At 39.5% G+C, this 72,089-nt stretch overlaps 2 protein-coding genes across 3 annotated transcripts; both read left to right on the plus strand.

The window, feature by feature from the left end:
• Positions 1 to 26,293: 26,293 nt before the first annotated feature.
• On the plus strand, positions 26,294 to 30,328 carry BRS3 (bombesin receptor subtype 3). Its single transcript, XM_037822339.1, has 3 exons — positions 26,294 to 26,727; positions 28,281 to 28,632; positions 29,915 to 30,328. Exons 1-3 carry the CDS (start codon positions 26,294 to 26,296, stop codon positions 30,326 to 30,328), a joined length of 1,200 nt encoding a protein of 399 aa, XP_037678267.1.
• Positions 30,329 to 35,095: 4,767 nt separating this feature from the next.
• Positions 35,096 to 59,413, plus strand: HTATSF1 (HIV-1 Tat specific factor 1). Of its 2 annotated transcripts, XM_037822278.1 has the most exons (10): positions 35,096 to 35,355; positions 35,523 to 35,770; positions 38,533 to 38,713; positions 39,084 to 39,131; positions 46,736 to 46,890; positions 48,766 to 48,929; positions 50,050 to 50,149; positions 56,267 to 56,356; positions 57,269 to 57,406; positions 57,910 to 59,079. In XM_037822278.1, exons 2-10 carry the CDS (start codon positions 35,585 to 35,587, stop codon positions 59,077 to 59,079), a joined length of 2,232 nt encoding a protein of 743 aa, XP_037678206.1. In that variant the 5' UTR covers positions 35,096 to 35,355; positions 35,523 to 35,584. The 2 variants fall into 2 exon arrangements, with proteins under 2 accessions (XP_037678206.1, XP_037678207.1); XM_037822279.1 differs by lacking the exon at positions 35,096 to 35,355 and having other exon boundaries at positions 35,585 to 35,770; positions 57,910 to 59,413.
• The last annotated feature ends 12,676 nt before the right edge of the window (positions 59,414 to 72,089 follow it).

Raw genomic sequence — 72,089 nt, forward strand, 5'->3', positions numbered from 1 at the left:
ACCCACAGCACAAGCAATGAAAGAAAAAATAGATAAATAGGTCCTCCTCAAAATTGCATCCTTCTGTTCTTCAAAGGACTTTGTCAAGTAAGTGAAAAGGCAACCTACTCAATGGGAGAAAATATTTGGAAATCATATTAAATATGGCTTTGATATCCAGAATATATAAAGAAATCCTACAACTCAACAATAAAAAGACATACAATCCAATTAAAAATTGAGTAAAAGACTTGAATAGACACTTTTCCAAAGAGGAAATACAAGTGGCTAAAAAGCACATGAAAAGATGCTCAATGTCACTAGCTATTATGGAAATGTATATCAAAACCACAATGAGATGATTTCACACCTACTAGCACAGCCACTATTTAAAGAAAAACAGAAAACTACAAGTGTTGGAGAGGATGTGGAGAAATAGGAACACTCATTCACTGCTGGTGGGAATGTAAAATGGTGCAGCCACATAAGAAAACAGTTTTGTGGTTCCTCAGGAAACTAAGTATAGAATTCCCACATGATTTGGCAATCTCGCTACTAGGTATATACCCAGAAGAACTGAAAGCAGGGACTCAAACAGATATTTGCACATTGATGTTCATAGCGGCATTAATCACAATTGCCAAAAGATGGAAACAACCCAAGTGTGCGTCAACCGATGAGTGGATAAACAAAATATGGTATATACACACAATGGAATATTATTCAGTTGTAAGAAGGAATGAAGTCCTGATGCGTGTGACAACATGGATGAACCTTGAGGACATTAGGTAGAGTAGAGTAACCCAGACACAGAAGGACAAGTATTTTGTGATCTCACTAATATTATCTCATTATAATGGGCAAACTCATAGTGTTAGAATTTAGAATATAGGTTACCAGTAGATAGAATGATGGTGGAAAATGGGGATCCAATCCTTAATTTGTGCAGAATTTCTATTTAGGTTTATTGTAAATGTTTGGAGAGGGATAGAGGTGATGGTAGCACATTATTGTGAGTGTAATTAACAGTGCTGAATTGTGGGTATGATTGTGGTTGAACAGGGAAGTTTAGGGTCGTGTATGTCAGTAGAAGGAAAGCTAGAGGATGAAATATGAGACTGTATAATACAGTGAACCCTGTTATGAATGATGACTGTGGGTAATAGTACAGACATGAGAATGTTCTTTCATGAATTATAACAAATGTACATCACTATTATAAGGTGTTAACAGTAGGGCAGTATATGGGAAAAATGCACCTAATGTAAACTATGGACTTTATTTAACAGTAATATTTTAATGTTCTTTCATTGGTTGTAACAAAGGTACCAAACTAAGGCTAAGTGTCAATAATAAAGGGGGTATGAAGGGTATGAGGTTTTTCTTTTTGGAGTAATGAAAATGTTCTAAAATTTATTGTGGTGGTGAATGCACAACTCTGTCAATATACTATGAGCCATGGATTGCACACTTTGGATGAATTGCAAGGTGTGTGAATATATCACAATAAAACTGCTTTAAAAATCAATTGAACATATTTGTGTTGGTCTGTTAAAGGATCCTGGTTCTATTCCATTGATCTATGTTTCTATTTCCCTGCCAATACCACACTCTCTTGATTACTGTACCTATATAATATGCTTTAATATCATGTGGAGTGATTCTTCTCACTTTATTCTTCTTTTTCTGAACTGATCTAGATTTTCTAGTTCCCTTGCTTTTCCATATAAATTTCAGAATAATCTTGCTATATTTAAAGAAATATCTTGCTGGGATTTTGATAGGAAATGCATTAAATCTATAATCAATTTGGGGAGAAACATCTCCACTATTTTGAGTCTTCTGATCCGTGAACAAGATATGGCTCTCCATTTATTTAGATCTTTGATTTCTTTCTTCAGCATTTTATAATTTCCAGCATTCAGATCCTGAACTTGATTTGTTAGATTTATGCCTAAGTATTGCATTTTCTTTGAAGTGATTGAAAATGGTATTGTGTTTTAAATTTCCATTTCCACATATTTGTTGCTAGTATATAGGGATGTGATTGATTTTTTGTTCACAGTTATTCACAATATCTTTATTCATGACACCCAGATTTTAAATTTCTGCCAAGAGGAAAATAGATGAACATTTTGTAATGCAGTCATTCACTGTTAAACTCAATGACTAAACTGAGTGAACCACTGATGCATAGAGCATCATGGGTTAATTTCAAAACATTATTTTGAGCAAAAGATGCAGGCACCAAAGAATACCTTCTTTTTAATTTTTATTTATTTACTTTTATTAGAACAGTTGTAGCTTTACAGAAAAATCATATAGATAATACAGAGTTCCCATGTACCCTCCCTCACATGCACAGTTTTTCCCAGTACTAACATTTTTCATTAGTGTGTTCTCTTTGTTACAATTGATAAAATGATATTATCATAATTATACTATTAATTTTAGTCCATAATTTACGTTACGGCTCACTCTTTGTGTTGTAGTTTTTTTTAATTCTAATAACATATACACAACCTAAAATTTTCCATTTTATCCACTTTCAATTACACAATTCAGTCATGTTAATTATACTCACAACGTTGTGTCACCATCATCAACATCCACTACCAAAAATTTTTCCATCATCCTAAATACTCTGTACCACTTAAGCACTGGCCCCTGGTAACCTTTATTCTGATTTCTGACTTTGTGAATTTGTATTTTCAATTATTTCATATGTGAGATCGTACAATATTTGTCCTTTTGTGTCTAGCTTATTTCACTCAACATAACTTTTGCCTTTTGATGTTGTATCCTGAGACATTGTTGAACTAAGTTGTTAATTTTACAAAATTTTTGTGGATTCTTTGGGTTTTTCTACATAGACATTCATGCCGTCTTCAATAGGGACATTTTATCATTTTATTTATTCTTTTCCTATCTATATGCTTTTTCTTTCTTTTTTTAAAAAACTCTATATTTTGAAATACTTTAACCTTACAGAACAGTTAAAAAATAATACAAACCTCATAGAGAGAACTCCAACATACCCTTCTCCCCCAAGATACACATATCCACCAATTTTAACATTTTGCCACACTCTATCTACCTAGCTATCCATTTATCTATCCATCTATCTATCTATTTATCAATAAATTCATTTTCTGAACACTTGAGTGTAGGCTGTATATGTCAAGCTCCTTGTACACTTAATACTGCCATGTACATTTCTTAAGAATGAGGATATTCATTTACATAACTACCTTAGCTGCTGTTATCAAGTTCAAGAGACTGAACATTGACATAAAGCTTACAGTCTATATTCCAATTTTTCCATATGTCCCAATAATGTCCTTTTGAGTTTTTCTCCTCCTTTGTTAGATTACATCCAGGATCATGTATTGCATTCAATTGTTGTCCCTTAGTTTCTGTCTTTATGACCTTGCATATTCTCCGATATTTTTTTGTAATTAGATGGAGCTTAAATTTAACTATCCAATTCTAAAACAATCTTTTCTGCTTTAATACCAACTTAACTTCACTAGTACACACAAACTATGTTTCTATACCCCTCTGTACCCCTCACCATTAGGTAGTTCTTTTTACAAGTTACACGCTTATACATTATGAGTCCCAAACCACTGATTTATCATTACATTTTATGCATCTGCCTTTTAGATCATGTAAGAAGTAAAAAGTGGAATTATAATAAAAAATGCAATATAATAGTGCTGTAACATATTTTTCCATGTCATTACCCTTACCAGAGATCTTTATTTCTTCATGTGGCTTCAATCTATTGTCTATTCACCTTTCCTTTCAACTTGCAGAACTTTTTTTAGCATCTCTAGCAGGGCTGATCTGGTGGTGGCGAACTCCATCAGGTTTTGTTTATCTGGAAATGTCTTAACCTCTCCCTCATTTTTGAAAGACAATATTGCTGGTATGAAATACTTGGCTGGCAATTTGTGTTCTCAGAATTTTAAATGTGTCATCCCACTGCCTTCCTGTCTCCATGATTTCTAATGAGAAATTGGCACTTACTTTTATTGAGGCTCCCTTGTATTTGACTTGCTGGTGCTTTCCTGTGGCTTTCATAAACCTCTCTTTATCTTTGACTTTAGACAGTTTGATTATAATATGTTATGGTGTAGGTAGCTCAATTTGAGGAATAACTATTACAGGTCCACAATCTTTTATCCACAGTTCCAAAATCCAAAGAGCTCTGAAAATCATAACTTTAAAAAAACTTATTTGTTGGCAAAACCTGTCCTGAAATGGTCTTAAGCTGGTTATACTCTTTATTTTTCCTACTTAATGTGAATATACAAACATTTTGTTGTAGAAATATTAATGTGTTTTCTTATGGGGTATTGCCCCTGACACCAGGAGTTATGAAATATAGAGTACAAGTACCATATTATCTTACTAAAATCCAAAAACTGAATTCTGAAATAGCTGGCCCCAAGGATTTTGGATAAGGGATTGTGGTCTGGCTCCACTTTACTTGCCTACCCTCAATGGATCCTTTAAGGGAACATTTTCACTGAAGCTTTTAAATCTTTTTGCAAATGTAGCTGGAGTAAAAAAAAAAAAGTGGCCAAAAATGTAAAAAAAAAAAAAAAAAGAGTTAGATAACCCCAACTAAACAGACTTGGGAGATGCCAAATCTATCAGTAACACAGTGTCTCTCTCTCAGATTATGGGCAAATGCCTTCTTGCAGCCTAATTACAGCAAACACGGTGGTCCAACTATTTTTTCAGTAACCAAGATGCAAACTTTCACAGATGTAGTGGCACATATTTAAGGAGGCTGTATCAGAGCTATTGATAGGTGAGCTCAGAGCCATAATTTTATCTCCTCTTCATTCACTTAAGTCTTCTAAGAGTGTCAGCACACATCAGAATTATTAGTTGTGATAATTTAATATCAATGTTAACTCATTAATATAAAGACAAAAGAACAGCCTCTCGTGCATGTATTCCTAAACTAGAATATGCCCTGGCAGCTATGCTCAGTCAGTTCCGTTGATCAGTGTTGGAAGCGATGTTCATCTCATTCATTCATTTAAGAAATAATTCAAGAATCTACTCTGTATGAGCCATTGGAATAGATGCTGTGGACCCACAAATAAACAAGATAACAAACCTAACAATCACAGACATGTTCACAAATGTATTTGCCAAGCAACATCTTGACTTCAAAGTAGAAGTGAGAAGAAGGATGTTTGTATTTCTAATTTCCCAAAGATTAAGTTATTCATTCCATTTGCCAATGAGTTCCTGAAGTGCCTCATGATATGGCATTTTCATGGGAAAATCATGGGAAGGAACACTGTGGTTATAGTACCATCAACATAATGCTATAATCTTCACAAGCAAAGAGAAAAGGAAAGAGGAACAGCCACCCACCCAGTGGTTTGATCAATGTAGTCACTTGCCATCTCCCCCCAACCCTACTTTTGAAGGCCCTGACTCATTCCCAGTGTCTTCAGCTCTCCCTCCTTACCAGGCAATGATAATTTTACCCACAGCTACAGACCTAGGCATGTCTCCTGTCCCTAACATTGGTTTTTAACCTTTGCTGCATGTTGAGAATTGCCTTGGGAGATTTTAAAAATACAGATGCTAGAGAACATCACCAGACTAATTGATTCAGAGCCTCTGGGCTTGAGGCTTAGGCAGAAGTATCTCTTAGAAGCTCCCCCAGATAATGCTAAGGCATAGTGAGCACTAAGGACTACTAAGGACCACTACCACTGTAGTCTAGCCCAACCCACTGATCATGGTTGCCATAAATCCAGTCTTTGTGTATCAAATTGCATAACTGGATTTTTTAAAAGTTTCCATTTACCATGTGCCAGGCCCTGTACTAGGCATTTTATACAGATCATTTTGTTTTAACTTCAGGGGTGGCTTGAGGGATGGTGGACTTTAGCTCCCCTCCCCCATTTCCATGAACTCCCTGAACACAGCTCCAAATAAATATATATGTAATGTTCCGGTTTGCTAATGCTGCCATGTTGCAAAACACCAGAAATGGATTGGCTTTTATAAAGGGGGTTTATTTGGTTACAAAGTTATAGTCCTTTTTTTTTATTTTATTTTGAAATAAATTCAAACTTACAGGAACAGTTGCAAAAACAATACAAACCCCATACACAGAACTCCAGCATACCCTGACCCCCTCCCCTAATACCCCGATCCACCAACTTTAACATCCTGTCACCCCACCATTTCTTTCTTTCCCTCCCTCCCTCCCTATAATCCATCATCTATTGCTCTGTCTTCTGAACATATGAGAGCAAGCTGCACACATCCTTGAACAAACAATATAATTCACATATACATTTACCATGAACAAGAACATTCTTTTATGCAATCCCATTAAGCACAGCTAAGAAGTTCAAGAAATTCAACATTGACACAAAGCTTAGATTCTATATTTTCTTTTTTTTCTTATGTCCCAACTGTGTCCCTTTGAGCCTCCTCTCCTCCATCCTCAGATCCCATCCAGGATCATCCTTGGCATTTAATTGTCATTATCTATTTAGACTGTCTTTTTTTTTTTTTCAATTGTGGAAACATATGCACAGCCTAAATCTTCCCATTCCAACCCCTCCTAATATTCCATTAGTGGGATTAATCACATTTAGAATGTTGCAATGCTATCACCTTCCACCATCCATTACTAGAAATTTCCCTTCACCCCAAACAGAAACCCTACACTCATTTCTTAACTCCCCACTGCCCCTTCCACCACTTCTCATAACCCATACTCTACTTTTCATCTCTATGGTCATATTCTCTGATAAAGTTATAGTCTTAAGGCCATTAAGTGTCCAAGGTAATGCATCAGCAATAGGATACCTTCACTGATGGATGGCCATTGACATCCGGAAAACCTCTGTTAGCTCAGAAGGCACGTGGCTGGTGTCCACTTGCTCCCAGGTGGCGTTTCAAAATGGCATTCTCCAAAACGTTGCTCTTGGGGCGTTTTATCTTCTCTTAGCTGCAGCTGCTCTTCAAAATGTCACTCTCAGTTGCTCCCCAAAATGTCACTCTTAGCTGCTCTGAAGTCCTTCTGTCTGTGAATTCCTTTTATCCAGTGATCCAATTAACTTTATCCAGTGATCCAATTAACACCCATCCTGAATGGGTGGGGTAACACCTCCATGGGAATTATCCAATCAAACATTTCACTCACAGTTGATTGAGTCACATCTCCGTGGAAACACTCAATCAAAGGAATCCAATCTAATCAGCACTAATGTATCTGCCCGCACAAGATTGCATCCAAAGAATATGGCGTTTTGGGGGACATAATATATCCAAACTGGCACATGTAATGAGAAAACACTGTACTTGCTAGGTGAATACATATTCAAAATAATCTTCCCCTTGACTATCCCCTCCAACTAGACTGTTCCTAAGTCACTCTTATATGGAAATTCAGGAGCTGTCACTGTCTCAAAACAATGCTGTCAAGAAGGCATTATCATTCCCATTTTACATTTGAGAAAACTGAGTCACAGGGTTAAGTAACTTGCCTAAGACCAAAGAGCTTGTAGTAGAGCTGAAGCTCTACTGTTCACCAACTTCACAAGGGCTGGGATCATCCTGTCTTAGCCATCACGGTATACCCAGCACCTAGCCCAGAGCCTGTGCCTGGCACACAGTGGAAGCTCTGAACGAATGAAAGGCTGCAAAGCCTGGGCTCTTTACCACTCTGCACATGCCTTGTCCCAAGGTCCAGGCCCTCCTCATTCCTCAATTCTGGTTGCTGGGTCTATGCCTCTTCCTGGAGCTTAGTGTTCTTCCATGTACTCTGGTTTTAAGTTCCTAATTTTCCTGTTATTGGGTCTGCCATTTCCTCCTGTTTAAAGGTATTGGTTGTCAAAACACACCACACCAGAGCCAGTGATCACAAGTAATTCAAAATTTTACTGTATTCAACATAGGCAAAGTGAGGGGAGTGGAGTACATGTGCAAGAGGGCCCACCAGCAAGAGAGCTCTCTGATGTTAAGGTGGGGACAGAAAGAGAAAGAGAGAAAGAGAGAGAGAGAGAGAGAGAGAGAGAGAGAGAGAGAGAGAGAGAGAGAGAGAGAAAGAGATATCACCTGGTTGGTCCTAGGGATATTATATATTATATATATAGGAGATTACATATATATATATATATGTATATAAATGACAGGAGCCCCCAGCAAGAGTTTTGTTTTTGAATAACAACAAGGGTGGACAAATTTCTGGCAACCATCACAGTACGGAGTGGGGGTTGGGGGGAAATCCAAAGGAGCAAGGAGGGTTGTCTTGCAAGTAATTTATCAGGCATAGCAGAAGTCAGTGTGGCTGGGGCTTCTGACAGTTTCTGTGCTAGCAGGTGTAAATCATTTGGTCAAATGTCATTTTGCTAGGAGTGACTTATTGCGCTCAACTCTATTTTTCCACAACATCCCTGACATTTGGTTCATTGTGCCAGGACTCGTGTAAATATACTTATATGTAGGTCATGCTGGTTTTACTTAGCCAGCTCCGTATGTAGGGTCCACCTCCTAGCAGGAGGGCCCTGGAACAAGGTGTGCAGCCAGTCACCCAGGAAGCAAGGGACATCCAGGAGAAAAGGTCTGTGGAAGTTTGGGGCACATTGTGTAAAATTTGAGTTATACTCTTAGCTGTTTTGGTTTGGTGGTGGTGCATCTGTTGGGCTATTTGTACGGCCTATTCTAAGATGTCCTGTAGTTCCAAAGTTTCCAGAACTGGAGAGTCTGTTTGAGGTCTTGATGATTTTGTCTCCAAGGGCCCTTATCATTACCCTTCTGGACACCCCTTTGCTTACGAGGTTATTTTGTGTTTGAATTTGGGAGACCATGACATTTGGGGTGCCCTTGTGCTTGACCAGTAATTCTAATCCCTCCAGGGCCTCTTACAAAGGCTGCTTATTCAATTAAGGGCAGCAGGGATGCTGTGTAACTTGGGGAACCCTCCTTATAAATAGTTGTTGGGTATCTGCATCTAGGAGGAGCTTCTCATGGCTAGTGTTCTAGTTTGTTAATGCTGCAGAATGCAAAACACCAGAGATGGATAGGCTTTTATAAAATGGGGGTTTATTTCGCTACACAGTTACAGTCTTAAGGCCACAAAACGTCCAAGGTAACACATCACAAAAACTTAAATCATTTCAGTAACAAAAGTTAAGTACAAGATCCCATCAAAATCAATTTAGACGTGGTCAGTCCTAAGGCATAATTCTTCTTTAGCTGTGGATCTGTGAACTTAGAACAAGTTATGTGCTTCCAGTATACAAAGGAGGGACATTCATAGCATAAATATTCCCATTGCCATAAGGAAAAACTGAAAAGAAAACAGGGTTCACAGGACCAAAACAGTTCCTAAAACCTGCAGGACAAACTCCATTAGATTTCAAAGTCTGAGAGTCATTTACAGAACAATGTTGCATCCTTGGGGCTTCAGAGAGCGGAAGTCTAACGCTTCCTAAGTGCCTTTGTGGCAGCTGTTTCCTCTCCAAATGCTTGGGTGAGTGCTCCAACATATCCACACATTGGGGAGACCACCTTCTCGGCCCCACCCTCCTCAAACATTGGGGCAGCTCCCGGATTCCCTTCCATCTCCGGGGCACACGCTCAACCCCTTCCGAACAGTGTGGTGGCAGCCAGGCTCTCCCCAATTCCCCGGGAATGTGCTCCAACCTCTTTGGGACCTCAGATGGCAAAACTCTTTCAGAGCATCCAGGCGGAAAGCCCGCCCTCGACCTCCAGGGCAAACTAACCCTTTCCATGCATGTGGGCTGCTCCGCTCTCCCAGCCCTAAACCTCTTGACTCCAGACCTCAACCTCCATGGCTTTGTCTTTGAAGAAATTTTTCCTTCAATTTGTTCCTTGTCTGTCTCCTCCAGTCCAGACCGGCAATGGCTCTGTCTATAAAGATCTCGCAAAAATTCTGTTGGCTTTGCATGAAGCATACAGGGGTCAAAGCCATCAAACAATAGGACTTTCCACAAATCCTTTCTGGATAATTCCATCTCCAATCTTGGCTTGTACTGAAATGGCGGCTGGGTTCCATGTTTGGTAACATCCTCACATTGGGCTGTAGCTTCTGGGATTCCACCCCCTGGAAGCTCATAATTTTCCAAGCCATCAGCTTCTGGTTTCTTTGAACCCAAGAGTTCAGTTCTAAATTTATCTCTCTCTGCTCGCATTTTACCATAAGCTGCAAGGAGAAGCCAGGATACATCCTCCACATGTAGTCTGGAAATCTCCTCAGCTAAGTATTCCAGGTTGTTGCTTCCAAATTCTTCCTTCCATCTGACACCAGGACTCAATTTTGCCAAATTCTCTGCCACTTTAAAACAAGGATCGCCTTTCTTCCAGTTTGCAACAACATATTCATCATTTCTGTTCAAGGCCTCATCAGAAGTATCTTTAGAGTCCATATTTCCACAAACAGTCTCTTTAAAGCAGTTTTGGCCTTTTCTATCAAGCTCCTCACAATTCTTCCAGAATCTTCCCCTTATCCATTTGAAAAGCTGTTCCAACATGTTTGGTATTTGCAAACTCAGCAGCAAAAGCACCCCACTTCTCTGGTACCAAAATCTGTTCTAGTTTGCTAATGCTGCGGAATGCAAAACACCAGAGATGGATTGGCTTTTATAAAAAGGGGGTTTATTTGGCTATACAGTTACAGTCTTAAGGCCATAAAGTGTCCAAGGTAACACATCAGTAATCGAGTACCTTCACTGGAGGATGGCCAATGGCGTCCAGAAAACCTCTGTTAGCTGGGAAGGCATGTGGCTGGCATCTGCTCCAAAGTTCCGGTTTCAAAATGGCTTTCTCCCAGGACATTCCTCTCTAGCAAGCTTGCTCCTCTGCAAAACGTCACTCACAGCTGCACTAAGTTCAGTCTCTTTGAGTCAGCATGTTTATATGGCTCCCCTGATCAAGGCCCACCCTGAATGGGCAGGGCCATGCCTCCATGGGTGTATCCCACCAGAGTCACCACCCACAGCTGGGTGGGGCAAATTCCAAGCAAATCTAATCAGCACCAAAAGTCTGTCCCACAAGACTACATCAAAGATAATGGCGTTTGGGGGACAAAATGCATTCAAACCGGCACAGCTAGTAAGGGCATTTCTGCCTTCTGGGTGTTCACCAGTGTTATAACCATTGGACCATACCATTGTCTGCCTTCTTCTAAGTCAGTCTTGTGGCCAAGGGCCCTAGCACTGAGTAGCACTCCAATGGAGGGGCTGTCCACCAGGCCATAAAAATCCATTGTAGGAGAGGAAAAGATAAGGTCCCTATTCAGGAAATCTATTCTGGATGGGCTCTTTTTAAGAGGCCGGTAGTAGCCCACAGTAGGTTGCTAATTAAGGGGTTGCCAAGATGCTTGCCATTTGGTGGATCTTGGGATGGGACAAGTTTAGCTCAGAGCCATCATTTAAGAGTTTAATAGTCAATCATACCCTTTTTCGTCTGCCATCTGCATGTAATCCCTAAGTAAAATGTGAATTTCCAATAGTGCCAGATCTTGGGTTTCATTTTGAATTTCTGCTTCTTGCTTTCTAGTAGTGGTTTTGTGGCTGATTATGTGGTAAACCACTGGGATGTTTCCTTCCTTTTGATCATGGTGGTGGGCTCTCTCCTCCTGGGAGTACCAATTTATCTGCTATGAAGCAGTGCTGCCTTCCTCAGCTTTCAATTTTTCTACAGCAGCTAGGGTATCTGGTTTCATCTTACATGTAACCAGGGCCTTAGAATCTTGGAATGCTGCAAAAGCTTAATAAAACCTAACTCCATGGTGGTTGGTTTGGCATTGCAAAAGGAGTGCCCTGGTGTCCTCTGGTCCCTTGGGAATGAGGGAGTTAGGCATTCAGAGCCAGATTGCCTCAAAGATTTTGCCATAGGACACCAAGAGTGGGTCCCACTATACCCTTGAAGATTTGGGTCTTTGCAACAGAGTCAAAGGCAGCAACAACAGCATAAGCACTTGGGCTTTGCAGGGTCTTATGTTGCCACCCCCATCAGTGGATATGGACCTTGCCATACCAAGTTCACAACAGCCTTTCTGCAGGGGTGCTTTCCTTGGAGGAGCCCCCTGCCAATACAGAGACTCTTAGGAGGGAGCCAATACTTAGGTGGACCAATGCCACTTTACCCTAAACAAGGGTGCCTATCAGAGTGACTTTCATACTCCTGGATCCTTCTACAGTTCAAACTAGGTAAGACCCTGCACAGGTAGCAGAATGCAGCACAAGTAAGGGCTGGTGTCCATCAGCAGTCAAGGGAGCTGTCCCAAACCTTTTGGGTTATTGCACTTATCCAGCTAGTAAGCCAAGAGCAAGAAAGGAATTGCAACCAGCCTGAAGTCTATGTCATGGTCTAGACATCCTGTTTGCGATGCCAGACACCAGGTTTGCTCTTGCTGGCTCACCTTCTAGGGACTCAAATCTTACTCACTTCCAGACTTCGATATCTGTTAAATTTCCTACTGTTAGATGGTCTAGATTATTCTTGAATCTCACCAGATTCTTCCTTACCTGCTGTGGTACCTCATCTGTCTGCCAAAGCCTCCCATTTCTTTCGGTATAGCTATTGCCCTGCTCATTGCCTGTCATGGTCACACTTGGCCTGCTGGTCTGGCCTTCGCACCAGGTCTGAAGTAAAGTACTTACATCAAACCCTTCCAAGTGTTACCTGCTCCTGGTTATCTCTGACCCTACCTGATCCCATTGTGTTTCCCCTGTGTGCTCCTCAGACCATCACAGTCTGGGGCAACTAAAGCACACCTAGAAAGTCAACACATAACAGGTGTGAGAAACAAGCACTATTCCTAAAAGGAATAAACTCTCACTGGATTGTGGAGAAGAAAAGAATTTATTCACAATCTTGCAAGAATGGGCGCCCAACCAAAATGTGGGGGGTTGGCGCGCAGAACAATAGACCCAGCAGAATTTATTTCCTACACCTAACTGCAAGTCCCTCCCCTGTTTCTTCAGTGGTTGGATACTCCAGAGGTTACATTCTATTCGACAAGCCTAACTAGCCTGCGCAAATTGGAAACATGCAGCCCGCGCAAATTGGAAACATTTGAAATAAGTTTCCCGCGCGAATTTGCAACATTTGGAATGGTTGGAACAAATATCCACCCCTGACTATAATGGTTATCCCCAGGCCTCTTTAAAGACAGTCTGGGCTAGTTTGGTAACAAGTTATGAGGCTATTTTGGGAACCTCTACCCCGAGTCTCCACCTTGCAAGGATAGTAGATAGTGGGCGGATAAACAGGGGGACTGACCGTGGACTACAGTTTGTCTTTTTAACCTTCTGCCAATTCCTGAACTGCCCCACCCTGCCAGGCACACCTATCCTGTGTGAAAGCTAAACTTAATCTCATTCTCACACAGGTGCATCAAGGCTGGGAACAGCAAATGTTCTGGGAGAGGCTATAGAGAGAAGGCCCCTGTAAAGCACAGAGACCCCACCCCCGTGCAGGACATCTGGCTCTGAGGTGATGTGACCAGACTATCCACCACAGCCAAGAAGAACCAAGGTGAACTACAAATGCTGCCCCTGCCAGGCAAGGTAAGCCACTATCCCAGATGTGAGAAACAAGCACCATACCTAAAAAGGAATAAACGCTCACCCAATTGTGGAGAAGAAAAGAATTTATTCACAATCTTGCAAGAACCAAATGTGGGGGTTGGTGCCCAGAACTATTTATTCCGTACACCTAACTCGCAAGTCCCTTCCCTGTTTCTCCAGTGGCTGTATACTTCAGAGGTTACATTCTATTCAACAGGCCTAACTAGCCCGCGCAAATTTGAAACATTCAAAATAAGTCTCCCGGGTGAACTTGAAACATTTGAAACAAGCAACATTTGAAACAAATCTCCACCCCTGACTGTAATTGGTATGCCCAGGCCTCTTTCCTTAGTTCTTTAACTGCAGAGTCAGTCTGAGCTAGTTTGGTACAAGCTATGAAGCTATTTTAGGAACCTCTACCCCGGAGTCTCCACCTTGCAAGGATAGTGGGCAGATAAACAGGAGGACCGGCCACTGATTACAACTTGGCTTCTTAACCCTCTGCCAACCCTCAAACTGTCCCCACCCTGTGGGAAAGCTAAACTTAATCTAATTCTTACATAGAGGCAGGCCATTGGTCCCCTGGCAAGGTGCCAGAGCTCTAATCCTTGCTACCACCTGCTCCTATAGTGGAAGAGTCAACCTCACAGGCATGAAGGGAAGGGAAGGAAAGTAGAGACTGAAGGAGAATGGCAGGAAGGGAGGGGAAGGGAGGGAGGAAGAAATGAAGGAAGACTACATAGTTAGAGATAAGGCACATTCATCCCATCCACCAGGGAAAAGTCACCTGGTGACCTACAATTTCCACAGAAGTCTATTAAGAGTCGAGGCTAAGGTCTATACTGAAAGGGCTACAGAGCATGGCATAGTAAGAAAGGGGCAAGAGACACTGGAGCAGGAGCTGTGGCTGACCAGCCATTAGGTGGGCAAGGCTGATGGAGCTGCTAAATCAGGGTCCTGAAGAATGGATCTGGCACCCCAAAAGAGGCTGGTTTGGTGGGGAAGGGGAGGAAATGTACTGTGCTGACCTCAAACCATGACACCCACACTGGACCAGCTACCTAATTTGTGGGGCCCAAGGCAAAATGAAAATTCCAGGACCCCTTTTTCAAAAATTATTAAGAATTTCAAGATGATGACAGCAGAGCATTAAGTCAAGCATGGGATCCTTCTGAGGGCTGGGCCCTGTGCATGCAAACAGATCACATGCCCACGAACCTGGCCCTACATTGGGAAAAGCCTAGAAATTTCCAGAAGGAACTGCCGGGAGAGAGGACAGCTAGTGGGACTGCGAAGTGGGTGCAGCCAATAGGGGCAAGGGTCCACACCCTGAGAAGAAAAGACTGGGTTCTGCTCCTCAGAAGCCATTTTCTTGCAGACTAGACTTAGACTGTGGGACTGTGAAGCAAACTTGGGGGTCGGCGGGCCCCAGAGACTAGTCCCCAGTTCTGTCATCCCTGGGCACATGCTCCCCTTCCCGTTCCACTATGCCTTAACCTAGAAGAAGTGGGGGGGGGGGGGTTGGGGGGAATGTGAAAGTGATTTTGTATTAATATGAAAGCTTTTGCCTTCAAGGGCTTTTTTTTTTTTTAGGGAAGGGAGGCCTTGCCCTGGGTCCCCAGGCTCTGCTCCTTCCACACCTTCCTGGGAGTCAGAGCTCATTCGTTTTTTGTTGTTGTTTTTTTTTTTTTTTTTTTTTTTTTGACTGATTTTAGTGTTAGAGACTCTTTTTTTTTTGCAAAGTTTGACAGGCATGTGAATGAAGGGCGATAGGAATGAGGAATGATACAGCTATGCTTAAACATGGCTAACACCAGAAAGAGATGTAGACTATGTTGTCTGATTTGAGGCGTAATTTAAAAAGACTTCTGTGCACCACAAATCAATCAAACTCTTTGTCCACCTGCTGCTACTTCAATTCCACCATTACCGATTCAGTCCTGGAGTTAACACTCAACTATCCCTGAACTTTTTCTTCCCCTGGGCCCTTTTTTTAAAACCTTAGAAGAAGTCTTCTGCTAGCTAATCCATTTCCCTTATGAACCATCACACACACTTTTCTCTCAAACAAAGATAAAGCAGGAAAGTGAAAAAGGCATTAGGTACTCCAGGCCCCTGCTTCTATAAGGACAAAAGCACAGGAGTGTCTGGCATGATCAAAAAGTTTGGGCAATAGATGATGGGGGTGTATGCGCAACTTTGCCCGTGCAATTAACACCACTGAACTGTATACTCGAAAGGGGAAAAAGTGGACAATTAAGGTTGTGTATAAGTTGCCACACACACATGCACATGCTCACACAAACCCATTGAACTATACCACACAAAGGGTGAATCCTGATGTAAACAGTAGGCTGAAATTGAGAGCATAATTATAATAATATTTTTTCATCAATAGAAACAGGTACCACACTAAAGCAAAATGTTGAGAATGGGGAAAACTGTGTGTGAGGGGGGGTGTATGGGAACTCTGCATTTTCTGCATGATGTTTCTGTAAACCTACTATTCTCTAATAATTTTTTTTTTCGTTTAAAGAAAGCACAGGAGTGTCGGTAAAAGGAGAAAGGCAGGCAGGTGTAGACTGAGTGGGTCTGTTGGCACAACAGACAAGCCCTGGAGAGGAGGTGCTAGGGGGACAGGGCAAACATTTTTCCATTACTACTCCTTTCAGACATCCCTGCTTGGGTCTGTTTGGTTAAACCAGCCTCAGAGCTGCCTTCCAGCCCACTACGCAAGGTAAGGATCAGTGTGGATGCAATTTTTTCTACCACAAATCACCACCCACACGGATTATTACTTCGACATACTTAAAGCTCAAGGATGATAGAAACTGTTATTCATTCCAGGCTCCTACCTCAGTAAAGGCAGAAACACAGCTGCTTTATCCCGGAAGAGGGTTCTCCTAGCCCCACTGCCCCAAGGGCAGAAACAAGTGTTCTCCACTGTTTCTACATTACTCTGGAGGACTAATATCAGAGCTCCCTGTCAGGGGTCTTTGCACTAAATGTCCCTCCCAAAGGATAACATCTATGAAGGGGGAGCCGATGTGGACAGGGCAGCGTTTTCTCCCCTGTTCTCTTGACTAACACCAAAGCGCCCTGTCTGGATTGTCCAACAACTTTTCCCTCCAGGATTCCTTCCAGTCCCACCTCTCATGGCCCACACACAGTTGTTTCTATTGGAAATAATAGATTAGGCTCTGGCCAAATGGGAAAGCTGATGGTACTTCCAGTTCCCAGCCTCTGTGAAGGCGCTAATGCAACTGTTCAATCTCAGTTTCTAGGAGAGAAGTCTGCAGAGTTCATGGGTGAAACCAAGGCCTGTGAATGAGGTTCTGGCCTTGAGCGGGCAGTAAAATGTCCTCCACCATTATTTGCCTTCATTGGACTAATACCAGGACTCCCTCTAATCCTCTCCTTGGGCTGCCTTCCCGCCTATTAACTAAGAGTACGGTGACTGTTGACCCATCCCCTTATAATCATTGCACTATTGTTCCTATTGCAAATAGATTCCTGAGACCATAGGTTTCCCACCTACACATTCAGTCCCACCCAGTCCAGAAGACCAGTCTTGGCTTCCAGGCAAAGCAGCATTTAAAGAGCTTTAGGCCAAGATGCGTCAAGCTACCTTTCTGAGTGTTTTAGTTCTGTCTTTCTATTTAATTGAGTTGACTGTAGCCCCACCTTTTTCCTACCTTTTCTAAACTTGGGTTTAAGTCCTTCTCTAGACACTCTTCATTCCCTGCCACCCATTGGGAGTTCTCTTGTTTCTTGCAGGTGGGTGAGGTTCTGGAAGAATCTCTTGTAAAACAGCTAGGACTCACCAATCCTTCCCCTCCCTATTCCATATGACCCATCTTCTCTGATTTATATATTTCACTTCTTCCTAGAGTCAGTTAAGGAGCTCTGGCTGCTTAGCTTTATTGTCCACCTTTCCCCCCAAATATGAGACTAAACTTTAAAGACCATGCCAGATCCAGCTAGTCAGAGCTGTCCCTGAGGACAATTTACACAGGACTGGGGTGCTAAAGAAATCTTAGTTGAAGTTCGTCCAGGTCACTAATCAGAAAAGTAAGGATCCTAGAGAGTAGATCTTGTAAACAGCTGCACCTGCCCATATACCATGCAACTGTGTGTCAGGTACCTTCACAGAAGATAGGTGCTCCTGCACAGACTCAACCACTAACAGAACTCCTTCTTCAGACCTGATTTTTGTCCTGCTTCCAGCTCACCCTTAAGCTTACTCTTCCTTTTCTGTCTGGCTTGTAGATGAAATATAAAAGGAAATGGACTTTGGTACTAGAAAGCTCTGGACTTCAATTCTGCCTCTTCCATTTATAAATATGCGTGAACTTAAGCAAATTCCTTTACCTTCCAAGCCTTCATTTCCTCCTCTAAAAAATGCAGAAAACAATACCAAAAAAAAAAAAAAACAAAAAACCAAACTACCAAACAAAAAAAACACCCTACCTCTTAGGGCTGTCTCGAGAATAAATGGAGTAACAAATGTAAAGAATACATATAGTCCTCATATAAATACAGCTATTATTCCTTCTCAGATCAAACCATTTAGGTGGCACATATTCTACCTATATGGAAAGCTGGCCATGATCAAATGAGAGGGCAAAGGAAAATTCTTATTTTGCTCTTCATATCTGAAACTAGCTACCATTTTTATTTTAGCTAGAAGACTTCCCCCCACAACATTGTTGGTTATCTCCCCCAGCTACAGCTACAGTGAACAGGCTTTTTTTAATTATTATTATTGGTGTGGCCCTAGGAACACCCTCTTAAAGCCCCTCCTTGTTTCCAGTCCCTCATTGTATTCCAACAAGCATGGCTTGTACTAGGCAGGCCCAGTAAATGGAAACTAGAAAAGCAAAACAGGATCCAATCCCAAAACTAAGTAAGACTTATTTAGAGATAATGTGGTCAAAGATAAGATGAGGTATATGTAGGTAAAAGTGGTGTTCAGAAATGATTCCAGGGACACAGCCAGTCTGCCATAGTGTAAGTTCTTGAGGGACAAGGTGTGCCTTCTTTGTCTTTAAATAAGGGGCCAAGCTAATCCACACACCCACTTTAATGCATGCAACTGCACAACTCTATCACAAGTGTAGTGTGGCCACTGTATCCTTAAATTATCAAAAAAAAAATATATGAAAATGTTCCCTGGGAATCTTGAGATGGTGGAGATGGGATCCAAACATACCAGACTTCTGCTCAAAAGCTTGCAATAACTTCTTGTTGCCTACTGAGTTAAGTGCAAACTTAGCCCACAGCATTCAAATGTTTCCCACAATTTAACCTCAACCTACCTTGCCAGGCTTATTTCAACTTGCTTCCCTATTCATACCCACACTTCAGCCAAACTAGACCGTTTATTCCCTGGACATGCCCCATACACCCCCACTTCTGTGCCTTTGCTGTTTAGTCTTTTTTTTTTTTTTTTTTTTGTCATTCCCTTCCCTGTCCCCCATTGCTACCTACTGAAATCCTTCATGGTCCCTCTGAATAAAATTGATTGTACTAAAAATCCTTTCCTGCTCCTTAACCCTCCCCCAACTAGATGTGCTCTCTCTTTCCTCTGAACCATCATAGAATTTACTTTATATCTTCCTTGCAGCATGGATTTTATCTTGTGCCTAGGTTGTGGACCTTGCTGGGATTCAGACATACTAAGCATGTCCGATAAATTGGAGGAATGAGAGTGGAACTGAGGCCGTCCTAGGAGATAAATCCTCCTGAGGGGAGGAAATAATAAAGCATGACACAGCTGACTCAGTCCCAAGGCCCAAGGAAGCAGTGATTTGGGCTAAAATATGATGGCTGCTCTCTGAATCTGCTACCAGCCCAGCCTCCCTGTATGCATGAGTATGTCTGATCCAGGGACCTATTTACATTCATGAAAGATTCTCATGATTTCCTAACCAAGCCCACTGATGTTCAAAAACATAAACAATGTCTAATGGTCTGAGGTGGCCCCCAATGAAGCCAAATTGCAAAGAAGGAACAAGAGGTGGAGGCTCTTTTTACACGGAGGAAGACTGGATAAGTTAATCAAACTGAGAGCCAGAGCCCAATTCACAGGAGGAGAGTATTTGTTCAGGACCTGCAGTCACCCTACTCTGTGGATGTCCCTCAAAGAAAAGAGCTGCTTTTAAGCCACTGAAGAGTTGGAACCTTGTAGGGCCCAGGCAGTTTTTGTTTAGGACATCTGTGGTCTGTGTCTGACAGAGTGGAGATGACACCTTGAGAAACCATCTTTTGAGTATGGATAAAGTCAGTATTCTATGCTGGAACCAGTAGAGGCTGGCAGCTTGGTCAGGGCTGCCTCTGGTTGATGTTGTTTTAGTTTCCTAGGCTGCTTAAACCAAATACCATGAAATGATTCAGCTTGAACAATGGGAATTTATTAGCTTACAGTTTTAAGGCCAAGAAAATGTCCAAATCAAGGTATTATCAAAGTAATGCTTTCTTCTCGAAGACCAGCAATCCTTGGCTTCTCTGCTACATGTCCAGCCACATGGCAGCATCTTCTGGTCTCTCCCCTCTCTTCTGGGTTCTCCTTGATATAAGCTTCTTGCTTCTGCGGCTTTTTCTCACTTTGTCTGAATTTCATTCTCTTATAAAGGACTTCAGAAAGAGGATTAAGACCCATTCAAACTGATGTAAGTCACACATTAACTGAAGCAACCTCATCAATGGGTTCCACATACAATGGGTTCACACCCACAGGAATGGGTTAACTTTAAGAACATGTTTGTCTGGGGTACTAACAGCTTCACACCACCGCAGATGTGATAGCAGTTAGGAGCATGAACTCTGGAACCAACTTCCGGGGTTCAACTTAATAACTTGATTAGCCTAGGGCTTCAGCTTCCTCATATGTAAATGGAGATAGTAGAATCAGTCAACTAAGAGCAACAAGTGGCACCGCTTTGATGATAGCAGTTGTGAAGTCCATGTCAAGAGACAAGACTAAGTTGCCAATCTTCTAGCAGACTGCATCAAATCAACAGAGAAGAGGACTGATTTCTGGGTAAGCCACCCTTAGAGATTCTTAGGACTGTTTAAGGAAGGGAATCTTTAAAATTCTTTCTAGAAAATGGGTGGGAGTTTCAAAGCCATTGTAATTTGGATATTGAAGGATAAAAAGCCTTATTTTTAGTTTATAAGCTTATCACACCCTGTCATACTAGCAAGGCCCAGCACACCAGTGGTGATCCCTGGAGAGAGACTGCTCTGCTTGGTTGAACAATGGAAAAGACCAGGAGGCCTGGCAGAGTGATGTGGAGACCATGGGGCAGAGGGCAGGACACCCAGTGGAGCAGCAGCAGTGCCAGTGGGAATATACTTGTTTATGAACACAAGTAAGACCCTATGCAAGACCCTGAAGGATTGAAAATTTCCACAGATTCTAGCAATCCTTAGCCCCAAACTACAAGTAAGACCCCCACCCACAGAGACTCCCAGAAGTGCTTGAGGTGGAGGACTTTGCAAGAAGCTAAGGATACTGTATGAGCATGTGTGTTTAGGAGCCAGAGAAATTCAGGTTTCCCCCATTCAGTTCTTTGAGGATGGGTATTATGGCTTACTCATCTCTATTCACCAACAGCACCTAGCCCAGGGATTACTTTTCTTTCTTATTTTTCAGCTTTATTAAGGTAGCGATTACATACCATAAATTCATCTCTTTTAAGGGTACAGTTTGAGTTTTAATCAATGTATGCAACCATACAACCATCATCATACCACATAGCGTTAGAACACTTCCCACATCCCCCAAATTTCCCTTGTGCCCCTCAGCAGTCATCCCTGTCCCAACCTCCAGACCCAGGCAACCACTGATGTGCTTTCCATGGCGATAATTCTGCCTTTTCTGGGAATTTCATATTATGGAAGCATACGGGATATCTGGTGTCTTTCATTGCAAGTGTCAGTAGTTCTTTTTTATTGTTGAGTAGTATTCCATTGTATGAACAAGCCACATTTTGCTTATCCATTTGGTGATTGATGGACATTTTGGATTGCTTCCATTTTGGGGCTTTTGTGAATGACATTGCCCTGAACATTTGTGTACAAATCTTTGTGTGGAAGTATGTTTTCATTTATTTGGGGTAGATACCAAGGAGTGGATTTGTGGGGTCATATGGTAAGTGATGTTCTTCATTGATTTGAAGCACCTTAAAAGGGAATAACTAGCAGCAGGCTGAAAGTAAACCCGGTGGTAATGGGACACTTGATTGGGGCATGAAGGAGAATTCCAGGAAATGGGAGAAGATTATTGAGAGGAGTGGTAGAAACGCATTAAGGGATAAATTCATCTACTTCACTATTTGCGCCTCAATGTTCAGGAAGCCTAAACATTTTATCTAATGCTAATCTGCCTCCATCTATTATAGTTGTAGAACTTCACAGTGACCATAACATACAACATTAGGCATTTGTGGGTGGACAAGTACAATGATCAGGGCATCTGTAAAGGCACCTAAATCAGCCTACATGGTTTTCCATTTTTAAAGAGCCATTAAGTTTAATCATGATAAGATTGTGCCTTTAACAAAAATTACACTTAGAGGACTCAATTGGAATTTCTATTCTTTGTAGAGCCTACCATTGTGTAATTTGTAGTCATTCTTCCTGGTCTCTGCAGAGGCCATTCTGAAGAGTAGGCTCCCCTTTAAATATGAAATTCTACTGGTAAGATTTGGGAGCAAGAAATATGAAGGAGCACCGAGAACTCTGTGACAGCAGGAATCACTATTACATAGATTCAAATACATCCACTAGTCAAATTGTGCCCTCTTGAAATTCATGTAACCCAGGTAATATATAACAAAGAAACCCATCTTGTTTTTCATACAGGAGTATAAAAGAAGGAGTCTCTTCAATTAGAGAATTATACATTGAAAATTCTGGTTATTTCATATTTGAGATCTCAAGTGACCAAACAGAATTTGTGCTGGAGTCATAGGCAGAAAACTTATCCACTTCATCATTCCCCCATTTTGAGCATAGGTTCCCAAGAGTTCAGTAGATCTGGCTTACCAGCCACTGAGATATAAAGGGAGGAGAGTGACATTAAGAAGGATTTGGGAGGTATCTCCTACATCACAGAGTACTTTTTTCTTTAATGGAGACCTCAGTATTCGGAAAAGACATGCTTCTCTTGAACAACTGGATTATTTTTATCCTACATCGGTGGTTTTCAAAATGTAGTCCCCAACCAGCAGCATCAACATAACCTGGGAACTTGTGAGAAATGCAAATTCTCAGGTCCCACCCCAGACGTACAGAATCAGAAACTCCGGAGGTGAGGTCCAGCAAACCATGATTTGATGCAAGCCACAATTTGAGAACCGTTGTGCTATTTAACCGATGGCTGAGAGCCTTAGGGCCAAATTTGCAGCCTAGCTCTAGCAACTGTTTTCCTCCCTTCCTCCCACCACCTTAGAGATGGAGACGTGTTCTTTAGCACCCTTAGGTCCCAGGCTCTTTGGAGATTCAAAATAGATTTAAACAACACCAACTGAATTGGACTGAACCAGGAAACCCAACTTCAGGAAACTGTTAATTTATTTGTTCAATGTCCAATAATCTTTTTGAGTTAAAAAGCTACATTAGATTTGTGTTTCAATTGTTTAATCTATAACCATGCAGCTGGGTTTGAAAACCTTTGATGATAATATTGACCAGTTATGCACTAAAAAAAGATTTCATCTTTTTGAACAGGCCAAGTGCCTGTAACTTTAGCTACAAATGATTAATTAGACATAGTTATGCTTTGTGGGTAAATAAGGTTGTAAAAGAAGTAGATATTTAAAAGCAGATGCATTAAAGCATCTGTCATGAATTGCTGGTTAGCCTGGAAATCTCTTGTTCTTTGGTTAATTAATGGAACATACAGAAAATCTAAGTCCATGATGCCAAACGAGCAAATATGGTTCATCTTCAGGAAGAGAGTGTTTTCATCTCTGGTCACTGATTTTTGACCTTTTAGAATCCAGAAGGAACCTATTTTTCACCTCAGCTATGCTACTGAGTACTGTGTGCCCTGGATGAGACACTCTCACACTTTGTACCTATTTTCTGCCTCTGAAAATGTAGAGGCTTGGATTTCCCAATCTCTAAAGTCACTTCCCTCTCTGGTATTCTGGGATTCTGGAATTCTGGAGATCCAAGAACATCATCACTGCTCTTTCCTGACCTCTTCTTACCAGAAGGAAGAGGGAGGAGAAAATGCACCTTGGGCTGCAGCCTGAAAGTATGACCAAGGTCTTTTGACTTCAGATAATTCAGAAATCACATGCTGTGGGGGAATCAGTCAGTGGTATGAATTAGGAGGTACTGTTTGCTTTTTGCTAAGTGCTATGCAGGAATCCCAGAGAGAAGGTGTGCCAGTTTGAATGTATTACGTCCCCCAAACGCCATTATCTTTGATGTAATCTTGTGTGGGCAGACCTATCAGTGTTAATTAGATTGTAATTCTTTGAGTGTTTCCATGGAGATGTGCCCCACCCAACTGTGGGTGATGTCTCTGATTGGATAATTTACATGGAGGTATTGGCCTGCCCATTCAGAGTGGGTCTGAATTAAATTACTGGAGCACTATATAAGATCAGACAGAAGGCGCAAGCTGCTACAGCCAAGAGGGACACTTTGAAGAAAGCACAGGAGCTGCAGATGAGAGAGAGTTTGAAGACAGCCGTTGAAAGCAGACTCTTGCTCCGGAGAAGCTGAAAGAGGACAAATATCTCAAGTTCAAATAAGAGTGACATTTTTGAGGAACTGCAGCCTAGAGAGGAACGTCCTGGGAGAAAGCCATTTTGAAACCAGAACTTTGGAGCAGACACTGACTATGTGCCTTCCCACCTAACAGAGGTTTTCCAGACACCATTGGCCATCCTCCAGTGAAGGTACCCAATTGCTGATGTATTACCTTGGACACTTTGTGGCCTTAAAACCGAAATTGTGTAACCAAGTAAACCTCCTTTATAAAAGCCAATCCATTTCTGGTGTTTTGCATTCTGGCAGCATTGGTAAACTAGAACAGAAGGTTTTGTCACTAGGTTGGTAAGAACAAGGCATGAGCCATATAGAGTCCTTTTCTGCAGGGAAGATCTTAAAGAGCCAGCCCAGTTTATGAAATTACTCAAGTGTATAGACTTAAATGCTTAGGGATTTGGGTGTGCCAACATCCCCCCTCCCCACTACCGCCAAAAACAGTTATTTATCTGAGTAATTCAAGCTATGGAGATTATTTCATAAAGGGTGGAGGACAGGGTATGGTTTCGGGAGTCCAAGTTAGCCGGATAATTGATTCAAGTCATTGAATTCACTTTCTTTGTACAACTCATTGCACTTATTTTGTCAGGATAAAAAGCAATCTTTGTTTGCTCCTCCTGCTCATTGACTAGCTACACACTTTGCTATTTTTTATTTCACTTTGCAGACTAGTTTCTAATGTGTTCTTATTTATAAACACCTTATTACACAAAGTTTCTCTTAGCTGGGAGATTTTCCATTGCATGTAATCATTTCAGAGAATTTTTTGTAGCAGGTGATATTATTAAATGCCTTCAAACTGCTAGCCTCCCACTCCAAATACCCCCTACACACACATTCAGGCACAGATACACACATAAAACACTTACCTTCATTGTCTGTAATAAGGGGCTTTTCTTGCTGGTGCTAAGGTAATGACCTTAATTTTCTACTTCCCTCAGTTTATATAAAATTCATCTACATGTTCATTGTTCTTGGAGTAGCTTATGGTATTCCCTTGTCTGAAAATCATCATTTCCATACCGACAAGACCTTTTTTGCCAAGACCTGGAGTGGTGTTGATTTGTATTATTTTGTTTGGAAGTGAGTCAGGTTTGCCTTAACCATTGTTAGAGAGAGAAATCATAAACAGCCTTTAAAAGTATATATGGCATCAAAACAAATGGTCAGTCAGTAAAATTGTGTTATGAGGACAAGACAGAAATTCAGCAATTGGTGGTTTGCATGGACTTTTTTTATCTTATAGATTGCTTTGATATTGTGTATCAGAGTCCCAGAAATATGCACAAAATCAGAACTTGCCACGTATCAGAGCTAGGTATTAAGGCCAGGTCACCTGAATTATTACTCCTTGGAGGTGACACCAGCCCTGTCAAAGTGTGAATGATTTGTTGCTTCAGAGCCTCTCTGATATTAAATCTGGAGGAGTGAATTCAAGTTTGTGCTTCAGGGAACATGCACACTTATTTATCATGTAAAGATAATGCATTAGATTATCTTCTGTTTGCAGAGAAACAAACAATTTTTTTCTAGGCAGAAATTTACAAGATCTATACAGATTTTCCTGGGTAGATAGGGAAACAGAGATTCTTATAAACAATAAGTATTATAGTATTTAATTTTTCATAAGATTCCCCAAGAGGGAAGAATAAGCAACTGCAGAGCATTTCCCCAACCCCCCTCCCTATCCTGGCAGGGAAACACCAATGAAACTCCTCCACCTCCCACTCTTCAGTGCCAGTTCAGTAAGCATTTAGCCAAGCATGCTGGGAGATGCAGAACAACTGAAGGAAAGGAATATCTGGATGTCTTGAATTTTCTTTCCATTCTGTTCTTTTCTGAGACCACCTGATTACCAGACGTGGGCATTAGGCACACCAATCAACTACATTTGAACTGAGCAGAAGAAATATTAAAGACTTCAGTCTTCGGGAGAAATGTCTGAAAGAGAGCATCAGCCATCTAATCAGACTTTAACTTCAAGCACAAATGACACAGAATCATCAAGCTCTTTCATTGCTAATGATAACAGAAACAAAGGATGGACCAAAGACAAGTCTCCAGGAATAGAAGTCTTGTGTGCCATCTACATCACTTATGCTGTGATCATTTCAGTGGGCATCCTTGGAAATGCTATTCTCATCAAAGTCTTTTTCAAGACCAAATCCATGCAAACAGTTCCAAATATTTTCATCACCAGCCTGGCTTTTGGAGATCTTTTACTTCTGCTAACTTGTGTGCCGGTGGATGCAACTCACTACCTGACAGACGGATGGTTGTTCGGAAGAATTGGTTGTAAGGTGCTTTCGTTTATCCGGCTCACTTCTATCGGCGTCTCAGTGTTCACGTTAACAGTTCTCAGTGCTGACAGGTGGGTTTCTTTTCTCAGTTACATTTGCCAGGGAGTAAAATTAGGCTAAAAGGAAGGAAAGCTTGTACTTAGCATTCACTAGCCACTATTCTGCTTTTCTCACACTCTGTAACCTGAATGTAAGAGGGGAAAGTTAGGTGACATTTTCAATAAAATTGGTATAAGAATATTAAAATTTCTGCATTAGTAGCTGGAGAGAGGTTTTGAAATGATATGCTTTAGGAATAATTTATTCTCTCTGAAGTATAATTGTTTGCTTGAGAAGATGCTGAATGTTTTTTTTCCCCTGGTTTATCAAGTAAGGCAAATTTTTCCAGGTGTAAAAGAAAAAACAATTCATGCTTTATACATTAGTGCAGCCTAGTGGTGTGATATAGTCAACATTAAAACATTAGCATAGGCGTAAAATCGATCACATATGCATTAATGTCCACCGGAAGAGAGGTGAAAATATACGTGCATCTAATGTATTTGAAATTCATCAAATTAGTTAATGACAGAAAAACGGTGAGGTTTTCAGCTTCCTTGTAACTCAATGTAATGTCATCACTTAATTGTAGGTATTTCCTCTATAGGCATTCAATGGCATTTTCATTTCCAGAGAAATAAAGCAATTCTGGTTGACCTTTAGAGTTCTATGGATAGAGTATGTGAGAATGTCTCACAGTCAGGGTGGACAGGGTCTGTGTTAAGATAGTTTCAGTCTAAGTACTGTGTTTTCTGTGTTCCTATTGTAGAATGATAATTACGAAAGCATATAAATTATTGAGGCTCCAAATGTTAAAAGTGATGCTTTAAGAAGCTGTAAGTAAGCAATGCCTGGCAGTACCAGAAGGAATAGCTTCTTCCGATTCTGGACTCTGAGAGAAGGAAAATCTTTCCCTGTTTCTTTTTTGGATTTTTGCTTTGACTGGTCTTAAACTCTGCTTGAAGACAGACTCACTTAAAGGCTTTAGATTTTAAGGTGGATTTGTGAGAGGAGGCATCTTTGCACTGGCAGAGGGCTCCCTATTTTACCCTTGTCTTGACCTAAATCTGCCCACAAATGGGGCTGAGCAATGTATTAACACTTATGAACAGGGAAGAAATTAACTCTCGCCTCTTTACCACATAAACTCATGGAATCCCTTCCTAGACAGGTTTATAACTGCTTACTCATAAAAGAAAGAAAATTAGGTTTAATGTCATTCACTCATACAAAAAGAAGGGCTTTCAGAACACTTATGGTAATGCATAGGTACTAAATTACTCTCAGCCACACACTCCTAAAAATATTTTCTTGTCCCAAATGGAGTATCTATACATAAAATTATAAAAACGCAAATGTGGACCAGCTCATAAGAGTGTATAAGGGAAAGGTGATTTCCATAAGTAAAAACATACCAGGTGCATTGTATATTTGAAACCATAACCAATTCTAGTTGGTTAATGCCGACTTGGTTATATGCACATGGGTAGGAAGGGGAACTAGATGACCACTAAGCTTGCTTCTAATCTTAAGATTCTGTAAGTTTTATATTGATTTTGACCTCTGCCTATGATTATGTTTCTAGATACAAGGCAGTTGTGAAGCCACTGGAGCGACAGCCCTCTAATGCCCTCCTGAAGACCTGTGCAAAAGCTGGTTGCATCTGGGTTGTGTCTATGATAATTGCTATACCAGAGGCTATATATTCAAATGTGTATACTTTCCATGATCCCGACAAGAATGCAACATTTGAAGCCTGTGCATCTTATCCTGTTTCTGAGAGGCTCCTGCAAGAGATACATTCTCTGCTGTGCTTCTTAGTGTTCTACATTATTCCACTCTCTATTATCTCTGTCTACTATTCTTTGATTGCCAGGACCCTTTACAAAAGCACCTTGAACATACCTACTGAGGAACAAAGCCATGTCCGCAAGCAGGTATGTGTTAATCAAGACTAATACAAATATACTTTAGCAGTGTAGTATTTGTGTTAACGATCGTGGACTCGAGTCCGTCAGACCCGGGAATCTATCACCTACTAGCTGAGCAATCTTGAGCAAATTACTTCACCTCTCTGATCCTTAGTATCCTTATCAGTAAAACAAAACTGAGGACTAGATGATATATATGAACTGCTTAGCAGAGTCCCTGTTACATAGTAAGCATTCGATAAATGGTGGGACTACTATTATTAGAGAAGGGAGAGCTGATGTTTGGAAGCAGTCAAAAGGATTTACCCCATGGAATACTGAGAGACATTACACAAGGTGAGACTTTTTGTTTTACAAAGTATAACAGAATAATAGAAATACATAGGATGATAGAGCTGGCAAGAACCCATAAAATTATTCCTTGCAAATCACTTACACACAGAGGCTCAAACTGAGGTTTAAGGGGATGGAGTGCCACTGGCAAGAGAACACAGTGACTCACAGAGGCTTGATTAAGACCATTGCAAGGACCAGGTGTGTTCCCCTCATAAACATGAGCAGAATCAAATGAATGTTTACAATACATAGTCCCATTTGGAAAAAAAAAAAAAAAAAAGGACTTCTTGCTCAGGACACAGAGAACTCAGTGCCTTGTTTTTGGAGCCAGTTCATTCAGTCAGTTCAACGGAACTGCTCAAGAGGCTCAGGTGGCACATTTACTGCCCACATGAACCAGTTTTCTTTGCTCTATCTGGGACCACAGGCTATATCTTTACTTAACTTGCCTCATTTTGCTTATTAACAGGTGTAGGTGGGACTATTTTCACATGTGAAGGACAGCACGTTTGGTTCTTATTTTTGACTGTGTGGTTAGAATTTCTATAGATTAAAAACAATTTTTGATACCAACTTAGCAACTTACATAAAGCCCAGAAGAATATTCTAATCTAACGAGCCTCTGCAGATGCAGTGAAAGCAGTGTAATTTGGCATCTCTTTAATTTTTAAAATTAAATTAAATTTTCAAGACCTCCACAACACGATTTGTGTTAAGTGGAGACAGCTTAGAGTATCTCAAAACCATGGGTGGGAGAATCTGGATAAGAGCTGAGGAGACCAAGATGATGGTGACTGCACATTCCAGTCAGTTATCTCACAAACACATGCTCAAAGGGAGACCAATTTAATTGTCCCTTTCTATGTACATCTAGAGAAGGACTTTTTAAAATCTCTGTCAGCTAAATGATTTTTTGTTGTTGTTGTTGTTGCCATTTTTCTTTCTTCTATAGATTGAATCCCGGAAGAGAATTGCCAAAACGGTTTTGGTGCTGGTGGCTCTGTTTGCTCTCTGCTGGCTGCCGAATCATCTCCTGTATCTCTATCGCTCATTCACTTATCAAACCTATGTAGACCCCTCTGCCATTCATTTTATGGCCACCATTTTCTCTCGGGTTCTGGCTTTCAGCAATTCTTGCATAAATCCCTTTGCTCTTTACTGGCTGAGCAAAACCTTCCAGCAGCATTTTAAAGCCCAGTTATTCTGCTGCAAGGCAGAGATTTCTGATCCCCCTCCTGCTGATATCCCCCTGAACAACCTGGCTGTGATGGGAAGGGTCCCAGGCACTGGGAGCACACAGTTATCTGAAATTAGTGTGACCTTGCTCACTGGGTGTAATGTGAAGAAGGAAGAAGACAGAGTCTAGCTTTTCCATCAAAAATGGTATTTTCCCTCCCAACATGTGTCCCCAACTCTGAGCTGTTTGGAGGTGTACAGTGTCAGAATTTTCGTCATTTGTGAATTGTATTGAAATCTTAAGAATAAAGGATCATTGCAAGTAAAAGAGAAACCATGATTTTCTTCAAAGTACACATTAATGTTATGGGACTTTTGAAATAGAATGAAGACACACTGGGTCTAGAAAGACGTTTGTATGTGCCAGTGGGTTGTGAGGGAGATCAATAAGGAGGGATGGTGAATGGAATAAATGAGATGAAACGTAGAAGTCTTAATTTGTTTCCACCACCTCTGTGATGCTTCTAATTTCTCATATACTCATGTGATTTGCCTACAATTGTGTTTGTGTTTATTGTATGGTATAAATCTAGAGATTAAACCTTGCATATTAGGTACTAAAAAGAAAAGGTCTTCACAGAATGACTATTCATCTCTATTTCGGTATAACTAAATTTGTGCAATTGAAATAAAAATGTTTGGGGGTCAGCAGGGATAAAAGTATTAAGAATCTGGGGTGGAGTTCTTGCCTTACTGGGTCAACACTAACTTAATGCAGTTCTACTTAGAACTACCAGTGATTAATAATGAGGCAAAGTTATTTTTCACAGTGTGAAAAATAAGCCTTATTCACAGTCAGAATAAGTGACCGTGTACATGCTGTAATTTGAGGGCCCCAGAGAAGGACCCCTGTCTAAAAATCTGCAAGCCTGCCACACAGTGTGTGAAATTCCTTTACAGGAATTCATTTCTCTCTGGCAAGCAGTGCCCTCTTTCTTAAAAAATGCAGAAGTGCCACATGAAATCTCTAATACCTGGTGTGCAGCTGTTATCAGATCATCTTCCTGCTTGACTCTATTAACCTGATGTGTGCCTAAGTCCTATAAGAGTATGACCTAATCTGCCCTTGGAAATCAGATGGAAGGTTCTGATTTTCTATCCTTTGCTCCTATTTGCTAACACTATAATCTTCTTAATAATTATTTCAAACAACTATTGTCAATAGACGTGTCAGATTTAGATTTGTGTTGGTTTCAGAAAATGCTTTATTGGGGAAAATTAAAGCATACATTTGGTATAATTGCTAAATTTGTATTTTAAAAAACTTGATTGTTGGGTGTGATTTTGGTGTTTTGAGTTTTAAATGGCTTGTGTAACTGTGAACTTTTGTTAATCCTGTGGCTCAAAAGAGGGATATATATATTAACACTAGACTTTAAATTTCTGTAAAACTGGTTTACTTAAAGTGGAGGTGCCTATACCATATTACTATTGTTTCAGATTGGACATTGTTATAAGTGGGGGGAGAGGGACAAAATAAATATGAAGTAAAGCTCTGAATGACTTTCTGTAACTTTATATTCAAAAAAACAGTATTTCTGAAAGAATATAACTGACTACCCATTTTAGTTCCAAAATACAAATTAAATTCAAGTCACAGAATACAAAAATATTTCCATTATTTTTCTCCCATGGAATAAAAATGTACATCTTTACTCTTCTAGGCATAACATTTTAGAAATAGCTTGATAACAATACCAGATTTCAAAAGCCAAGGCAGCCTTTTAGCAGCTGATAAAAATGGAGCTCAAAGAACTTTCCTTTTCTTCATTCTCAGTGTTCCCTAGGTAACTTATGGTTCTGATTTAAAATAATTCCTTAAGAGATTTTACAGGGCATCAGCCTCCCATCCATAGTTGGGGTATTGGGTTTAAAATTCATGGCATTGTTTTATTGATTATTTTGGAGGGGTTGGTTGGTTGGTTGTTTTTTAACAGATTATCCTTGTCAGGGCTAAACTTGCAAGCAGGCTACAATCTCTGAAATTTCTTTCACACTGTCTATTGTGGTGCCAGAAAGGTTTCATTTCTTTGGAGAAGGTCCTAAGTGGGGGAAGAGGTGGGATCTAGGAGAAAGAAATTTTATGTGCTTCTCAATTTTGCTTAAGCTCTGCCCTGACACAAGACTTTGAATAATGGACCATAATAATACACTACAAAGCATGAAAACAAGGTCACAAAATTAGGTATAACCAATTCATTCAGTGAGCCAGTCCTTGTCACTGAACTTGAAAATGCTACAAAACATTTACCAACAGCATATGTGCTGAGAATAGCAAATTTGGGTTTAAATACTTTGTGCAGTTTTAACCATTTTAGGTCAGGGGTCCTCCAAACATTTTGTTTCAGAAGGAGTTACTTTCATTTCCACTAAGCCTTGGGATTACAGAAAGTGAGTACAGAAAAATTTCCAAACAGAGTGGGCTTAACAGTGCCGTTAAAAAAAAAGTCTAGTTAGGTATTGTTCAGTAATTTCCCAGAAAGAGTTCCTAGGCCAGATAGGTGACTTTTTCAGCCAGCGGTTTCTGCTTTTGTAGGTTAATGCATTTTTATCCACCAGGAAGGCTGTAGCCTACCGGACAGGAGTACAACACAGATCACCCTTGAAAAGTTAGAGAAAGAAGAAGGAAGCAGATATTCAAAGAGAAATAGACTGATCTCCAACTTGTTTCTCTCCCTAGGTCCAGTAGCCCCTCAGAGAGGTCCGTCTACATTCCAGTCCTTGAGTTTCAGCCCCACCCCCTTGGCTTGTTACCTTGAGTACTTCTGTGACTTGCAAAAAAAAGAAAAACAAAACAAAATCTTGAGAAAGAGAGGTTGCAAAGACGGAGATTACCTCAGTTACTAGGGAGTTATTCTACAATACACAGGGAAATAAGAACAAACAGGAACCATGCCACCCAAGGATGTCGTTAGAAATACAACTGTCAGGTCTCATAGCCAAATAGAACATCATTGCAGGTTCAACTGTACTTAGCTCCTAACCCCATTACCCTGTTATGATGGGGTCTCAGTGACCCACTGACGTTGCCTTGGCTTCTCCTCTCACTTCTGGGGGATCTTCTCAACAGCAGGTGTCCTGTTCTGCTTTCTGCCTTCCCTATGTGAGTCTCCTGGCTTCTGTGCTACCCTGATAACCTATGTCTCCGTATGTTCCATACTCAAACTCCCTGAGAGAGGATCATATTGGCTCAGTCAAATCCAGGCTAGAATGCAGGGCTGCCCTCCCAGGTCACCTCACAGGCCTCTGGCCAGTCTTTGGGCCAAGGCGGCTGGGTCACATGGGACCTAGGCATATGGAACCTTTTTGGCCACCTGCTCAGAAGGGGGCTGTGGGTACAGCAGACACTGAGTGTCACATGTAGTAGAGCTGTGCAGGATATTGAACACCTACCCGTGAACTCACTCAGGAATGAAATGGGAGCCCAATAACACATTGCCGAAAACAGCTGTATACTATTTTTGGATCCAGGAAGAAACATTTAGCAATGTTTAAATGAGTCTAATAAACTTGTGTTATCTATATAATAAAAATGCATGTAAATTCAGTTCTCTAACGGTTTCCCCCAGAACGGGAACTTTATGAAAAAGAAATGCAATTCAAAAAACCAAACTACTACTTAAAAACCTTGTTATGTTTGAAACCATAGATTCACAAGGCTGTTATATGTGAGGAGGCAAGATTTTCTAGAATCCCCACTCAACTGTTATGTTTAGAAGCAAAGGTCACTGGAATACTAGAAATAATTTCTTCTAGGAAGCTTTTCCCCACCCTCAAATCTGGGTTATATTTATATTTACACACAATGAGTTTATTATTAGTCTTAAATGAATTAATACTTTTTAAATGTCTGTTTTCAGCAAACATTGACAAATGCAATTCACATAAACAAAAGCTCTTTGAGGTCTTCAATAGTTTTTGAGTGTAAAGGGGTTAGGAGACCAAAAAGTTTGAGAAGCGCTGTTCTCAAGCATCTGGTATGTCTAGTATATCATTTACCAACCTGCATAAATAAGCCTGTCATCCCTGAGCAGTGCCCGTCTTGTTAACCCCTGGGTCACCAGGGCTGAGTACAGTACCTGGCACTTAGTAGGAGCTCAATAACTAGTCGCTGAATTGAAAATACATATATGGACCTCTTAAAATGGGCTCGTCATTTTCAGCAACGTCTAATTTCTGAAAAAAAGTTGCTTCAAGCACAAGCATTCTGAGTCTTTCTAAAAGAAAGAAAATTACGGAGTTAGCCACTAAAGCCGGTGTTGATGCTTGGATGTGCCTTTAAGTTTGGGCCTTGAGCACTTCTGAATCCTGGATGACAAAATGCAGGTAACTGCAGCCCCGCCTCAGCTTCCCACAGAGTTTATTTCCAGCGGGAGGGTGGTAAGACCCAGATAAAGGAGGAGATTGAGAGACTGGAAAAGGAGGTTGGTCCTTCCACCCCATCCTTCCTTCGTTCGTTCATTCACGCACTCAACACTCATTAGGCACCATACACCCTGTGCTAGGCGCTTAGGCTACCAAGATGCAAGAGTAGGCGCCTAGGCTGGGGAAATAATAAGTAAAAAGACATTGCTCCTGCGCAGGGGAAGGGCCTCTGGGCAAAGGGGATGCGATTTTTTTCCCAGTGCGAAAGAGACTGGTCCTGCCCGCCCCGCCCACTCTCCCAAGATGGCGGCCGCCTGGAAACCCGCCCCTGCGCCCACCAAGGAGGAATATTCCCACGCCTTCGGGCTAACGCCGGGTCGACCCACCCGAACCCGCTGGGCCCGGAGACTCCGAGGTGCAGCGGGAACCCCGAGCGCGGCCCCACCCGGAAACAGGCCCAATAAGCGTCCACAGACGGGCGCGCTCCCTGGCGCCCCGCCCCCCGCGCCTCGGACCCCACGCCGCGCCCGCACGCCCGCGCGTCGGCGCATTTGGACGCTGCTGTGGGCGTGTCGGCGCGAGCCGCGACGTCGCGACGCGTCCACAATGGCGACTGCGTCAGCCTGAGCGGGGTTCCGCTTTGAAGCAGATTTCCTGACGTTGCCACGGGAGCCGCAGTTGCCTCCGTCCAGCTCAGCGGCTGCAGCGGCGGCAGCGGTGGCGGCGGCGCGCGGGCGCTCCCGCCGCGCTCTGGACAGAGCCTCGGCGCCGAAGCCAGGCGGAGCGAACCAGGTGGGCGGCGGCGCGGCCGAGCTGGGAGCATCAGCGCGCGCGGGCTGGAGGCCGGGCATAGCTGGGGGCGGTGCGGCCACCTAGGGGGCACCCGCCTCCCGGGGGCTGCTGGGTCTGGGGGCGGGGTGTGGCGGCCGGCGGACCTCTCTTTATCTGCTCCCCTCTAGCGTCATCTCGCTTCGAGGCCTCTTCGCTTGCTTGGACCCTGCCCCGAGGCTAGGTAGGAAACATGAGCGGCAACAACTTGGATGGGAACGATGAGTTTGATGAGCAGTTGCGAATGCAAGAATTGTACGGGGGCACCAAGGACGGCGGCGCCCGGGAAGATCCTGGCGAAGAAACTGAGGCTTTTGAGCAGCAGCCGGCCGACACCCCCTACGAGTGGGATCTGGACAAGAAGGCTTGGTTCCCCAAGGTAAGAGAGTGGCTTGGGCGACACTGCATAGTGGGCCCGCCTGGCCAGCCTTGCGGGACACTCCTTTTACATTTTCTTTGATGAGGACTTGGATTGTAGCCCCCGTGGATAGTGACGTTTCTTTTTGTCGTTGTCTATTGCAGAACCGATGTGTAAAGGAACATAAATCTTTAGGGAAATGTCTCAAATGTAATTAAGTCTCTTCTCTGCCGTATTAATTTTATCTGTGAAGATCGTAGTTGGTTGTTATATTTGGTGACTGCTTTTTATTGCAAAGAGGAAAAATACCAAGAACAGATATAGTAGTTGTTAATCTCAGGTTGCTAATTCCACTTATCCTGGGAATTCACATTTTTAGTTTATGTACCATGCGCAAAATGCAGCTTTGTGATTAAAAAAAAAAAGGTAGCCGTTTATGTATCCGTACATAAAGATTGAACTTTGCCTGCACCGCTCTTTTCTTTCCTACTAAATTTTTTTCCTTGGTTTGAACTCTATAACCACATGTAACCACAGGATTATGACTAGAGATGCACAAAATATGTATGGTAAAGATCTGTCTATATTTATTTGGAGTACTTGGAAATTGTTAGGTATTTTATTTCAACCTGGAAAAAAAATAACTAGTCTTAAACTTAGTTCTATAAGCATGGCGGTAAAAGTACTCTTAATCTAAGTCTCGTATGGGTGAAAAAAAAAGAAGTCTAATAGCACAGCAACTGGCAAGCCAATAAAAAAAAACATGTCTCCATTGTGTAACTTGACTGTTATTTAATAAACTCTATTTCAACTTTTTTTTTTCCATTTTGTATTTGTGTTTATATGCCCATCCCTTCCAATTGTTAACATTTACTTTTTCACTTCTATACTGGTAGTACGGGCTTCAGTGCAAATTTCAGCCTTCGAGTACTTTTAACAGAAGTCTGATAATGGATTCATTTGTGACTCTATCTTTGATATTTTAGGCTGTGAAACCCGTACCTCTTCAAATTTTGAGTTTTAAATTTTCCCCATTCCTACGTGTGCCTAACATTGACTGGTATGAAGATGTAACTACATTTCTTTCATTGTGCTTTTTTCTTCCCTAAAAGCCAGGTAGATAGATGTGAGTTGGGTTTGTCCTTAACTTGTTCTGATGCTAAATGATAATGTGATTTAATTAGTGATAGTTAAAATGAGCATTTAGTTTTACAGTTGTTAGCTCCATTTTCTATTTACTGAACCAGGATTCCAGTCTGTGTGCTCTCTGCATACAGGTATTTAAATACTTAGGATTCACATATATTTGTGTATCTTTACAGTAAAAGATAAATTAACTCTGTGGTTAGATTATTTATTGATTGATTTTTTATTTTTAATGCAGTTTTGTTGAGATATATTCACACAACATAGAAACCATCCAAAGTATACAATAACTGGTTCATAGTATCATCACATGGTTTTGCATACAGCCGCATGATCAAATTTAGAACACTTTCATTACTCCAGAAAAGATTAAAAAAGGAAACCCTAATCATCTCATACTCTTTATCCTCCCATATTATTGACCCATAGTGTTGGTGTGGTACCTTTGTTATTGTTGATGAAAGAGTGTTAAAATTTTACTGTTAACTATAGTAGGTAGTTTGCAATAGGTTCATTTTCCCCCATATATCCCTCTATAATTAACTCTCTATAATAGTGTCGCATGTCTTTTTCTAGTTCATTAAAGAAGTTTTTTTTATATTTGTACAGTTAATCACGAACATTGTCTACCACACGATTCATTGTGTTAGACATTCCCATGTTTTAACCTACAGCTTTCTGTCTGGTGACATACATGACTTTAAACTTCTCCTTTCCACCACATTCACATGCCATTCAGCCTTGTTATTCTCACAATAACGTGCTCCCATCACCTCTGTCCATTTCCAAATGTTTAAGTTCACCCTAGTTAAACATTCTGTACATGCTGAGCAACCGCTCCCCATTCTTTAGCTTCCTTCTATATCCTGGTAACTTATATTCTATATTTTATGTCTGTGAGTTTACATATTAGTGTTAGTTCATATCCGTGAGATCATACAATATTTGTCCTTTTGTGTCTGACTTATTTCACTTAACATAATGTCCTCAGGGTTCATGCATGTTGTCACATGCTTCAGGACTTCATTCCTCCTTATTGCTGAATAATATTCCATCGTATGTGTATATACCACATTTTTTTATCCATTCATCTGTTGATGGACACTTGGGTTGTTTCCATCTTTTGACAATTGTGAATAATGCCACTGTGAGTATTGGTGTGCAGATGTCTTTGCATACCTGCTTTCAGATCTTCTGGGTATATCCCAAGTAGTGGGATTGCTGGGTCTTAAGGCAACTCTGTACTTAGCTTCCTGAGGAACCACCAATTATTGATTTTTATTCTGTTTTGTTGTTATCTGGTACTTCATTATTTGTACTTGTAGCTTTGTTAAAGTAGAGGTAGTAATTTATAAATGAAACAACTATAAAAGGTACCAACTTTGCTTAAAAGTGCCTTAATAGTATCTCAGATATTTGTTTTGCTAATCCAAGAGCCCATGTCTTATTTGTTTATCATTTTATGCATAGTTTTCTATATAAGGTGACAAATCTTGCATTTATACTTTAAGTGCCACAGAAACACCTCCATGTTAAATTGTATAACTGAATATACAGTGATTTAACACAGTTTAAACTTTGTACGGGAGGAAGTAATTTTGCATTTCTTATGTGTGTGTGCTGAATTTCTTGTTTAGATCACTGAAGATTTCATTGCTACATATCAGGCCAATTACGGCTTCTCTAATAATGGCGCCTCTAGCTCTACTGCAAATGTACAAGATGTGAATGCTAGGACTGTAGAGGAACCTTCACCAAAAAAAGCCCCTGAACCCACTGATCCCAAAAAGAGGGGAGAAAAAAGAAAAGCCGATTCAGGCAAGTAGTTCTAGCTTGCAAAAAACATGAGTTTAAATATAAAAATGTGTGTGTGAGTGCGTGTATATATTGTTAATTTTTTGGAGAATTGTAGTAGCTTCAAAGGAATAAGATGAGTTGTTTTTTTAAGTTAGTGTCATGATCATAAAGAACCAAGAGAAACTAGACATCTTTCTTTGAGACAGGCCTCTGAAACTAATCTGTCAAAAGGTTCAAATGCTTTGAAAGCTGGGCAGTGTTTTCAGTTAGTTTGTCTTGTTCTAAGGTGAGAAAGTTTCTGGGAGTTTCAAGAAATTGCCACATTGTCAAGATTTCATAATGTGACTGTCTTTTATTACATATGTTTTATTTATTTCATTTTGTTTTTCAGGATGGTTTCATGTTGAAGAAGACAGAAATACAAATGTATATGTATCTGGTATGTATACCTTTTTAAACAAATGTAGGGTAGAAAATATTTGATTAGAGATTTTTCACAAAGCAATTTTTAGTTTTCAGTTTTCCTGAAGTCCATTTTTTATTATCGTGTCATTATTTTTTGTTCAGCTGTGTACATTAGTAAGTAATTGATTGTTGTTTATTGCAGAATAAAGTTTATGAAATTTTGCATGCCATCCTTTTTGCCTGTTTTAGTTAACAGTTTGCCCCTTCAGATTCAGTGATAAGAGGCTATGCAAAGCATGATTTTAATATATATTTGAATACGGGAAAATCTGAAATTTACTCAGTTCTATAGATGTGAGGTTTTTTTTTTTTTGGCTCCAACCAGAGCAGCTCCATCTTTATTTGCTTTCCATTTGGGCAAGATTTTCATTCAACAAGAGTTCTTCATCTTTACCAAAAAAAAAAAAAAAAAACATTTGAAAACAATTAGTTTAGATCATCTTTGACATTTCCTTCAGTCCTAGTAACTTATGATCTGGGTATTTTTTTTTTTTTTTTTAATCTTCATTTTATTGAGATATATTCACATACCACGCAGTCATACAAAACAAATCGTACTTTCGATTGTTTACAGTACCATTACATGGTTGTACATTCATCACCTAAATCAATCCCTGACACCTTCATTAGCACACACACAAAAATATCAAGAATAATAATTAGAGTGAAAAAGAGCAATTGAAGTAAAAAAGAACACTGGGTACCTTTGTCTGTTTGTTTCCTTCCCCTATTTTTCTACTCATCGATCCATAAACTAGACAAAGTGGAGTGTGGTCCTTATGGCTTTCCCAATCCCCTTGTCACCCCTCATAAGCTACATTTTTATACAACTGTCTTCGAGATTCATGGGTTCTGGGTTGTAGTTTGATAGTTTCAGGTATCCACCACCAGCTACCCCAATTCTTTGGAACCTAAAAAGGGTTGTCTAAAGTGTGCGTAAGAGTGCCCACCAGAGTGACCTCTCGGCTCCTTTTGGAATCTCTGTGCCACTGAAGCTTATTTCATTTCCTTTCATATCCCCCTTTTGGTCAAGAAGATGTTCTCCGTCCCACGATGCCGGGTCTACATTCCTCCCCGGGAGTCATATTCCATGTTGCCAGGGAGATTCATTCCCCTGGGTGTCTGATCCCACGTAGGGGGGAGGGCAGTGATTTCACCTTTCAAGTTGGCTTAGCCAGAGAGAGAGGGCCACATCTGAGCAACAAAGAGGCATTCGGGAGGAGGCTCTTAGGCACAACCATAGGGAGGCCTAGCCTCTCCTTTGCAGCAACCGTCTTCCCAAGGGTAAAACTTATGGTACAGGGCTCAACCCATCAAACCACCAGTCCCCTATGTCTGTGGTCACGTTAGCAACCATGGAGGTGGGGTAGGCCAATACCCCTGCATTCTCCACAGGCTCCTCAAGGGGGCACTACATCTTTTTTTTTCCTTGTTTTTCTTTTTTTTTTTTTTAACTTTCCCTTTTTTAAATCAACTGTATGAAAAAAAAGTTAAAAAGAAAACAAACATACAATAAAAGAACATTTCAAAGAGACCATAACAAGGGAGTAAGAAAAAGACAACTAACCTAAGATAACTACTTTACTTCCAACATGTTCCTACTTTACCCCAAGACAGTTACCTAATATAGCAACATTTCTGTGAACTTGTTCCTACTATATCCATCAGAAATTAACAGACCATAGTCATTCCTGGTCATCCCCAGAACGTTAAATAGCTTATCTGTTCTTCTTGGATTATTGTTCCCCTTTCCTTAATTGCTCTCTATTGCTAGTTCCCCTACATTCTACATTATAAACCATTTGTTTTACATTTTTCAAAGTTCACATTAGTGGTAGCATATAATATTTCTCTTTTTGTGCCTGGCTTATTTCGCTCAGCATTATGTCTTCAAGGTTCATCCATGTTGTCATATGTTTCACGAGATCGTTCCTTCTTACTGCCGCGTAGTATTCCATCGTGTGTATATACCACATTTTATTTATCCACTCATCTGTTGAAGGACATTTGGGTTGTTTCCATCTTTTGGCAATTGTGAATAATGCTGCTATGAACATTGGCGTGCAGATATCTGTTCGTGTCACTGCTTTCCGACCTTCCGGGTATATACCGAGAAGTGCAATCGCTGGATCGAATGGTAACTCTATATCTAGTTTTCTAAGGAACTGCCAGACTGACTTCCAGAGTGGCTGAACCATTATACAGTCCCACCAACAATGAATAAGAGTTCCAATTTCTCCACATCCCCTCCAGCATTTGTAGTTTCCTGTTTGTTTAATGGCAGCCATTCTAACCAGTGTTAGATGGTATCTCATTGTGGTCTTAATTTGCATCTCTCTAATAGCTAGTGAAGCTGAACATTTTTTCATGTGTTTCTTGGCCATTTGTATTTGCTCTTCAGAGAACTGTCTTTTCATATCTTTTGGCCATTTTATAATTGGGCTGTCTGTACTATTGTCATTGAGTTGTAGGATTTCTTTATATATGCAAGATATCAGTCTTTTGTCAGATACATGGTTTCCAAAAATTTTTTCCCATTGAGTTGGCTGCCTCTTTACCTTTTTGAGAAATTCCTTTGAGGTGCAGAAACTTCTAAGCTTGAGGAGTTCCCATTTATCTATTTTCTCTTTTGTTGCTTGTGCTTTGGGTGTAAAGTCTAGGAAGTGGCCGCCTAATACAAGGTCTTGAAGATGTTTTCCTACATTATCTTCTAGGAGTTTTATGGTACTTTCTTTTATATTGAGATCTTTGGTCCATTTTGAGTTAATTTTTGTGTAGGGGGTGAGGTAGGGGTCCTCTTTCATTCTTTTGGATATGGATATCCAACTCTCCCAGCCCCATTTGTTGAAAAGACCATTATGACTCAGTTCAGTGACTTTGGGGGCCTTATCAAAGATCAGTCGGCCATAGATCTGAGGGTCTATCTCTGAATTCTCAATTCGATTCCATTGATCTATATGTCTATCTTTGTGCCAGTACCATGCTGTTTTGGCAACTGTGGCTTTATAATAAGCTTCAAAGTCAGGGAGTGTAAGTCCTCCCACTTCGTTTTTCTTTTTTAGAGTGTCTTTAGCAATTTGAGGCATCTTCCCTTTCCAAATAAATTTGATAACTAGCTTTTCCAAGTCTGTAAAGTAGGTTGTTGGAATTTTGATTGGGATTGCATTGAATCTGTAGATGAGTTTGGGTAGAATTGACATCTTAATGACATTTAGTCTTCCTATCCATGAACATGGAATATTTTTCCATCTTTTAAGGTCCCCTTCTATTTCTTTTAGTAGAGTTATGTAGTTTTCTTTGTATAGGTCTTTTACATCTTTGGTTAAGTTTATTCCTAGGTACTTGATTTTTTTAGTTGCTATTGAAAATGGTATCTTTTTCTTGAGTGTCTCTTCAGTTTGTTCATTTCTAGCATATAGAAACATTACTGACTTATGTGCATTAATCTTGTATCCCGCTACTTTGCTAAATTTGTTGATTAGCTCTAGTAGCTGTATCGTCGATTTCTCAGGGTTTTCTAGATATAAGATCATATCATCTGCAAACAATGACAGTTTTACTTCTTCTTTTCCAATTTGGATGCCTTTTATTTCTTTGTCTTGCCGGATTGCCCTGGCTAGCACTTCCAGCACAATGTTGAATAACAGTGGTGACAGCGGGCATCCTTGTCTTGTTCCTGATCTTAGAGGGAAGGCTTTCAGTCTCTCACCATTGAGTACTATGCTGGCTGTGGGTTTTTCATATATGCTCTTTATCATGTTGAGGAAGTTTCCTTCAATTCCTACCTTTTGAAGTGTTTTTATCAAAAAGGGATGTTGGATTTTGTCAAATGCTTTTTCAGCATCTATTGAGATGATCAATTGATTTTTCCCTTTTGACTTGTTAATGTGTTATAATACATTGATTGATTTTCTTATGTTGAACCATCCTTGCATGCCTGGAATGAACCCCACTTGGTCATGGTGTATGATTTTTTTAATGTGTCTTTGGATTCGATTTGCAAGTATTTTGTTGAGGATTTTTGCATCTATATTCATTAGGGAGATTGGCCGGTAGTTTTCCTTTTTTGTAGCATCTTTGCCTGGTTTTGGTATTAGATTGATGTTAGCTTCATAAAATGAGTTAGGTAGTGTTCCATTTTCTTCAATGTTTTGAAAGAGTTTGAGTAAGATTGGTGTCAGTTCTTTCTGGAAAGTTTGGTAGAATTCCCCTGTGAAGCCATCTGGCCCTGGGCATTTATTTGTGGGAAGATTTTTGATGACTGATTGGATCTCTTTGCTTGTGATGGGTTGGTTGAGGTCTTCTATTTCTTCTCTGGTCAGTCTAGGTTGTTCATATGTTTCCAGGAAATTGTCCATTTCTTCTACATTATCCAGTTTGTTGCCATACAGTTGTTCATAATATCCTCTTATAATTTTTTTAGTTTCTTCAGGATCTGCAGTTATGTCACCTTTTTCATTCATTATTTTGTTTATATGGGTCTTCTCTCTTTTTGATTTTGTCAGTCTAGCTAGGGGCTTGTCAATCTTGTTGATCTTCTCAAAGAACCAACTTTTGGTGATATTTATCCTCTCTATTGTTTTTTTGTTCTCTATGTCATTTATTTCTGCTTTAATCCTTGTTATTTCTTTTCTTCTACTTGGTTTAGGATTGGTTTGCTGTTCATTTTCTAGCTTCTTCAGTTGATCCATTAGTTCTTTGATTTTGGCTCTTTCTTCCTTTTTAATATATGCGTTTAGTGCTATAAATTTCCCCCTTAGCACTGCTTTTGCTGCATCCCATAGGTTTTGGTATGTTGTGTTCTCATTTTCATTCGTCTCTATATATTTAGCAATTTCTCTTGCTATTTCTTCTTTAACCCACTGATTGTTTAGGAGTGTGTTGTTTAACCTCCAGGTATTTGTGAATTTTCTAAGTCTCTGATGGTTATTGACTTCTAATTGTATTCCATTGTGGTCAGAGAATGTGCTTTGAATAATTTCAATCTTTTTAAATTTATTGAGGCTTGTTTTATGTCCCAGCATATGATCTAGTCTGGAGAAAGTTCCATGAGCACTAGAAAAGTATGTGTATCCTGGTGACTTGGGATGTAATGTCCTGTATATGTCTGTTAAATCTAATTCATTTATCAGATTGTTTAGGTTTTCAATTTCCTTATTGGTCTTCTGTCTGGTTGATCTATCTATAGGAGAGAGTGCTGTGTTGAAGTCTCCCACAATTATTGTGGAAACATCAATTGCTTCCTTTAGTTTTGCCAGTGTTTCTCTCATGTATTTTGTGGCACCTTGATTGGGTGCGTAGACATTTACGATTGTTATTTCTTCTTGTTGAATTGCCCCTTTTATTAGTATGTAGTGGCCTTCTTTGTCTCTCAAAACATCCCTGCATTTGAAGTCTATTTTATCTGAGATTAATATTGCTGCACCTGCTTTCTTTTGGCTGTAGCTTGCATGAAATATTTTTTTCCCATCCTTTCACTTTCAGTTTCTTTGTGTCCCTGTGTCTAAGATGAGTCTCTTGTATTCAACATATTGATGGTTCATTTTTTTTGATCCATTCTGCGAATCTATATCTTTTAATTGGGGAGTTTAATCCATTTACATTCAACGTTATAACCGTGAAGGCATTTCTTGAGTCAGCCATCTTATCCTTTGGTTTATGTTTGTCATATTTTTCCCCTCTGTCTATTAATATCCTTTATTGTACCCATACCGAATCTCTTTAGTACTGAACCTTTCTCCAAGTCTCTCTGTCCTTTCTTTGTTTCTCTGTCTGTAGGGCTCCCTTGAGTATCTCCAGTAGGGCAGGTCTCTTGTTAGCAAATTCTCTCAGCATTTGTTTGTCTGTGAAAAATTTAAGCTCTCCCTCAAATTTGAAGGAGAGCTTTGCTGGATAAAGTATTCTTGGCTGGAAATTTTTCTCACTCAGAATTTTAAATATATCGTGCCACTGCCTTCTCACCTCCATGGTGGCTGCTGAGTAGTCACTACTTAATCTTATGCTGTTTCCTTTGTATGTGGTGAATTGCTTTTCTCTTGCTGCTTTCAGAACTTGCTCCTTCTCTTCTGTGTTTGACAGTGTGATCAGTATATGTCTTGGAGTGGGTTTATTTGGATTTATTCTACTTGGAGTTCGCTGAGCATTTATGATTTGTGTATTTATGTTGTTTTGAAGATTTGGGAAGTTTTCCCCAACAATTTCTTTGAATACTCTTCCTAGACCTTTACCCTTTTCTTCCCCTTCTGGGACACCAATGAGTCTTATATTCGGACGTTTCATATTATCTATCATATCCCTGAGGTCCGTTTCGATTTTTTCAATTTTTTTCCCCATTCTTTCTTTTATGCTTTCATTTTCCATTCTGTCATCTTCCAGGTCACTGATTCGTTGTTCAACTTCCTCTAGTCTTGTACTATGAGTGTCCAGAATCTTTTTAATTTGGTCAACAGTTTCTTTAATTTCCGTAAGATCATCCATTTTTTTATTTAGTCTTGCAATGTCTTCTTTATGCTCTTCTAGGGTCTTCTTGATTTCCTTTGTATCCCGTACTATGGTCTCATTGTTCATCTTTAGTTCTTTGAGTAGCTGCTCTAGGTGCTGTGTCTCTTCTGATCTTTTGATTTGGGTGCTTGGGCTTGGGTTATCCATATCGTCTGGTTTTTTCATATGCTTTATAATTTTCTGTTGTTTTTGGCCTCGTGGCATTTGCTGAACTTGATAGGGTTCTTTTAGGATTTGTAGACCAATTGAAGTCCTTATCTCTAATTTATCAGATCTACAGGTTCGTGGAGTACACTTTCTCTAACTAACCAGCAGGTGGCATCCATGAGCCACCTGTTCTCCACAAGCCAGTTCTCCCCTGTCTAGCCTTTTTGGTGAGTGGGGGAGTGAGTCTTGTGGGGTCCAATTGGTGTACTAAGCTTGCGTGTGTAGTTGGTGTTGCCTGCCCTGTATATGGGGCGTGTTTCTGGGCAGTCAGGGAGGGGGGGTGGCCCTAACAATCCAATCTCCCTGGTGATCCTAGAGTTTTAAAGCTGCTGCAATAGTCTAATCCTTCAGTTCAGTCCTGCCACAGTTTGTCTCTGCCACTGACCCACAAGTCCTTGGTATTGGCGTATGGCTCCCGAGACTTGCAAGTGGGCCCCTCTTCCAGGCTGTGCACCCCCGTCCTCTGTTGAGGGATGACTGTGCTATGTCACAGGTGAGTGCCGTCCCCCCAGGGCGGTTCTGGGCTGCTGGGCTGTGTAGGGAGGCTCCCGGTCTGAGATTTCGCTGATCTCAGCAGTTCGACGTGTTCATGAGTGTTGTATGAAGTATGCCCAAAGTCAGATTGCTCTGTGGTGTCCAGTCCACACAGTTCCTGGCTTTCTACCTACTTTCCTGGAGGAGTAACTAAAACATACAGCTCACCAGTCCGCCATCTTGCCCCACCTCCAGATGTGAGTTTTTTGCATACATTTAGAAAATGAAAGTTGCACTCACCTAAGCTGTAGATTTCTAATTGGTAGAATGCTAAGTAACCCTTTCCATATTTGTAGATGCCATTATAAATGTTTTTTATTTTTATCAATCTTACAGGTTTGCCCCCAGACATTACAGTGGATGAATTTATACAGCTCATGTCCAAATTTGGCATTATTATGAGAGATCCTCAGACAGAAGAATTCAAGGTCAAGCTTTACAAAGATAATCAAGGAAATCTTAAAGGAGATGGGCTTTGCTGTTATTTGAAGGTTAGTTATGTTGTCAAATAAGTTTCTCATATCCATTTTTAACTGGTAACTAGATGATAACCAGGACCAAGAACTTTTCAAGGTATGAAGAAAACTGAAATTTCAGATTGGGCCTGTGTCTGTAACACTGGTAAAGTTTGTTCACTTGTTCTTTTGAGAAAATGTGTCAATCAGATCAAAGTATTATATAAGTCATATGACTGAGGTGCTCCTTTTGTCTTAAAAAATCTCACTGTAAAACAGATCTGTTAAGAGTATACGTATAATCAATTCAGAACACATTTTAAAAATCCAAAAAAAAAAAACAGCAACACTTAATGAATTAGACCAGGGATTGGCAAACTCTAGCCTGCCTCCTGCTTGTATAAATAAAGTTTTATTGAAACATAGCCACATATTCATTCACAATTTGTCCGTGGCTGCTTTCATACTTCAACGGCAGACTTGAGTAGTTGCCACACAGACTGAATGGCTCACAAAGCCTACTTACTAACTGCCCTTTTACAAAAAAAGTTTGCTGACCCCTGAGTTAGATGATAAGGGAGATGATACCTTATACTTACTGCTTGTAAATATTTTTGGAATGAGGAAAGAAGAGAGAGTGGCATTAACAGAAATTTGCAGGACTTCATGTGTTCACGGTACCATAAGTCACACAGGGATACCTGTCATCTTAAGAGTATGTGTTATGCATTATTGTGGGGTACAGAAGAATAGGCACAACGATGACATATACTTATGTTTTAGAACATGAAAATAAATAAAGAGTAAAATCAAAATTATAAAACAGTGCAAACACCATGCATGTGTTGCAAGTATACAAATTCCAGTAGGATCAAAAGGGAGTAGGATTAAGCTGTGAGGTTTTGAGGAGACAGAGGTTTTTGACCTCAAACTTAAACATGATGGTAATGGGACATGAACCCGACCAGTTTAGAAAGATAGTTATATAACGTTCAAAGTAAGGAGATTTGAGAGTTTTAAAAGTTCTTCAAAGAATATTAAAAATCTGTGAACAGATTCTTAGCGACTGTGATTGGATTAAAAAAACTTTAAGAAAAAAAGGAGTTTTGAAAAACTTCACGTATTTAATATAGGACTCATAAAAGTGCACATTGATAAACCAGGAAATTGAGTTCAAAAAGAATATAATTAATTGTTCCGGAATCCATGTTTGATGTGAGCAGCTTAGTTCAGTTGTCCTTTTGTGTTCTCCCCAGATCCTCAGAATTTTGACTGTTTGCGTAGAGCTTACAACTGCCCCCTGTGTATAGGAATAAGAATCCACAAATATATTTAATGTACAAGTTGTCAAATAATCATCCTCTACCCCTCAGTTTATTATACACCTAGATTTTGGTTGATAAAAAAAAATTAAAGACCGGCTATGCTGTTCTCAGTTCCTTAAGTCATCCTGTCTTTTAAATAGGGGCATTATAGAATTTTTAGACTGGAACAGACCTCAGAAGTCCCGTATATCTAATCACCTCATTCTGTAGATGAGGAAATTGAGTATCTAAGAGACAAAGTTACTTTTCCAATAATACAATTTATTGAACACCTGCTGTGTGCCAGTCACTATCATTTACATGCATTATTTCATTTAATCCCCTCAAGAACCCTGTGATGAGGGCTTTTCTGGTTGTATTTTATAGTCCCATTGGGGCCAAGCTTAAATAACTTGCGCAAGTTTGCATAGCTGATTAGGGATACTGTTTCTGCAACACAGGTTTCCTGATACTTATTCTACCAAAACGACCGAAGAAGGTGGTTATATTTAAATCTTTATTGTATGTATAGTCCTCATTCATCTAAAAATCTCCTGAAGTTTCATTGCAGTGTGACTTAACTGTATTTTGTTGTACTTTTATAAAGAGGGAATCTGTGGATCTTGCATTAGAACTTTTGGATGAAGATGAAATTAGAGGCTACAAATTACATGTCGAGGTGGCCAAGTTTCAACTGAAGGGAGAATATGACGCCTCAAAAAAGAAGAAGAAATGCAAAGACTACAAGAAGAAGCTGTCTCTGCAACAAAAGTTTGTATTGTTTTTTTTTTTCCTTTTTAAAAGATTTCATATAAATATCCCAAAAGTGTATATTTGGTACTTGCCACCTGATTTTGTTCCTTCAAATATGCCTACAAATCATTTTAAAAGAATCTCATTAGATCATCAGGAACCTTCAGTAATCTGTACAGTAGAGTGATTTGGCAGCAGTGATGTTTTTCATTTGCTAGGGTGTTTATTTGTAATATAATAGGGGCTCAAATGAGATAAGAGAAACCATCTCTTCGGAAAATGTTGAACATCCGATTAAATAAGATAGATTAATCTTGTATACCAGAGCCATTTATTTATTTTCAGTGTGGATTGTAATTGCCTACAACAGGAGTTAAATTTTTATGTAGGCATTAGAAATTAGAAATGATAGGTTTTGTCACTGTATTTACTATGTAGTTGTATGTAGTATATACGTAATGTAGTCAAGTTTCTGTTAATAATAGGCTTGTGAAGTGAACTTTAAAATATGCTCGTATTAAAAAATTAGCCAAAATGATAAATACTTCTAACACTGATTAAACTCATGATAAAATGATCATAAAAGCATGATAAAATGATCATAAAAGCATCTAGTTTTCATGTTCCAATGTTTTTACTGGAGTATTTAAAAATAGACACCTACAAATTTTATAAACAATATCAGTAAAAGTTAAGATACTAACAAAGTATGAATAATTTTATATATTTCAGTGTGGTTTGCTTTTTTATAACCATTAAATGCCTAAAAACCAATACAATTTAAAAATCTTTTTTGACCTCGAAGTATATCTTCCTAAATAGCCATAAATACTAAGTAATTAGCAGTTTTTTAGGAGTCTCATTGGAATGTTTGTAATCAGACAGCAGTTGCTCTAAAAAAAATATTCTGGGCATTTCACATACTGTGTCCATCTTTCACATGCCCATTATTTTTATTTCAGAAAGTTCTCTGAATGGAGAACGGTGACTAAAATACACATTGTTTTGGAATCAAATAATTGTCATTATTAAATATTCAATAAAGGATTTATATTAACTCATTTTTTTCTCTCTTCAAGTGCCTTCAAAATATGAAACAAAACTTACAGTTTCTTATTATTGCTTTATTGCATTTTAGACAGTTGGATTGGAGACCTGAGAGGAGAGCTGGACCATCACGAATGCGCCATGAGCGAGTTGTCATCATCAAAAATATGTTTCATCCTATGGATTTTGAGGTAGGAAGCTGTATTTTTACTGATAGAAACATCAGTATACTTTCTTTCAAGGAAATTTGAAGCATACCCCTTCCCATCTTTCTCATCTCACATCCTGCATGTCCATGAAGTAGTCAAGGCAGGAAAATGGAGCCAAGAATCAGTCTAAGTTTTCTGATTTCCTTTTGTTTAGCATAGCGTAATGTTCTTTTAATTGTTTCCCAGGTAAGACATTAGTACCCATCCTGTGGCCCCAAACAACAGCTACATGTATGAGAAATTTTTTTAAATTATCATTAAAAGGTTTATGGGAGTTACATGTGGATTTTGAGTGCTGTTCAACAAGGACAGGCCAAGTTTGATGGAAAATAAGAGTTTCACACTTGGCATATGAAAATTTCACTTTGATACTAGAGATTTGATCCTTCTGAAAACCTTAGTTTAATAAAACACAGCACCTGGTATTTAAAGAGTGGGGGTTGTTTTTCAGGACCTAATTTTTATAAGAAGTCTTTAGTGGCTAAGCTTCTAGTTGGACTTGACAATACTTAGTGTCCGTGTAAAGGTCTCAAGAACAGTAGATAAAAGTGAATAAAGGAAGATGAGCTATTAGGTTTAATAAATATTAATTTCCATCAAAGTCCCTTTTGTTGCATTCTGCCTCTATTCCTTATCTCTGTGTTTTGGCATAGGCCAATGTAATCATTAGTGGAAAATTAATTTTTATTCCCTGCTTGGATTCTGAAATTAATGATAGCAAGTTATACATATGATACACATGTTCATAATGTAAAATTCCAGGTTTAGAAATGATGTAGCTACAACCAAAGTCCATTCTTATTCCCTTTGCACTTTTAAATGGTCAAAATGGCAATATGATTTTAGCCCTTACAGAGAAGGCCCCAAAACAGTCTGTTGAGCTCCATCCTAGCTAATAGCAATGTGGGCATCTTTTGAGGCTGTCAGGAAGATACATGTGATTATTAATAAGGTCATTTGATATCTCTTCTGATTAGAAATCCTGAAGAAACTTGAAACATGCAAACTCTTTTAGACTTGCAGTGATAATGAAGTATGTTTACAAAACACACACACTGGGTTGCTTTTTGAAACACTGTCTTTGCCAGATGGGGCTTTAGAAGAAATGTGTAGTTGGATCATGTTATCTAGTCTACTAAATTCAGCCCTTAAATTTCCTATAATTTATTGCCTTTTATCTCCTTGGTAAATAAGTGATTTGTTTATTAGGTGACATTAATTTCTGTGACTCGATGTCCTTGATTCACACATTCCATATTCCTTCTAACACTTTAAAATGAATATAAATGCAAACTTAATTTAAAGCACTTAAAGCAAACTTAATAAATGCAAGTAGAAATCTGTTGTGTAATTACATCTTTTCTTGTTTCTGCCTCCTGCCTTGCTTATTGATATACCTTATTTGAGTGTAGCTATCACCCTGGTCAGGTTTAGCTTCTCTTAGTTTAACAGATATTCTTTCCCCAAAAGCTGCATTTATTCTACCTTGCCCCCAACAAATTCCCACCAGTGAATATTTTGACAGTGAATATTTTACCAAATTCCTGGTAGTTTAAGAAAACCCTTATTTGTTTGGTATAAATTTATTTGGGGGTTATAGAGCCTTTATATTATCCTGTTTTATTTTCCTCAGAATTTATTATCAGAAATAGTTTTGTCTCTATTAGAATGTGAGCTTGAGAGCAAGGACTTTATTTACCTTGTTACAGCTCTATACCCAGTGCCTAGAACTGTGCCTGGCACATAGTAGGCCCTCCACATATATTTACTGAATGAGGAAAAATTGAAAGAATGATTGAATGAAACCCCTGTTACATAGTTGAGTCTTTTCGTTTACTGAGTGGATAAAACATTTTCTCTTTAACGTCTTTGCAAATGAAGGAAAGTTTTCTTTTCAGACACTTATGCCACAAAGTATGGGAGGGTGCTCTGTCCTGGCAGTGATGGGCTTCAGAATTCACAACCAAAGAAATCCTTGATGGTTGTTTTAACTTCCTTGGTTGCTGTGTTGGTTTGAATCCACAAAAGCCGTGTTGTTTTAATCCATTCTTGTGGGGGCAGACCTATTGTGGGTGGGATCTTTTGATTAGGTTATTTCCATGGAGATGTGATCCTGCCCATTCAAGGTGGGTCTTAATTAGTTTACTGGAGTCATTTAGAGGGCTCAGGGAGAGAGAGCTTAGAGCTGACACAGACCCAGTGATGCTTGAGAGAGAAAACACCCAGAGACATTTTGGAGACAGCCATTGAAACCAGAACCAGAAGAGAAGCTAAGAGATGAAATCCAGAGTTTGCCCCAGAGAAGCTAAGAGAGGACCCCCAGACACTTAGAAAGAAATGCCTCAGGAGAAACAAGCAAGGATGCACAGGAGCCGAGAGAGAGAAGCTGAGACAGATGCACAGAGACATTTTGGAGAAAGCCACTGAAACCAGAAGCTAAACCCGGGAAAGAAGGTTCAGCAGAGCCAGCTGTGTGCCTTCCCATGTGACAGAGGTGAACCCTGGACGCCATTGGCCTTTCCTCAGAGAAGGTATCTACCTCTTGATGCCTCAATTTGGACATTTTCATGGCTTTAGAACTGTAAATTTGTGAACTAATAAACCCCCATTGTAAAAGCCAATCCATTTCTCATATATTGCATTTTGGCAGCTTTAGCAAACCAGAACAGCTGCTCTAGCAAATACCACGCAATAGATTGGCTAGTTTTGACGCCTGGAGAAGTCCAAGTCAAGGCATCATCAAGATGATGATTTCTCCCTGAAGACTGTGACACTCTGGTGCTGGCTACTAGAGATCCTTGTTCCTTGGCTCCTCTGTCACATAACAGTGCACATGGTAGCCTCTCTTGTTCTCTACCTTTTCTCCTGGATTCTGTTGACTTTTTGCTTCTTGCTTCCAGTGGCTTTCTCTGTGTGAATCTCATTCTGCTTGTAAAGGACTCCAGTATAGGATTAAAACCCATCCTGATTGAGGTGGGTTAATTAAAGTAACCTCATCGAAAGATCCAGCTCAGAATGGGTTCACACCCACAGGAATGGATTAAGTTTAAGAACATGTTTTTCTGGGGTATTTACAGCTTTCAAACCACCACACTCCACCCTCTTTGGGGTGATCCCAAAAAGACATGTTCTTTCTATATGCAGAGTACATACATTTCAACACAGTATCCCAAGAGCCTTAAGTCATTTCAGAAACAGTGCTTAGTTTGCCCTTCCAACTGGTTTCACATGGTCCAATGAGAGCCTGTCAAGAGGGACTTCAGACAGTCTTGGTTTTTGTTGAGTTTTTCTGTGAGCCTGAACCTCAAAGTGTATCTGTATTAGACCTGTGCTGTCTGATATGGTATGCTGTAGCCACATGTGGTTATTTAATTAAAATTAAATTGCAATCAGATTTCCTCATTTACATGAGCCACATGTGGCTAGTGGCTACCATATTGGATAATGCAGCTATATGGTATTTCCCTCATTGCCGAAACTCCTATCAGATAGCACTGGTATAGACATTATGTAACTTATTACAGAAGTGTTCAACAGAGAAACCTTTCATTGGACATTTTTGGGGAGTTTTTGATTTGACTGAAGGTACCATAGGAACCTAAAGAATGAACATCAGAATTGAGCTTCTTAGTGGAAATAAAATAAAAACTGAATTTGTCAGGTTACCTGGGGCATCAAAAAAAATCAGATTTTGGAGAGTGCAGTATAATTTCATTCCAAGAAGTTGACCAGTGTTAGAAAGCAGCATACCTAAAAATACTTTTTGGTATCAAGGTGGACAGTGAAAATGAAGGATAATATTTTTTTGTAACTTAGGAGGGTCTTCAGTAAGTTGAAACTTTATTTTAAAAAATACATTATCTGGCAAATTTGAACTCCAAGAGATGAGATGCCAAGGCAGGTGCCTCACTGTGTATACTAGATGTGTCCAATAGAAATACAATGTGAGCCACATGTGTAATATAAATTTTCTAGTAGCCACGATGACACATGTAACATGAAACAGGTGAAATTGATTTTAATAATGAATTTTATTTAACCCGATATTGCCAAAATATTATCATTTCAACATGTAATCAATATAAAAAATATTAGTGAGCTATTTTTCATTCTTCTTTTATACTGTTTTATACTAAGTTGTCAAAATCCAGTGTGCATTTTACACTTATAGCATGCCTCAGTTTGGACTAGCCACATTTCAAGTGCTCAGTAGCCATATGTGACCACCACCGTATTGGACAACACAGGTTTAGATTGGAAAGGAAGGATAAATATGGTTTACTTTCTCCAGGAGAAACAAACAAAACACCACCCTGGATAAAAATAAATTATAAGAGTTGATTGTAGTTTCAGTGTAGCAGTCTGGTTTTAGTCTCAGGTTTATTGCAAAGCTTTATCTTTAGAAAATTTCTATGTTTAGCTAGGGGGATTATTAACTTACCTTTAAGCTTCAGGTTAACTATAGCTTTTTTCAAGCTGGCATAGATGAAAATGGAGGTCTGGGAAGACTTTGAATAAGATTTTATGCCCTTGTAGGAAAAGCACTGAGACTTAGGTATAGAAATAAAGGTGGTGGTCCCCAGTGGCATCACATTTAAATGTAAAATTTGTTAAATATTTTGAGATAGTTTTTGTTATTAATGTAATCCTGATTTCCCTTGTTGAATAAAATAGAGGTGTTAAGAACAGTTTATCAAACTCTGGAAAAGCTTTCATTCACTGTTCGTTCTGCGTAAAAGACTGTGTGCTAGGTTCTGTGAGGTACATGAAACTCAGCAAAGCAAGATTCTTGTCCTCTGAAACTACACAATCTAATAGGAGCTAACCAGGCACAAATACTCCCAAAAGCCACCAAATGACTTCACCAAATGACTCAGGTTCCTTTCCCCATTCCTCTTAGGTCTGATAATTCTATACAGATTATAGAATTTGTCTTCTCCAAAGTTAGATTTTATAAGTGGGGAAAATCCAGAGTCCTGCCAGCTATAGTTTTAGAAGCCTCAGATTTGTGCAAATGGATAGAATTGTGTATTTTTGTTTTTCAAACTTCATTTCAATTACTGTCTACTACCATTTGTTTATTTTTGCTTTTTGGAGAGAACTTGAGAGGGGCAAAGCCACTTCTTTGTAGTTTTTTACAGTTCCCTTGTAGCTAGGGAGAAAAACAGAACTGTGATAGATAAATACAAATTTTTTCCAGAAAGTAGAAGTCTACTTCAGTAGAAATTCATAGATAGGATATCCTCGTTTATATTTGTATGTAGTTGAAATTCAAGTTGTAATTGAACTTTTTATAAGCCATTATGAATTGAGACTTGGAGAAAGATTTGTTTGTTGATTCCCACAGGAAATTTTAAATCCTTTTGTTGTGGTAGAGGAGAGTTGTGTGCATCGAGGGGGGCAGTGTCCACCTGAACTCAGGACCAATAGAAGCAGCAGTGCTTGCGTGTTCTTAATATGTTCATGGTTGCAGGAAAGCAACATTTAAGAACGAGTTTTGTGGTGTGCTCAATAACACCTCATTTGTGTGGTTCTGTTGTCATGCGGGAGGAGACAAGATGAACAGGAATCCGAATAGGGAAGGTTTACTCTGTGAGTTAGTTAAGATAGGATCTTGGAAACATGAAAAACACTCTTAGAACACTTAGTCAATGAAAAGGACATACCTATCCATTACAACACAACACACAAAGCAAAGGGCTCTCATAGTACAATCATGGTACCTGTACAGAATATAGGAATAAGCTGGCTCTTTCCTATATGTGCCACTGGACTTCTAAGAGCCTTACAGCTGCCGGTATACGGGATTTCCATTTCCACTTCCCTTCCCTCTCCTTTGCTACTGAGGAATCTTGCTGCTTGCTAATCCTGTCCATTTCCTCCATCTTAAAGCAGGCCAGACCTGTGGTGGTAGCAATAGCCATTGTGGTATAACTTTATTTAACTTTGATTTTTTTTTTCATTTTGTAGACTGCAGACAAACATAACTAATCTTAAACGAAGTCTTTTTTGTCACTTTGTCAGAGCAAGAAAATCGATTCTCAGGATTTATACTTACAGGAGGAGGCAAACCCATTTTAATCATGTGTATTTTTGCAGGATGATCCATTGGTGCTGAATGAGATCAGAGAAGACCTTCGAGTAGAGTGTTCAAAGTTTGGACAAATTAAGAAACTCCTTCTCTTTGATGTAAGTTCAAAGATGGATGAATTAATCCTAAAGCATTCATTCTTCCAGTCTAATAAGTTATTATGAGATGTCAGTATGTCCCTAAATTTTAGATTAATGTTTTTATGTAGTAGGTCTGCTAGCTAGTGGTAATCATCTGTTGGTAGTAATTAGATGAACATAGATTACAAGTCAAGGCTTTGATAGAGTTGGCATGCCTTGAAATTTTCCTTTATTGTCACTGTAGAGCAGATGATCAGGTGATAGAAATTATAAGAAAGATATTTTACCCTTATACTGACACCTTGTGGCTCCCTATTTGTCCATATTTCCCCTCTTTGTGAATTGTTCCCCTCCTCCATATTTTTAGAAGAATAATCGGGAAAAATATTCTCCTGAATATTCTCCTCATTCTTTTTTTACTTCTAAAATTGACACATCATAATTACAAGAGCCAATATTTTTGACTGTGTACTATTAGCTGTGTTGTGTGTTACTGCATTTAATTCCTCACAATCCTTTGAGGTAGGTAGGTACTATTATACCCATCTTACAGATGAGGATACTGAAACGTTAGAGATCAAGTACCTTGCCCAAGGTTATCCACCTGGTAAGTGCCAGAGCCAGAATTTAATTTCAGGGCTATCTGACTTCAGAGTCTACACTCTTTAACTATTATCCTTTTCTGCCCTTGTTAGAGAATGTTGTCAGCAGAAACATTTTCGTGGACATTGTGCTTGGTTCTTGTTAGACAAGATTAAGTTAAGCAGATAGCTGCGGGTCAATGCCTGGGGTGAACAGGAGGAAAGACTTCATACATAAATTCTTCTAACTCACATTAATAGAATGAACACTATTACTTACCTACTTTTTAAAATGCATGTTTTATTTTTAATCTTCTCGCTTATTCCTTTTTCTTCCTTGTCTTTCTAGAGGCATCCAGATGGTGTGGCCTCTGTGTCCTTCAGGAATCCAGAGGAAGCTGATTATTGTATTCAAACCCTTGATGGAAGGTGGTTTGGTGGCCGTCAAATCACTGCCCAAGCGTGGGATGGGACTACAGATTATCAGGTAAATCCTGTAACTGTCAAGGGCATATGAATTGTTTCATTACCAGGGAATAGTGATTAACCATCATTCAGATTAAGTTTTGGGTTCTGTTTAATCTGTTTAATGTAACAATACTTATTTTAAATCATACTTGTCATTCAGAGGATAGAAAGAAAAATGTTTCAGTCCTTCAATTGATAAGTCTAATATTTTGCTCAGAATAGTGATAAGAAAAGAACTTAATGAACCAAAATATTTTTCCTTGTAATGTACAGAGTTCAAGTACTAACTTTTTAAGAAATGAGACATCTGCCGAACTTATTTAAGGTTGACTTTAGTAAATCAAGATGTAAAGCTGATTTTTGAATCGTCATCATGTTTGAAAGATGGAGAATGGCTTTGATTTCCTTAAAAGAGATGCCTTATAAAATCAGGATATTATCCTCAGTATTAGAAATGCTCAGAAAAGTTGTTACTTCTTTTTGCCAAAACTTATTTTAATGGCTGTTTTCATTTATGCACAGGTGGAAGAGACCTCAAGAGAAAGGGAGGAAAGGCTGAGAGGATGGGAGAATTTCCTCAACACTCCCGAGCCCAACAGGGGCTTTTGGCGTTCAGATTCCGTTTCTGCTTCAGAAAGAGCAGGGCCTTCTAGAGTAAGGCATTTTTCAGAGCACCCTAGCACATCTAGAATGAATGCTCAAGAAGCTGCAAATGAAATGGCAGTTGAAGAAGCTGTAGATGAAAAGAAGTTTGAAAAAACTGAAGATGGGGGAGAATGTGAAGAAAGTGCTTCTGAAAAAGATGCTAAAGAAGGTGGCTCTGAAAAAGAGCCTGAAGAATGCTGCCCTGAAAGAGAGTCTGAGGAAGGCTGCTCCGAAAGAGAGTCTGGGGAAGGCTGCCCTGAAAGGGAGTCTGAAGAAGGCAGTCCTAAAAAGAAGTCCAAAGAGAATGGCCGTGAAAGAGAAGCTAACAGGAAGAGACCCAAAAAGGATTATGAAGAGAACGGTCTTGAAAAAGAATCTGATGAAGATGACCCTGAAAAGGAGTCTGAAGAGGAGGGTGGCCTTCAGAAGGAGTCTGAAGATGACTTGGAAAGAGACTCTGAAGAAAACTGCTCTGAAAAACAGTTTGAAGACGGCTCTGAAAAAGAATTTGAAGAAAATGGTCTTGAGAAAGAATTTGATGGGGATGACTCTGAAAAAGAGTTTAATGAAAATGTTCTTGAAAAAGAATTAGAAGAAAATGACTCTGAAAAATCAGAATTTGAAGATGATGGCTCTGAAAAAGTGTTAGATGAGGAAGGCTCTGAGAGAGAGTTTGAAGAGTCGTATGAAAAGGAAGAAGAGGAAGAAACTTACGAAAAAGTGTTCGATGATGAGTCAGATGACAAAAACGATGAAGATGCAGATGAAAAAGGGCTTGAAGATGCTGATGAGAAGGAGGAGGAAGATGATGCAGATGAAAAGCTGTTTGAAGATTCAGATGAAAAGGAAGATGAAGATGCAGATGAAAAGTTGTTCGAAGATGACAATTCCAATGAGAAGTTGTTTGATGAGGATTCTAGTGAGAAGTTGTTTGATGAGTCTGATGAGAAGGAGACTATGGGTAGTTTGGGAAATGTTAAGGAAGAAGGGCCCCTGTCCACAGACAGCAGCTTTGTCCTAAGTAGTGATGACGACGATGATATTTAATCCCTTAAACTTGCTTTTTAGGGAGATTCCTCTATCTGCACTTGCCTATGCTTCAGGGTAATTACTAGTAGTGTAATATGAACATGTGCATAGTGGTAGGATGCCATGAGATGAATGCATCAGAGTTTTCATTGTTACATGTACTTATTGATTTTTAAATATCTATTAATTGGCTGTTCAGTTAAAACTTCATAGTCATAGTGCAAGTAAACTGGAGACTTCTCCTTTTGTCAGATTTGTTAAATGCATGCAGAATAATATTTTTAAAAGTATTCTGACTGAAGTTTGTGATATTCAAAAATAAAATAAATTGCTAATATGCAGAAACTGAAAAGTAGACTTGAGTTGAATTCCATTTGAAATTCATTCTATTGTTCTATTCATACTAAAGTTTGGTTTTTCTAAGGACTTGAAAATCCCTGAGGAGTCTCCTTGCTTCCAGCTTATGTTATCATTTAGGTCCCGATTTCTCCTCTCTAAGCCAGAACATGTTCCTAAACTTATAAAGTAAATAACACTTTGGAGTTTTTCCCTGCCAAATTCTTGTAAGCTACTTTTGTTTTCTATCCTCTTTCAATTAAAATTGGTCCTTAGATGTACAAAAGTGAACTTCCTGAGGTCCACAGCTTCCATTGTTTTTGAAAATGCGGAGATGGAGATGAGAATTCTACCATGTATTGTTTCTTAGCCTTTTGGGTTCTCTTTAGAATGTGATTAATTCTCCCCAGAAAAATGTACACATACAGCACAACTTCTTGTATACTTTAGGAGATTCATGGGTCCCTTAAAGTTTAAGAACTTCGTCTGTAGTGCATACTTCAGGTTTTTGGTTTTTACAGTCATCATGCCTAGTACAGTGCTAAGTTGTGTAGTCCAAGTAAAATTTGGGGTCTTTTCTTGATTGTGCTTTCCAAAGTCTGTACTGGCGAGTTTACTTCTAATGTAGAGTTATGTATTAAAAGTATTAAACTGTATTGGTGCTTTTTCATTATAGTATCTGTAAATGTCATCATTACCCCCCATTGGACAGAAGAGTTCCTATGCTTAAAGCCAGTTTTCGTTCTGAGAATTTTTTGGTTAATCTCCGATTTCTTAAAACCTTCATGATTTTCACCAAAGATAAATAAGTAAAAGAGATGAAGAAAGGCACATAAAGAAAAATTGCAAACCAATAGCGTTCCCTTTAAGGATAAGCCAGAAGCATTTAAACACTTGAATTTATTGGAGAATTGGTTTTCTAAAAGAAAGGAAAAGAAGGCTTACCTTCCCTGCACACATATGTTGGGACAGGTAACTCTACAAACAAATTGTTTTAAGACCATTAGAAGGAGACCATTTTCATTCCTTAAACTAAACTGTATATTTTTGGAAACCCAAAAACTCAAAAGAGTACAACATGCATCTAGTCTGTTGTTTTGTGTTAGTCATTGCTTAGTGAACACTCCTTACCATCATTTGAGGGTAGAAAATACATAAGAATATTAAGAATGTAGTAACTTTCACTGATTTGTATGGTCAAAGCATAGCCGACCCTGGCAGATTACCACCACGCACCTGTGTGAATCCACTTGTGGGTATGTTGTGTTTTATGGATTTCAGCTCTGAAGGACGCTGTACTCATATTCTGACCTCTTTTCCCCTGCTCATTTGTTGATATCAACTGCTCATGCTCTTTTCATATAAACACACTGGATGTGAAAGTCACAAACTGCAAAATGGTAAATAGTTTATGAGGTGATATTGATAACTAAGTCATGAAGCACTTTACATGCACAGTAGTCAGGTTTTAATTGCCCTGTAAACTTATGAGGCAACAATACATTCCGTTATCAAAAGAAAAATATAGGGGTGGATTTTAAGCATAACCATGCTCAACAATTAGCTGACAATATCTTAGATTTAATGTTCCTTAAGACTATAAATTTTCAGAAAGTATACAAATGTATTCAAAGCTGAATGAAGTGGCTTCAGGGATGAGTTGGAGTCCACCGATATCACAAACATGAAACTTCATGTTACAAGATAAAAATATTACTGGTCTCACCAAATAAATGAAATACTTGAAGTCATTACTGTTTTCTACGAAAGAAGACTGATAGGGCAAAATTGGAACAACTTGTTCCAAGCATTTCTGTTTTCCTTCTTGAGTAATGTTTCTGGGATCTTCCCAAAGCCCTGAGGAGCTAAATCCAGTCCACTTGAAGCCACTCCTACCTCTTCCTTTTCAGTGTATAATCTGTTTTCCTGATGTAAATTATTTGGCGATTTCTGAGGCATGGGCAGAAGGTAGGAGTTAGCTAATATTCTGATTATGCCTTTCTCAAGTACTAATGTACTTGACTTTTTCTGAAGTAAACCAAACATGTAATGCAGAGAAATGCTCTTAATTAGCTTGAACAAAGCCATGGTTTAGAGAACAGTAGAAGGCTTTTCATATTTGCCCTTTGTGAATATTTATCATTTACTTGGGTTGTTAACACCAGCATATTGTTACTGATTTTTTCCTTATTGGATCTCTTTCAGATACAAGCCGTATGCCTTTTTGTGGACAGTCATTTCAATTCATTTAAAATCAGTTTGCGCAAATGATTTTTGCTCTTATCACCCACCTCATTTACATGACTAGCTTTGTTTATATATTTCTAAGTAAAATACTTAACCTAGTGTAAGAGAAACAATAAAATCATTCCTTTCTAAAATCGCAAATTGATACTACAAATAGCTTAAATGCTTGGACACCAGTTACCACAGGGAACAATTGCTTGAGAAAATTTCATGGTTTCAAGTTTACTTTAGGAATTCAGAGTCCTACAGGTTTGTTTTATTTTGCATTTGGGACCAAGAAAATACTGGTGTCATGGTTTGTCAGGTGCATTACACTAAAATAGAAAGCATAAATAGATTGGTTGTGTTTGTATTTTAGTTATCTGTAGAACTTAAGGGCTGTGATAGTAAGATGAACTGGTAGTCCCAAGTTATATAAAGAAAGCAGGTCAGCAGTGGCAGCACAAAGATGACATTTTTTGCTGCCAGTGTTCTACTTTTTGCACCACTTCTTCATGTTTCTGCTGAAAGAGTAATGATAATATTAGAAGAATAACGTTCCAAGAATAAAGCATTTGTAAAATTTATTTTCTAGGCTTTATCACAGAAATTAGATTTAAATAATGAAATGTTTTTACATCTTATTGTAAAACTTTCTAGACTCAACTATGTTTCTGGTTTTAAGTTTTGGAAATGTAATGCCCTGATCTTATCTTTTTTTCTTATTTGATACTACCATTTTAATAAACAACGTAAGTTTTAGTTTTTGGGTGATTCTTGGGAAATTATAGATTTGGTTAATAAAAAAAGTGTATCACTTTCATGCTTTTGATATCACTTTACTTTTATTAGAAATATACTGATTACCATATTGAGACATCAGTAATGTTAAACTATTGATTCAGTGTAATTACATTCGCTAAGGCATCTAAATATATTTTTGTTCAGTCAATTCGCAAATAAGTATCAGGCTAGTGTGTGCCCAATAATATGCAGATGAGGTGGGGCCATAGGAATTGTGATGGTTTGAAGCTGTTATGTACCCCAGAAAAAGTCATGTTCTTTTAATCCATTCCTGTGGATGCAGACCTATTGTGGGTGGGAACTTTTGATTAGGTAATTTCAGTTGAGATGTGTCTTAATCCACTTACTGAAGTCCTTTATAAGAGAAGAAAACACATACAGAAGCTAAGAGATAAAATTGAGAGAAGCTCACACACACACACACACACACACACACACACACAGCCCCAGAGAGAAGCTGAGAGACAGGGACACACTCAGAGAAACTGAAGAGAGGAAGCCACTGAAGCCAGAAGCTGGAAGCAACAAAACCTGGGAGGCACAGACATCACCATGCGCCTTGCTATCTGATAATTCACCGGTAACCGGTCTTTAGAGAAGGTATCATTCTTTTGATGCCTTAATTTGGACATTTTCACGGCCTTAGAATTGTACGCTTGTTATCTAGTAAATCCCCGTTGTTAAAAGCCAGTCCTTTTCTAGTATGGTACATTTTGTCAGCTTTCGCAAACTAAAACGGAGATAAAGGCAGCATTAGGCATGGGCCCTTCTCAAATGGCAGTTGTAACCTATCTTGAGACAAGGCAGCAAAACGTGACATTGACCCAGTTTCTAGAGCCTAAAACAGTGTCTGGCACATAGTAGGGGCTCAATAAATATTTGTTGAATGAATTAATTTATTCTAGGGATACACTTGAGCACTCCCACTCATCCATCTGAGGAGGTTCATTGACTTCACCACTACCCCGTCATCATTCTTGGTGATTTTCATTATCGAAGTAAATGATCCTGTTCCTCAACCAGTCTTCCCACCCAAGTAACCCAACTGTTCAAATGAAAAATCTAGGAATCATCTTTGATTCCTCTCTCCCCATTCACCCCTAACATCTAAGCCCTGTTAACTCTACCTGCAAATGTATCCAGAATATGAATACTTCTCTCCATCTCCATTCCTACCAACCTATGTGCAAACCATCATCTTTCACTGCTCACCTGAAAAAGCTTCCAAATGGGACTCCCAGCTTGCACTCTTGTCCCCTTCCAAGAAATTTTTTTACAGAAGAGCTAGGGTGATGAAAAAAAAATCACTGCTGAAAATACCCTGATGGCTGTCTCTTAAAATGTTCTAATAGCACTTAGAATAAAGTCTAAGCTCCTGCCTGTGGCCTGTCTGCCTCTCCAGACTCACCTCAGAACTTTTGCTAGGCCACTGCACTTTAGTCACAGGCATTATCTGGGTTTCTCATTCCTATCTCAAGATCTTTTACATGCCTCTCTGCCTGGGATGCTCTTTCCCCCCGTCAAGCTGGATCTTTCTCATCCTTGAGGCCTTGCTTAAGTATCACCTACTTAACAATCCCTTTCCCAACCATCCAGTCCATGGTAACCGCCCCTCCTCCCCACCCAATACTCCCTTGATGCTATTGCTATTTAACCTTCATCAGAGCAACTATTACCCTCTGAGATTGTCTCCTTGATTTGTTTACTTGTCTTCTCCCACTCCCCGTTGCCCCACCCTAGCAGCCTGCAAGCTAAGTAAGAGCCAGGACTGTATTATTCTCTGCTGTATCTCCAAGGCCTAGAACAGTAACTGGTACATAAGAGTCAGACAACCAAACATCTTTTCAAAGTCTTGGGAATAATCATCATGAAAGCATTATGTCCTGTTAGGGGTCCATGTTTTTAGAAGAATGTGAAGAGCTTCAAGTAGATCAAAAGAAGGGGAGCAATAAGAGTTCATTGTAATATCAAACCAATGAGAGAGGATTTTGAAAACACAAGGTTCATGGGTGGAGTTAATCAATATTTGGGGACATTAAAGATTGTATTATTATGGTTTTATTATATTCCTGTGCTTTGTCTTCTTAGGGAACTGGATTTGAATGATAGCAAAAGGTCTCGGGGAAGTATGTTCAACTTTCTTATATGGTTCTCCCATGTAACATGTAAATAGGGTAAGCTTTCTGACAGTTAATCACTAGAGCTTCTCAATGGGGGCTTATGGAATCCTCTTTTCTGGAGATCTTGCTAGATATAAAACTTAATGAACTATGTAAATTTCCTTTGGAAACTCCCTTGATATGATTTCTACAATTATTTGTTCTAAAATATTTTTACACTCTTATTCCCTGTCATTTTCCTCTCTCTACCTCTTCTACAGAAGAGATATTTTACCAAAATGTTGTGTCTTTATGAACTTATTTGGGTTGCTTTCAGTCTAACTACATATATTACCTCTAACTATTTGTACTATTTCCATCTTTGATTAAAATGAAGAAATGAGAGCCATATTCAAGTGCAGACACCAATATTACTGTAAGAGAGAAGGGATTTGGGCCAGTTGGCAATTAAACTATATTCCATTTATATGTTTACCAATATTTCTGTTACAAGTTCACTGTTTTCTTAATACCAAGGCACTGAGCTTCATTTCCAGTTCCATTATGAACAAGCCTGCAAATCTCAGAACTTTAGCCTTTTTATATCTGAGTCCCATGCAACTGAGAGTTTGCATGATAAAACTTTCGGAAGGGCTGGTTGGCTGTTCACTCATTTTCCATGAGTACAGACTATGGGACAGGCAATGTTCTAGGTCTGGGAATACAGAAATTAACAAGGGAGAATCAGGGAGGGAGATATACAATAAATATATATTTTTAAAAAGATAGATTCAGACAATAGGTGCAGGGAACAAATCAAATCAGGGTGATGTGCTAGAGATGACTTGTGACAGAGGGGAGAGAATTTTTTAGCTAGGATGGTAAAGAAGGGAGGTCTCTGAGGAGGTGACAGTTCAGTCAAAACCTGAGAGATAAGAAAGAACCTGCCAGGTGAAGAGCTGGGGGAAAGATTGTTCCTGGGAGAGGAAAGAGCAAATGGGAAGACCCTGAGGCCAGCTGGAGACAAATGAACAGATGGAAAGAGTGGTGGAAGATAATGTCTGAGAGGTCATGGGGCCCAGACTGAGTAGGAAAGGCCTGGCGAGCCTTGGAAAGAGGGTTGAGTTTTATTCTGAGTGAAATGGGAAGCCATTAGAGGGGTGATTTTTAAACACCGTAGTGATGCAATCTGATTTATGTTTTAACAGGGGTCTGTTTAACTGCTGTGTGAAAATGAATTAGAGTGAGGAGACTAGAAAGGAGTCTATGTCAGTGGTCCAGGTAAGCAAGGAAGGCAGTTTGGACTAGGATGGGAGCCGTGGAAATGGTGAGACGTGATTGGATTCAGGACATATTTTGGAGGTAGATATAATGTGTATATGTGGCAGGGATAAGCATGTTAAGAAGTTTGGATTTTATAAATACAGGTGTTTCTATTATAATGATGCCTCTGAAAATCTCACATTCTACAAAAGTGTGCCCTAAAAACAATTGGGCTTACGGGTAAGGTATGGTTTGATCAAACCATGGAACATTGTAACCAGAGCATTAACAAGAGCAATGCCAATTCCAATGATAACAATAGAATTTTATCTCTGATATCGTTTATGCCTAATGTCCCAGTATCCTTTGCAACCCTAAACCCTGAGTCTGTTTCCTCTTCCAAGAGGTGGGTCCTGGAGGGCATTCGCTTCTAATGGAGACCTTTCTCATCCAAATTAAATAGATGACTTGGGACATAGCCTTTTGCATTAAATCATCATTTTAACAAGGGAGAAATGCCTTTGCACTTCATCTATATTCACAGCATTGCCAGATAGCCTAACATAGAAAAAGCCAAGGCCATTTACTGAAGCCACTAAATTAGCCATACTAGTATTAAAGGAAGGTCTCTCTGTAGAGTTGCTGCTTTTTGCTTAAACTCTTCATATATTTCTAAGACCTTTTTTTTTTCATTTTTTGTAGGCTCTTAAGCTAGGTTTTTGTTGCTTTTTTTTTTTTTTTTTTTTTTACTTAGAGTAGTTGTAGGTTTACAGAAAAACCATGCAAGGTTATGTTTAATGGTGAGAAAATTTGCCATGGATCACTTCAAAACATTAACATGGTAGAAAAACTGTGTGACAACACAATTTCTGCATTATACCATCATTATTCCCCTATTTCTTATTATGTAATTCACAACAAAGGAACACACACTGTAGACAGACTGTACAAAAGAAAGCCTTTGGAATTTTTAAGCACAGAAGTGAATGATCTGATTTATGCTTCCAAAAGGTCATTCTGACTGCTGCTGAGAGGAGGACAAACGATGGAGGGCTGGCGGAAAAGGGGAGCCATAACAGACTGTTTCAGTAGTACAGGTGAGATGTGATGGTGGTTTGGACTAGGCTAGTAGCAGTAGAGATGGTGAGAAATGATTGGATTTGATCTGGATATATTGTAGAGGTAGAGGTAATAGCATTTGCTGATGGAGTTGACGTGGGGTTAAGGGAAAGCGAAGAATCAAAGATGGCTTCTAGGGCTTCAGCCTGACAACTGCTAATAGCTGTGGTAGGGGAGACTGGGGAAGTGTTGATCGTGTTAAGTTTGAAATGTCTATATGACATCCAGGGGGAGATGACAAATAGGCAATTGGATATATGAGTCTAAAGCTCAGGGATGAAGTCAGATCTGGAGATAGAAACTTGGGTGACATCAGCATATAGATGATATTTAAAGTCAGGGCACTGGACGGCATGCTTACGGGAGAGAATGTAGAGAAAGAAGAGAAGGCCAGACCAACCCCTCAGGCCCTTGAGCATTTGGAGGTGGGACAGAGGAGAAGCCAGAAAATGAAATTGAGAGTGAGACACCTACAATAGAGGAGGGAAAAGAGGATAACATGGGTTTCTGAAAGCCTAGAGAAGAAAATATTTCAAGAAAGAAGGTGTGGTCAACTGGGCCAAATGCTGCTAGGTGGTGGAGGAAGATGAGGACAGAGAATTGGCCATTTGATTTGGCAAGTTCCCAGTTGTTGGTAATCTTTGTTAAGAGCCATTTCAGCAGAACGCTGAGGATTAAAGCCAAATGGAGGAGGTTGAGAAGAGAATGGGAGGCAAGACCATGGAGACAGTAACTACAGGCAACTATTCTGAGGTGCTTTGGTGTGAAGGAGAGCAGAGAATGGGACAAATTCCAGAGTAGAATGTGAACTTAAGGGAAGGGGTGTGTGTGTGTGTGTGTGTGTGTGTGTGTGTGTTTAATCAGTTCTATGAGTCAGATTATATGCTCATGGGATACTGTAAAAGGGAGAAATGGATGTTCAAGAGAGGAGAGGATAATTGCTGGGTTGGAGCCTTGTGTAGGCTATTTCAGTTGGAGAGAGGCAATCAAGTTGCCTTTGGGAGGCAATTGAATTGATCAATGCAAGTCGTAGGGTGGCTAAGGTCATGTTTAGCCTTGCATTGTGTCCAGCACAGTCTCCACTACTCACTCTACCAGGGCATCACACATTTTGTACCTTTGCCCATTTGAGTACTGGACTTGCTTATAAGTAGATTTGTGCAGAACTATCTACTTAAAAGGAGCCTGTTGGACAGCAGTGGGGACCATGCACAGCAGAGGTGAGCAGCAGCCTGATTACTCCAAGAGCATGTGTGAACATGCCCTGGGGACTCCCAGAAATATTTGCGGGGAAAGGAGGAGACCTTGGAAAGATTTGGGAGTCCTGCAAACGTAGGTGAGCAAGGACCTGGTGAAATTGGGGCATTGATAAGAATATTTGTACCCTTGTTTGCAGCCAGAGACTGATAAGTCTCTGGAAAAATGGTTTTAGGTCAGTGCTTCTTAAACTTTAGTATGCAAAAGTTCATCCAGAGGTTAGTGTTCTAGTTTGCTAATGCTGCCGGAATGCAAAACACTAGAAATGGATTGGCTTTTATAAAAGGGGTTTATTTGGTTGCAAAGTTACAGTCTTAAGGCCATAAAGTGTCCAAGGTAAGTCATCAACAATCAGGTACGTTCACTGGAGGATGGCCAATGGTGTCCGGAAAACCTCTGTTAGTGGAGAAGGCACATGGCAGGCATCTGCTCCAGAGTTCTGGGTTCAAAATGGCTTTCTCCCAGGATGTTCCACTCTAGGCTTCAGCTCCTCAAAAACGTCACCCCAGTTGCTCTTGGGGCATTTGTCTTCTCTTAGCTTCTCTGAAGCAAAGTCTGCTTTCAATGGCCGTCTTCAAACTGTCTCTCATCTGCAGCTCCTCTCTCATCTTCTGTGCATTCTTCAAAGTGTCCCTCTTGGCTGTAGCTCCTCTTCAAAATGTCACTCTCAGCTGCACTGAGTTCCTTCTGTTTGTCAGCTCATTTATATGGCTCCAGTGATTTAATTCAGACCCACCCTGAATGGGCGGGCCAACACCTCCATGGAAATTATCCAATCAGAGTCATCACCCACAGTTGGGTAGGGTGCATCTCCACGGAAACTCTCAAAGAATTACAATCTAATCAACACTGATACATCTGCCCACACAAGATTACATCAAAGATAATGGCATTTTGGGGGAACATAATACATTCAAACCAGCACAGTTAGTTAGAACATTGGATCCCACTCCCACAGATTGTGATTCAGTAGGTCTGCATTTCTAATGAGCGCCCAGACGAAATTGATGCTGGTGGTCCAAAGACTACACTTTGAGAACTATTGATACAAGTCTGGCCTGGGAGCAGTGGGGATATAAAGAAGGGATTGAAGTCTTCTCCCAGAAAAGTCAGGAAACACTTCAAAGAAAAGGTGTGTGGGCTGCATAAAGGCTTACAGGCCAACAACAGAAGGAGAAGAAGAGCATTCATTTATCCATTTGGTGGCAGCTTAAGCTAAATTTATCATGTGATGATCAACATTGATAGTTAACACAGCTGTAATTAATACATCTGCTGTGCCATGACCATTCCAAGGAAGTGCTCATTTTAGGGAATGCAGTCTTAATGAATGTGTTAGTGTTACCAAATAAATATGATGGGGAAAAGATTTGAATGACACTTGGCTATTTCTGTACTATGAATTTAGATTATGTAAATCCTAATTCATATATGGGGAAAGGAGAGACCGAGTGTGTTTTGTTCCCTACCATCAAACGTAATATATTTTAAACAAATACTTCAGATAAATATCTGCTGTGTTTTTTTCTGGAAAATCTTTTCTTAGTTAATAACCTCAGGCTCTACCCATCTGATGAAGAGGGAATTTTACTGTACACTATGGACTGACATTCTTTCATTAGTTTAGTTTTGTTTTTAAATTAAGCAAAGAACAACGGTATTATCAATTTATCTGGAGGTTTACATAGATGAACAGTGTTCCCATAGAAACTACACAGTTGACTTTTATAAGTCAGAAATCTTATTTTTGTTAAAGGCAAGCTTCTTTCTAACTATCTTTTTAGTATTTCTTTAAAATAGATTTCATAAAGCGGGTTGGTTGCATCATAGATCATGTATATATTAAATTTCGATAGATTCTGCCAACTTGTCCTCCAGAAATGTTGAAACCAATTTGCACTCACAACAACAGTGTGAGTTTTTGTTTAGAAGTTTTAGCAGTAGGTGTTATTGGTCTTTTAAATTTTGGCCGAATTATGCCTAAGAGGCACCTCCAGGGAATGAACCTGGTCCTGGCAACAAGGGATTGATTGAAAATGCCTACTTGACGAAAAGGGGGAAAAAGGAAAGGTACCAAGCTGAACTCACAGTGGCTGAGAGATCCCAAATAGAGTCGAGAGGCTATCCTGGAGGTTTCTCTTATGCAAGCTCCAGCTAGACATCCCAAATGGCCATGGTATACCAGGCCCTTACCAAAAGTAGTTCCCAAATACCTGGGTCCCTACCTGAGATTCTATAAAAGATTCACTCACTAAGTTTTATCTCTCAGAAACTTAAATCCACCAGAGTGCTCCTATGCCAGACAAGTCCTAAAACCCAGAGGCAACAGCCTCTTTAAGATCAACAATCAGATGCGGCCCCCTTCCCCATACTGTTGACACCCCCTTTAATATGAACAAGTTAGGGTGCCCACTGCCTAGACACCCCTGAAGATGGAGAAAGAGATTGAGAGGAAGGGGTAGCAAGAAATAAGATAAGATTTAACAAAGATCTGTGAATACTGAAACTTTATATAATTATATAATATATATTTGGATGCTGGGGTGTTGGAATAGCTGGAAGGAGATAAATGACATGGTGGAACTGAAGCCTACAGCATCCTTTAGGATTTGCTCTATAGCTGCTCATTGAATTGTGCCTTGAAGTTCTTCACCTTTCTGTATATACCTTGTATTGCATAATGGGGAAGGGACTGAGACTGTGGAACTGTAACCCATAACAATTTTTGAAATTACCTATATAACTGCTTGTTGAGCAGTACATCAAGAGTTGACACCTTTCTGTACGCATGTTATATTTTACAATAATGAAAATGGCTGAAGTTGTGGAACTGTGACCCATGACATTCTTTGAAATTTGCTTTCTAACAACTTGCGAAATCATACTTTAAAAGTTATCACTGTTACGTATGTATGTTAAAGTTCCCAATAAAAAAAAAGTCAAAACATTCAAAAAAAAATTTTGGCCAATCTGCTAGTTGAAAGTGACATCTCATTTTAATTTGTATTTCCCTAATAACTAGTGAGGTTAGACATAATCTCAAATGTTTGTTGACTGTTTGCATTTCTTTCTCTTTGATTTGGTTTTGCATATCCTTTGCTGAGTTTTCTTTTGGTTTGTTTTTCCTTTTCTTAATGTTTAGTAGAAGTTCTTTGTATATTGTGGGTAGTAACTGTTATAAGTACTGCAAGTAGTTTTTTTCAGTCTGCCATTTGTTTTGCAACTTTATGTTGGCTTTAGATGCAGAAGTTTTCTGTGCGTCAGTTGGTAAATCTTTCTCTTTATGTAAATCTTTCTCTTTATGACTCTTGAGATTTGTGTCATGCTTAGAAAGACCTTCTCCACTGTGGTAGTGTGAAGCTGTTATGCACCCCAGAAAATGCCATGTTCTATTTTTAATGCAATTTCATTGAGATATATTGATATACCAGATAATCATGCAAAGTGTACAATCAGTGGTTCATGGTATGATCATATGCTTGTGCATTCATCACCACAATCAATTTTTGAACATTTTCATTACTCCAAAAGTAAAAATAATAAAAATAAAAATAAAAAATAACACCCCAAACATCCCATACACCTTATCCCCCCATTATTTATTTATTCTCTCCATACATTGGATAAAGGGAGTGTTGGTCACAAGGTTTTCACAACTACACAGTCACATCATAAAAGCTATATATAGTTATAAATTCATCTTAAAGAATCAAGGCTGCTGGATTGCAGTTCAACAGTCTCAGGAATTTCCTTCTAGCTATTGTAATACACTAAAAATTAAAAAGGAATATCTATATAACACATAAGACTAACCTCCAGAATGACCTCTTGACTCTATTTGAAACCTCTCAGCCACTGAAACTTTATTTTGTTTCATTTCTCTTCTCCCTTTTGTCCAAGAAGGTTTTCTCAATCATGCAATGC

The sequence above is a fragment of the Choloepus didactylus genome, chromosome X, assembly GCF_015220235.1.
Source record: "Choloepus didactylus isolate mChoDid1 chromosome X, mChoDid1.pri, whole genome shotgun sequence".
Taxonomy (NCBI): domain Eukaryota; kingdom Metazoa; phylum Chordata; class Mammalia; order Pilosa; family Megalonychidae; genus Choloepus; species Choloepus didactylus.

Coding starts and splice junctions, on each gene's coding strand:
- BRS3 (XM_037822339.1), top strand. CDS start 26,294: ATGTCTGAAAGAGAGCATCAGCCATCTAATCAGACTTTAACTTCAAGC. Junction 26,728..28,280: donor ACAGTTCTCAGTGCTGACAG/GTGGGTTTCTTT, acceptor TTATGTTTCTAG/ATACAAGGCAGTTGTGAAGC. Junction 28,633..29,914: donor AAAGCCATGTCCGCAAGCAG/GTATGTGTTAAT, acceptor TTTCTTCTATAG/ATTGAATCCCGGAAGAGAAT.
- HTATSF1 (XM_037822278.1), top strand. CDS start 35,585: ATGAGCGGCAACAACTTGGATGGGAACGATGAGTTTGATGAGCAGTTG. Junction 35,771..38,532: donor AGAAGGCTTGGTTCCCCAAG/GTAAGAGAGTGG, acceptor TTTCTTGTTTAG/ATCACTGAAGATTTCATTGC. Junction 46,891..48,765: donor GGCTTTGCTGTTATTTGAAG/GTTAGTTATGTT, acceptor ACTTTTATAAAG/AGGGAATCTGTGGATCTTGC.